Source organism: Rhinatrema bivittatum, chromosome 3 (genome assembly GCF_901001135.1).
Source record: "Rhinatrema bivittatum chromosome 3, aRhiBiv1.1, whole genome shotgun sequence".
NCBI classification, from domain to species: domain Eukaryota; kingdom Metazoa; phylum Chordata; class Amphibia; order Gymnophiona; family Rhinatrematidae; genus Rhinatrema; species Rhinatrema bivittatum.
In genome coordinates, this window is record NC_042617.1 from 462,475,691 (window position 1) to 462,547,779 (window position 72,089).

Sequence of the window (72,089 nt, forward strand, 5' to 3'; positions counted from 1 at the left end):
AGTGGTGCAAAACTAGGACTGGATCAACATGTCCTGAAAATCTGGAGCTGGTTGGCAACCCTAGTCAAACAGGGTATATCTGTTTAGATCTTTAAGTCTATCCCTGCATGCTTTATAACAAAGACCTCCAACATTTGTAGTAGTCACCCTCTGGATCAACTCCATCTGGTTTATAACCTTTTGCAGATGCTGTCTCCAGAATTGTACATAGTATTTTCAAATTAGCTAGCAGTTCACTGCTAGGAGCAGTGGACCCTCCCCCAAACAACATATATGTAGAATAAAATATCATGTCGCCCCCAACGTCTCTTCCACAACCCCAAATCCCCTCAAAAATGCTAATTCCCCCTCCCATTCCTCATTGCTAAAAAAGTCACCCCTTCCCGTCATGCATACATTTCAAAGTTAAAGGTGTTGCTAGATGGTGCAAAATCAACACTGAATGCCAGATCGATAGGAAGTGGCTGCCTGCCAGCTTCATATTAGCACTTTTGTAGGAGGCCTGCCTGAGGGGTGGGGGGTGATTTTATGGAGAAGGGAAGTGGGTAGGAGGTTGAGCTTTTGTTGCATTGGGAGGATGGGAATGGAGTGTATCATTGAATTGGGTGGTAGGAGAGCAGATTCGGGGGGGGGGGGGGGTGATAATTTGTTTTATCACAGCAGCAACAAAGTTCTTGTTACCTTTACTTTGTATTCTCTCCTTTAGTGCACTTTGCTGGGATCCTTTCCTTTAGACAAATCTCTCTATACTTCTGTTTCTTTCAGGTTGAAATCTCTCTAAGGTGTTTGGTTTACTATGTCCTGGGTACCAAGGGCCATCAGCTCCAAGTGGAACAAAAATATTATTTAAACCCAAAAAAGGGGGAAAAATACAAAGCAGGAAGTAGGAAGGATGGAATAAAACTTCCTTGCATCCAAACAGAAGAGATAGTTCAAAAAGACAATTAATTCAAAAACATACTTTCTCTGCATTGGGTCACTAGACAGTTTTATCCTCTGGAGGAGAGAGATAGACATCTGTAAGATTCTTCCCTAACACTTCCCTACATCTCTCCCCCTCCCCCCCACCCCCATTTTTTCAAATTTGGTGTACAAAAACAATATTGCACAGTAATATACACATATATAGAGAGCATAATAATCCATTTCTATCATATCTCTTTCCCTCCATATTCTGTCTCTCATGCTTGGCAAGCATTCACCCCCACAACATGTAGCGAAGTAGTCTCTATTCTGAGCAAGATGAAAGACAATTCCTGTGTTTTAATTCTTGTTCTTCAGCATTGATTAAGGTTATGCAGGCAGACGTTAGTTCTTTTTTTTTTTTTTTTTTACTAAGCTTGCCAATGCCTTGCTTAATGAAGGCTTACTGCCAGCTCCACTGAAAGTGGCAGCAGTATATCCTCTACTTAAAAGGCTAATCTAGCCCCTTCAGATTTGCTAAACTATGGCCCTCTTTCTACCTTACCACTCTTAACTGTGCTCATTTAGAAAATTATCATTGGCCAGCTACAAGAATACCTGGAGGACAACTCACAAAGCACAGAATCATTGCTTCTTTCAACCTTTGATAGCATTTGTCTGGGATTTGATGCAGGGGATAAATATGTCTTGGTTTTGTTAGACCTGTCATCGGATTTTGAGACATTCAACCAAAACATTTTAGGTATTTCCTCTACTGTACTGTGTTAGTTTTTCTTATTTACAAATGATCAACTTCAAAAAGCTTTTTTGTATCTACCATAGACTGTTGTTCACTTAATTTATTCATAAAAAAAATATTTTAAAACAAAAAACCCACTACACTGAAGAGGTGAATGATCGATAAGACCGAGTGGTCTGTATGGTACTTGGATACACTGACTGGTTTGCTGACACCTCTTTAATTTAATTTAATTTTTTATATCCTATACCACAAAAACCTGTATTTTTTATAGATTATTTTGGTTCTCAACTTTTGATGCGTTGTGATTTTTTTCTGAGACCTGGTTGATGCTTTTATGTTTTTAATTTTAGCTACAATGGAGACACAGAACTGATGTTCCTGGTGTTTTCTTGTGACAGACAGAGGTCAAAATATGAAAATAAAAACAGTGTAAGATGTGGGCTATGAGGAGATCTGTTGCTTTGCACACTTGTGGTACCTGGCAGGAAAGAACACTCGGGGGGGGGGGGGGGGGGGGGTCATATAGGAACATGGCAGTGGCTTAATCTTGAAAGGAATGATTCTTAAGTGCAGGAAAACAGCCAGGCATTATCACTACAATGTGAAAGGTAGGCAGCAGCTGCATAAGTGGAAGGATGAAGAAGAGGTGCCTACGCACCGGATTATTCAGAATTTAAGCACCAGGTGGAATTCCACCTTTCTCCACTATCTATATGGGCAGTCATCCAGGCCAATCATTTTCCCAAAGCAGCATGTGACTACCTTTGATGCTGCATGCCGCTGCTATGGGACAGTGAGGTCATGACACCCCCTCACATGCTACATGGTACCTTGCTGTTGACATAGGGGTGGGGCCTGCTTGCCTTCCCTCGCAATGGAGGAAGAGGTCATATGGAAACTGACTTCTGCTATTCCAGCAATTTCCTGCTGCTGCTACTCTTTCTTGGACTGGTAGACAGGGGCAGAAACCATGATAATATGTACTTTCTTCTCATGTGATGCACCATGCCACTGTTTATAAGATGCCCCATTAATTTTTCCCTTGCTCAGGGACTTAAAAGAGTGAATGAACTCTGCATAACTCAGGTCCTCCTTTGCTCTGAAGGCCCTTACACCTTGGCTTTCTTCTAGAACTTCCTCTCCCTCTCTGCAGACTTGAGGGTTGCTGTTGATAGGGCTGGGGTGGGGAGAGACTGAAAGGCAAAAGGCCAGTGGCATTCCTCAAGCCTTCCATAACCTTCTCTTCCTGGGGGATGTGCTTTACCTCGGCAGTATTGCTTTCTGCTTCCTCTATCTGCCAGTGCTGCTCAGCAGAGGTCAGCATGCCATCTCCTCAGATTCAGAGAATCCATAATATGAATCCTCTGAATCAGAAGATTCTTGCACAGTCCTCCGTAGACATGCATCAGTGAGCACTTGGGGGAGGAGGGATGCCTCCTGGCTTTGCCTGCTTTGATCCTAGTACTGCACTTGCCCTTCTACTGCCAGAGCTATTGCTACCCTCTACTGACTCTGCCTTCTCCTGTCCCTGCACTTTAGAAAGAGAGCTAACAGTGGCAGCAGGCAACAAATCTTCTATTGCCCTTCTGTACTTTAAAAATATTTAACAACAAGAGAGCTTGCACAGAGTTTTGCTTTGCAATGAATGTTTCAATACAGTGAGTTAAACTAACTGTTCTCAGTGCCACTGTATGTATCACAACACATTTATAAAGTACACAACCATTTTGGACATAGCAACACATTGTCCGTATATCTGTGTCTGACAAAAGGAAGGCACACCTACTCGAGTTCACCTTTTCTAATCCTAGTCACTCGGTCACTTTGGAATTTTTATTCAGCTTTCACCAGAGCTAACAATCCACAGTCCTCCCTCTCAGAGCTAGTGCAAGGGTATTAGGCACCTAGGCAAAGCTTCATTCTTGCACCTGCCCCCTTACACACCTGCCTATTGGCAGGTGCCTAGGACAGAATCCCTCTTTGTTACCCTGTTTAACCTCCATCTCTCACTCTCTCTCTGTTGCACTCAGGCGGAGTCATGGACCCTTGGGCAGGCCTGGAGGTAGTAAGGAAGGCCGGTAGGCAGAGCTGGTGAGGAACAGTGGAAGTCTTCACCCGCGTGGTGCGGTACCCCCCAGGAGGCGCCCGTAGGGACCGACAGCGGGGACTCAGGCGAGAGACGTTTGGAGGTAGCTGGTATAAACTGGAACAAGAGCAAAGGAGAACCAGCAACAGGAGTTCAGAGTCTATGATAACCCCGGGGAAGGGCAAGAGGCTGGATGGAGAGTCGGGCCCTGGCTGGCAACAGAGATAGGGGGCGTGCCAAGCCTAGTGGTCAAGGACCAAGCAGGGTCAGGGTAGGGGCCGAAGGCCAGCAGGAAAATCAGGAGCAATCCGAGGTCGAACCCCAGGGGTCAGCAGCAAGAGAAGAGTCCAAGGTCAGAGGACAGACCGGGGTCGGAGCAGGCAGAGACCAGGAGTGTCAGGAACAAGCTGGAGTCAAAAGGCCAAGAGTCAGAGACAGATCTGGAGTCCAAAGTCTATAGCTAAACCGAGGTCGGGGCAGGCAGCAAGCAGGAGCGTCTGGAACAAGCTGGAGTCGAGAACCAGGGATCAAGAGCGAGACTGGAGTACAAGCAGCAACTCAAGGCACAGAGGAACTGTGTGAACCTCGTTGCAAGGCAAAGTGAGGAAGTCTGGCGTCTGCTTATATACTCTAGCTGATGAGTGACCTCACTTCAGGGGTGGAGCAGCACTTCCGGGTACCGGGGCTGAAGTACCCAGCCCTCGCGCGGAGTCTGGAGAGGCTTCGGCGGCATTTTCGTGAGGCAAGGCCGGAGCCATGCGGCCGGACCCAGGCGGGCCATGGCGTCCCTCTCCTAGGACAGGAAGGGGGCAAGAGAGCCCAGGCTTGAGTGGAGCGAGGCCAGAGCTGCGCGGGGAGTCCCCACGGGGAAACACGGGAGCCATGCGGTCCGGCAGTCTGGAAGCAGGGTGTCCCCCTCCACGGGTGTCCCCCTCCACGGTCCTCGGGAAGGTAAGAGGCCCCGAGCCCGATGGGGGTGGAGGTGGTCGGGACCGCAACAGTACCGCCCCCCCTCTACGCCCCCTCTTTTGAGGTCTGGTTTTCCCGGGATGTTCCAGATGGAATTGTTGGAGGAGGGATTTGTCCAAAATGTTTCGGGCAGGTTCCCAGGTGTTCTCTTCATCTCCACAACCCTCCCAAGCTAGGAGGTACTCCCAACGTCGGTTGTGGAAGCGGACGTCTACGACCTCACGGACTTGTAATGTTGTATCATCAGTCACTGCGGGGGAGGTGACTTCTGGAGGCTTACGATGGTATCGAGAGAGCAATAGTGGTTTCAGCAGCGAAACATGGAAAACGTTATGGATACGCATAGTGGACGGAAGTCGTAGTCGATAGGATACTAGTCCCACTCTCTCGGCTACCCGAAAAGGTCCACAAAACTTAGGAGCAAGCCTTCTAGAAGGCAGTTTGAGGTGGATGTGTTTGGTGCTGAGCCAGACACGATCTCCAGGCTGAAAGGTTGGTGCTGGGCGTTGGTGCCGATCAGCAACCCATTTAGTAGTGCGAGAGGTGGCAATCAATTTATCTTGGATGGTTTTCCAAAGACCTTGTAGACGTTGAGCCGAAAGGTGTACTGCTGGAGAGCTTGTGGGAGTAAGCAAAGGTAAAGGCGGCTTTAATTGTTGTCCATAAACAACTTGAAACGGAGAATCTCCCGTGGCTGCGTGGGCCTGATTGTTGTACGAGAACTCAGCCCAAGGCAAGAGCTCGGCCCAATTGTTCTGCTTCTCGTTTGCGAAGGCTTGGAGGAAGGTTTTTAAAGACTGGTTCATCCGTTCGGCTTGGCTGTTGCTTTGGGGATGGAAGGCCGTGGAGAAGCTAAGCTGGACCTTAAAGCACTTACACAAGGCTCTCCAGTACCGGGCTGTAAATTGCGGCCCTCGGTCCGAGACAATATCCAAAGGCAGCCCATGCAGACAGAAGATATGGCGAGCGAACAACAGAGCTAGCTCGGGTGCTGACGGGAGTTTAGGCAAAGGCACAAAGTGGGCCATTTTAGAAAAGCGGTCGACTGTGACCCAAATCACGGTGTTCCCTAGAGAGGAGGGTAGGTCCACAATAAAGTCTGTTGCTATATGTGTCCAGGGTTCCGTGGGCACCAGGCGTGGCTGTAATAAACCCCAAGGAGCTCCGATTAAGGGTTTTTGCCTAGCACAGGTGGGGCACGAGCTGACGTATGTGCGCACGTCTCTGCGCACCTTGGGCCACCAATAGTAGCGATTCAGAAGTTCGAGAGTTCTCTCCCTACTGGCATGGCCTCCCGTTAGGGAGTCGTGGGCCCAAGTTAGCACTTTCTTGCTCAAGCGTTTGGGCACAATGGTTCGGTCTTGAGACTGGATGGTTGTAGCGGCTATGTGGACCTTGGCAGGGTCCAGGATAAACTGAGGAGGATCAATGTCTTCTTCTGGTTCTGAGAGCCTTGACAGGGCGTCCGCTCTGACGTTCTTGCTGGCGGGTCGATAGTGAAGGGAGAAATTGAATCGACTGAAGAAGAGCGACCACCTAGCCTGTCGAGGGTTCAGTCTTTGTGCTTGCGAGAGGAATTTGAGGTTTTTGTGATCGGTGTAGACAGTAATGGGATAGAGTGCCGCCTCCAGCCACTGTCTCCATTCCTCGAAGGCTAGTTTAATTGCTGGGAGCTCCTTGTCCCCTATGCTATAGTTACATTCAGCGGGCGTAAATTTCTTAGAGTAGAAGGAGCAAGGTAGTAGTTGTCCCGCAGGTGAGTGTTGACTGAGTACGGCTCCAACAGCGAGATTGGAGGCGTCCACCTCCACTATGAATGGGCGCTGGGGATCAGGGTGGCACAAGTAGGTGTCAGCAAGGAAGGTTTGTTTGAGGTTTTCAAAAGCTTGGATGGCTGTGTTGGACCAAGTCTTCACATCCGCTCCCTTACGAGTTAATGCTGTGAGGGGAGCCACCAGGCGTGAGTAATGCGGGATAAAATGTCTGTAGAAGTTGGCAAACCCCAAAAATTGTTGCAACGCTTTAAGTCCTGTGGGCCGGGGCCAGTTGAGAATGGCAGAAACCTTTTCGGGGTCCATCTGAAAGCCAGTAGAGGATACTATATATCCCAGGAACGGCAAGGACTCACAGTCAAACATGCACTTTTCCAACTTGGCGTACAAATGATTGTCCTTAAGGACTTGAAGTACCCGACGAACATGTCTATGGTGGGAGTCTAGGTCCTTGGAGTAGATGAGGACATCATCGAGATATACTATAACATAGGAGTTTAACATCTCTCTCAGTACCTCATTCATGAGGTTTTGGAAGACGGCCGGAGCATTGCATAGTCCAAAAGACGTTACCCTATATTCATAATGCCCGTCTCGGGTATTGAAGGCCATCTTCCATTCATCGCTGGGATGAATGCAGACCAAATTGTAGGCCCCCCTAAGGTCGAGTTTGGTAAACCACTTGGCTCCTTGTATCCTGTCTAATAGTTCCGGGATTAACGGAAGGGGATAGCAATCCTTCCTTGTGATAGCGTTCAACCCCTGGTAGTCTATGCAAGGTCGGAGGGACCCATCCTTTTTGGCAACAAAAAAGAAGCCCGCTCTGGCAGGCGAGCGAGAGGGGCTAATAAACCCCTTGGCTAGGTTCTCCGTAATGTACTGTGACATAGCTTGAGTTTCTGAAAGCGAGAGGGGGTACATGCGACCCCGAGGCAGAGTTTTCCCAGGCAGTAAATCGATAGCGCAGTCGAAGGGTCGATGTTGGGGAAGTAGCTCTGCTTTCTCTTTGGAAAATACCTCAGCTAAGTCTCTATAGGGTGCGGGTGGTAGTACCGCAGTATTAAGCAGCGAGACTTGACGAGATTGGAGTCCTTTGAGGCAATGAGTAAAGCAGAACAGACTCCACTGCGTAAGTTGAAGGGTGTCCCACTGGATAACTGAAGCAAGGGTAACCCGAGGACGATGGGGTGCACAGCTTTCTCCAGCACGAGGAGCGTAATCTCTTCTGAATGAAGAATTCCAGTCTGGAGCATCAGAGGAGTAGTAGCTTCAGAGATAATCCCAGGGAGCATGGTGCCGCGGATCGATGCGACACATAGCGGCGGGTTTTAGGGTGTAGTGGGCAAATTTAACTGCCGTACCAAGTCCTGCAGGATAAAATTCCCTTCTGCTCCTGAATCAATGAAAGCCAAGGTGTGGAAATACCCTCCGGGGTAAATCAAGGTTACTGGAACTGTGCATCGAGGAGCTGAGCCCGCACAGCCTTGGAGTAGCCCCTCATAACGTCCTAGACTCGGGTGTTTTCCGGACGTTCCTGGCATCGTGCGAGGAAATGTCCCTTGCCACCACAGTAGAGGCAAAGTCCTTGGGTGCGGCGTCTTGTTCTTTATTCTGGCGAAAGCGGGGAGCGACCTACTTGCATGGGTTCCTCTGAGGCGGGAGCGGCAGCGAGCGTCTTGGGCGGAGATCTGGGAAGGTGTGGTCTAGAAGACGTGGGGGCACTGGTGAGAGGCTTGCGGAATGAACGGCCTTCTCTTGCCCATTGCTGGAGTCTCCGGTCCACTCGACCTGCCAAATCAATGAGGTCGTTTAGGTCGTCAGGAATATCTCTTGCAGCTAGCTCGTCCTTGATCCGACTTGCTAGGCCTTCAAAGAAGATACCCTTTAGACTGTCCTCATGCCAGCCCAGTTCTATGGCTAGCGTGCGAAACTCACTGGCGTATTCCGCCAAAGAGCGGGAACCTTGCCGCAGCTGTAGCAGGTCAGAAGAGGCGGTCGCCAAGTGAGCAGGATCATCAAAGGCTTGTCGTAGGTTTAAAACAAACTGTTCCAAATTGTGCAAGAGGGGGTCGCCGCGTTCCCACATAGGCGAGGCCCAGTGGAGCGCCTTTCCGTCGAGAAGGGAGAAAATATAGGCAACTTTTACAGAGTCTGAGGGGAACTGAGCAGGCAAGAGCGAGAAGCGGATGTAGCACTGGTTGAGGAAACCCCGGCAGGCTGTGCTATTCCCAGAGAAGCGAGTTGGAGCAGGGAGCTGTGTGAACACTGCTAGACTTGCAGCTGGTGTTGGAGGTGGAGGAGGAGGCGGCTCTGCAGTGCCGGCATCCAGTCGAGTGGTTAGCTGTTCCACGGTGGCAGTCAGTGCCTCAAGGCACTGTTGCTGCTGCTGTAGTCGCTGTGCCATGCCTGGAATAGCCTCCAAGCTAGGCCTCTCCGCCGGGTCCATGGCCTTGCAAACTGTTGCGCTCAGGCGGAGTCATGGACCCTTGGGCTGGCCTGGAGGTAGTAAGGAAGGCCGGTAGGCGAAGCTGGTGAGAAACAGTGGAAGTCTTCACCCGCGCGGCGCGGTGCGGTACCCCCCAGGAGGCGCCCGTTGGCACCGACCACAGGGACTCAGGCGAGAGACGTTTGGAGGTAGCTGGTATAAACTGGAACAAGAGCAAAGGAGAACCAGCAACAGGAGTTCAGAGTCTTTGATAACCCTGGGGAAGGGCAAGAGGCCGGATGGAGAGTCGGGCCCTGGCTGGCAACAGAGATAGGGGGCATGCCAAGCCTAGTGGTCAAGGGCCAAGCAGGGCCAGGGTAGGGGCCGAAGGCCAGCAGGAAAATCAGGAGCAATCCGAGGTCGAACCCCAGGGGTCAGCAGCAAGAGAAGAGTCCAAGGTCAGAGGACAGACCAGGGTCGGAGCAGGCAGAGACCAGGAGCGTCAGGAACAAGCTGGAGTCAAAAGGCCAAGAGTCAGAGACAGAACTGGAGTCCAAAGTCGGTAGCCAAACTGAGGTCGGGGCAGGCAGCAAGCAGGAGCATCTAGAACAAGCCGGGGTCAAAAGCCAAGAGTCCGCAGCAGAACTGGAGTCCAAAGTCGATAGCCAAACCGAGGTCGGGGCAGGCAGCAAGCAGGAGCATCTGGAACAAGCTGGAGTCGAGAACCAGGGATCAAGAGCGAGACTGGAGTACAAGCAGCAACTCAAGGCACAGAGGAACTGTGTGAACCTTGTTGCAAGGCAAAGTGAGGAAGTCTGGCGTCTGCTTATATACTCTAGCTGATGAGTGACCTCACCTCGGGGGCGGAGCAGCACTTCCGGGTACCGGGGCTGAAGTACCCAGCCCTCGCGTGCGCGGAGTCTAGAGAGGCTTCGGCGGCATTTTCGTGAGGCAAGGCCGGAGCCATGCGGCCGGACCCGGGCGGGCCATGGCATCCCTCTCCGTGGACAGGAAGGGGGCAAGAGAGCCCAGGTTTGAGTGGAGCGAGGCCAGAGCCATGCGGGGAGTCCCCACGGGGAAACACGGGAGCCATGCGGTCTGGCAGTCTGGAAGCAGGGTGTCCCCCTCCACGGTCCTCGGGAAGGTAAGAGGCCCCGAGCCCGACGGGGGTGTAGGCGGTCGGGACCGCAACACTCTCTGCCAAGTCCTGAATCCACCTCTCTTTTTCCCCCTGATCACAGTGTCCAGCAATTCTTCTTTCTATTACCCTGTCCAGCATCTCTCCTCTCTTCTCCAAACATCATCCTCCTATTTCTCCCCTTCATACCCTGCTCAGCACACTAGCAGCACCCCCAAACTCTATGCCTCTTTTTTTGCAGTGCCCAAAATCCTCTCTCTCTCTACTTTCTACTTCTCAGAATCCTCTCTCTCTTCTTCAACCTCACCTGCCCAGCACCTTCTTTCCCCAGTGCCCCCACCCACCCAGCTTCTTCTCTGTCTCCATCCCTTACATATACCCGGCATCTATTCCCATCTCTGTTATAGTACTTGACTTTAAAATGAGTAAATGGTGCGCTGAATCAAGGAATATGCCACTTTATCTGAAATTTCTACATCCTGTTCACCTAACAAAGGCTTTCTCAGAAAGGGTTGAACCCTCTCAAAAACCCTCCTGACACCTAAAATCTCCATCTTTGATTTATTCAAGAGCAATCTACTATCATGTAACCACTAAGCAAGTTTTTGTATAAGCAGAAATTCAACCCACAAATTCTGCCATCCAGATCATTCGCCACTGGAACCAAGAATTGGATGCCATATTATCAGCATAAACATATTCTGTGACACTGAGCTCTCTAAAAAGCTTTGCCAAAGGTTGCATAAAGATAGTAAACAATAGTGATGTTAGGCAAGAACCCTAAGGTACCCCCTTGACTCAGCTTTTCCAAGTGGGAAAATTCTTCTCCAATTTGAATAATTTGAGACCTGTCCTTTAAAAATGAGGAAATCCAATCCACCACTGTTCCATACAACCTTACCTGCTGAAATTTAGTAAGAAGACAATCAGATTCCACCAAATCAAAGGCACTGGATAGATCCAGTAACACCGCCTTAACTCATTTCCCCCATCCAAATACCAAATATATCATCCAGCAAGGACATTAGCACCCCCTCTGTATTACAACCTGGTCTACATCTTGACTGAATGTCCACTAAACGCCCTGTACTTTCCACAAAATTAGAGATCTGAGTGGCTCCTACCTTCTCAAAAATCTGTGTCATAAATGGTAAATGTGCTACTGATTTATAATTCTCACAATTAGAGGGGTTAATTGAACTTTCTTTAATAAAGGTGATATTAATGAACACTTTCACCTCTCTCTCAAAGAGGTATTAACTATCCCCACTAACTGTACCAAACTATCTCCAGACATTGTATGGATATAGTAAAGGGGAAAAGGTCTAAACAACTACCTAATGGCCATATACTCTTTAACATCTGTTTGAAGCTATACATAGTGACAGCTGCTGTGCAAACTAAGCCAAACTACTCTGAGTAACTACCCCTCCTAAATCCTCCAAATCTTGTTTAGAATCCTCTACACCTAACTTTGCTTCAAAGTTAAGAACCTATCACTTAAAAATCCCCGCACATTCTTCACAAGAAGACATAATCTCTGGATTGTTTCTCTTTTTCTGACACAAAAATTGATCCAGCATCTGAAATAATTGTCCAGAAGCGTTATTAGCCGCCTTTATTCGGTTAGAATATACTTCTTTCTTCCACGGCACCACTAGCCCTCTAGCACATATCCTCCATTTTCTAGAAGCGCTATCTGATCTCAGTCCCTTTCATTTCCTCTCTGCTACCCTAACCTTAGCAAGTAACTTGTGCAAATCATCAGTATGCTACCAAAAAGCTGGTTATTCTCCACAATCCACTTCTTAGGAGCAATATCAACCAAAACAGCTGCTGCCAGAAATTTCAACCCTGCAGTTGATCTTCTAAATCCTCCTCTAGTCCCCCTACCATCCTTTCCCCAAAAAGGCACTCAATTCCTCTACATCTACCTTTCCCTGACCCCAGTACCCTTTCCTTATGCTCCTAACTCTATATCCCCTTCTTTTACTCGAAAACGTGAAGAAGACTATCCGATGACTTGAACAGGGTACCAGCTTTATCCCTCTCAGCTGCAACTTATTAGCCATGTCCCACTGTTCAGAACCAATAACCCAGATCTGAAACATGACCAGCTTCATGCCCAAGTCCACATTAGCTTAACAAACTTCTGAAATTTTACACCTGTGGACAACCCACATCTTCATAATATAAAAAAATGCAACTAAATAATTCCTTTGATTTTTTGGGCTGCTCCAAAATCCAAAATGAAAATGCCTGAATTAGTTTAGATTCTTTATTCATTTTAAATGAATACATATTCCTACCACAGAATAAGCACAACAGATTTTTGAGGGAGAGGAAGTGGCTTAAAGCTGAGCAGGACATGAAGATGGGCAGTATGATCTTTATCTGCTGTCATTTTCTCTGTTTCTGTGTAATATTATACTAAACTGTTTGCCAGTATCTTAGCATATAAAATATTCAGAATGGTTATTGAAAACTGGAAAAGCTATACTGCCATATACTGCCTATTCCCGGAATCATAAAATGATCTTCTCTCATGGGAAAATGACTCCATAATGATCCTGTTAGAACACTCATTCTAAGATTAGCCACACACATACATATTGCATGTACAGTAACATTCTCTAAAATGAATTCTGTTTCATTTTTTTCAATTTTTTGATGCATAAAACAAACATACTGTAGATAAATCAAAAACAGGGATAACATGAAAGGATGATGCAAACAGGTGAAAAAGAAAAGCAGTGACTCACCACATGTTCTTAGACCCTGAAAACAATTTAAATGACATTTGTAGGAAATGTAAACAGCTGTTCTGCTAATGCATACTGGAAAGGGGAATATTCACCAAAGAGTGAAAATACTCTTCCTGCTCTAATGCATCCAAAGTAGAACTGCAACATAAATGGCTGAGGTAATTTTAGGAGGGTTTATGTTGTTATTATTGAAGAACAAGAGAAGTTCTATCTGTGCTCCTAGAGGAATGTACAAAACTCTGAAAGCTGCACAATTTCTAAATATGAAAAATATAATTATAAGAAGTGAAAAGAGTAAGCCACAAGAGACAGAGGAAATTAGGTAAATCATTAGGGGCATATTTGAAACATGTAGAGCAAATGGTAATGTAATTTTAAATACCTACAGCACCTGAATGTAATCCGCTTTGAAGTACCTGAAAGGCAGAATATAAATTAAATAAATAAAGCATGGTTCACAGAACTTTGAGTTTCCTGTAGTGTCTGGTGTAGCAGTCAAAATATACTCTGCCTAAGAAATTACATTTATTTATTTTCATCATGTTTGTTGTTAACACTGAATGCATCTTTTTCTGTCCTTCAGTCAAATCAATTACAACGGTGCAGGAAATGATATGATAGTGATTAAAACAACTACTTAAGATCAACAAAAATTCAAAATATTTATTCTGATATTATAGAGACCTCAAATAATTACACCTCAACAGACTGGATGTCGCGTGGAAACACTGTCTTCATAAGTCTCTATTATTTAATTTTCAACTTTTGTTTTTCTTTTGCAAATAAATCAGTCATTCTTATTATCTTTAAAGTCCAAAATCATGACTTATCTTTTTCACAAAAAAAATGAGTAAAGTTGACTGGTCACCCGAGTTCATTGTGTCTGACTCTGCATCAGAAGAACTCTCCACCATTTTGAAATAGATCCTTCCTTCTGCAACAGAAATCACAGAAAAAAACACTTTCATTTTGATTGATATCACCAGTAACCAATGAAATGATTAAGCTTCTCTACTAGACTCAGACTACCCAATGCCAAACCATTCTATGGTTTCATTTAAACCTTTAGAGACTGCCAAATCCAACTTGAAAATCTAAAATTGTTCTTTCATGGCCCATCACTTTGATCTCCCCTCTCATTTATAGGAACATGATCAATGATAGACCATTCTGGGCCTCATTTACTAAGCATTTTTCCCATAGACACAGAATGGGAGAAAGGCCTTAGTAAATCAAGCCCTTTATTTGTTGGAATATATGTTGTGCTGTAATAAAATGAGGCACCATCAGGGCTGATATTTTACCCTTATTTAAACAACTATTATGTTCAGTTAGTTTAATTTTCACTTTGCTAGTGGTCCAGTCAATGTACAGTATATCATACTGCATGAAATATGATCAAATAAATAACAAACAAAGGCCTAGATTTATCAAAATACTATAAATATAGTGGAAATAGTGCCCACAATAAAAAAAAAAAGGGGCCTTTTTTTTTATCATGAGAGAGAGAGAGAGGTCATTACTAAAGAATTTCTGCTGTTTCAAACATTGAAAGGTACAGAGGAATTGATTTGTACAATTTACTCTCTACTTGGCATCCAACAAGGTAGGTAGAGAGTTCAAGAAGAAGAGAATATTTATTTATTTATTTATTTATTTAAATTCTTTTAATATACCGATGCTCAAGACGAAGTCTTATCATGCCGGTTTACAATGGAACTAGGGGAAACCAATTAACAACTAAATAGAAGATAAAGTTAAATTAAACAGGGAGCATAAACATGGGCTTTGGAAGAAAGGAAAAATTTCAAACTAATACAACTAGAGAGTACTGAAAATAGACAGCGAACAACAATTAGGTAGCGAGACATATAAAGGTTAACATAATGTTGCTGAATTTGGCTGGAGATTTATCATAGGCAGTTATTAGCATAAACATTTCCTGAGGAAGGAGGAACAGGGAAGGTTAAAACGGGGGGGGGGGGGGGGGGGGGGGGGGGGGGGGGTGGTAGGGGCAGGGACTGGGGGGGGGGGGGGGGGGGAGAGAGGAGATAGGGAATGGGTAGGAAGGTGAGAGAGTCAATATTGGTTGATAGAGGCTCCTTCAACGGTAAGCTTGGGCGAACAGCCATGTTTTCAGTTTCTTTCTGAAGGATAGATGGCATTGTTCCTGGCGTATATCTGGGGGAAGAGAATTCCAATGGAGCGGACCCACTGTCGAAAGTTCTCGTTTATGAATGGAGTTGTGGACCGAGGATTTGTTTGGGGGAGCATGGAGAGAACCTTTGTATGCGGATCTGATCGGCCTTGTGGAAGCATGAAGTTCGAGAGGGATGGAGAGTTGGAGTGAGGATTGCTGGTAGACTGATTTGTGAATGATAGTAAGAGTCTTGAAGAGTATTCTATAGTGGATGGGTAGCCAGTGTAGGATTTTTAGGACTGGTGTGATGTGGTCCTTACGACGTGAGTTTGTAAGAATCCTGGCCACTGCGTTTTGCAGCATCTGTAGAGGTTTAGTAGAAGAGGCGGGGAGACTGAGTAGTAGTGCGTTGCAGTAGTCAATCTTTGAAAACAGTATGGCTTGAAGAACTGAACGGAAATCATGGAAGTGTAGGAGTGGTATTAATGAACTTTTTGAAGTTCAATCTGGAGTCTAGGGTGGGCCCAAGGTCTCTCACCTGGCTTGCTAGTGGTATGGTTGCATTGTTGGCGACGGGGTTATTGTCGCTACGGGAGATGACCAGGAGTTCTGTTTTGGATGTGTTGAGAACCAGGTTGAGACTCGAGAGAAGGAGGTTGATGAAGTGCAGGCAATTGTTCCAAAAGTTTAGTGTAGTAGAGATGGGGTCCGAGATGGGGATTAGTATCTGCACGTCATCAGCATAAATATAGTGGGTGAGGTTGAGGCTATTGAGTAATTGCCATAACGGAAGTAGATAAATATTAAACAGGGTAGGAGAGAGTGATGAACCTTGTGGTACTCCTTGTTTAGAAGGGACTGGGTGGGATTCTTTGTCATTTATTTTGACTTTGTAGTACCTGTTGTAAAGAAAGGATTTGAACCAGAGAAGTACAGAGCCAGAAATGCCTATTTCCTTTAAACGGTTGATGAGGTTTGAATGATTTACAGTGTCAAATGTGGGTGAAATGTTGAGGAGAGCTAGAAGGTAGGATTGGCCTTTGTCAAGGCCCATCAGGATGTTATTTATTTATTTATTATTTATTATTTATTTATTTATTTATTTATTTAGAATTCTTGTATACCGACATTCTTGAAAAAAATATCAAATCAAATCGGTTTCCATTATAACAGAACAATCGCGGCTAAGGCGTTACATTGAAACAAGGCGTCTGATAAAATAAAATAAAATAAAATAAATAGAACAGCAAAACAGTAATAACAGGCATTACATTAAAACAGGGCATCTAATAGGGTATCGGTAAGAACCTGAGAACCATCCAAATAGGGCGAAAGCGGGGGCCCTAAAGGATGTAAGGGCAAAACCAGGATATAAAAACATTTGCATTAGCTATTGGGTTTAATGATTGAGTATATGTTGTCTGTTAATGAAAGAAGGAGAGATTCTGTGTTTAGGCGTTTCCTGAATCCAAATTGAGAAGGGTAGAGAATATTGTGAGAGTCAAGGTAGTCTGTGAGTCGGATGTTAACTAGCTTTTCCATTAGCTTGGCTATGAAAGGTAAGTTTGCAATGGGGCGGAAATTTCCGGGGTTGGCTGGGTCCAGGTTGGGTTTTTTCAGTAGAGGTTTCAGAGAAGCAATTTTTAATGAGTCAGGGACAGTACCTTGAATGAAGGAGCAATTAATGATGTTGGCCAGAGGTTTAGCAATGGTATTGGGTATGGTGAGAAGGAGTTTGGAAGGTAATTTGGTCCAATGGGTGTGATGAAGGCTTCATATTCTTGATTATCGATTCGATTTCCAAGGATGATGTGAGTTCGAAGGATTCTAGTTTTTGTCTGTGGATAGTTGGGGAGTAATTTTGGCTAGGTGGAGGCAGGGTATTTGAAGAAGAGTTGTATGATGCCAGAGGAGCAAATAAATTCTTAATTTTGTTGTCGAAGAAGATTGCCAACTCTGTAGATTTGTTTTGGGCTTCTTCTTCCGGGATGGTGGGGGGAACAGGGGTGGTAAGAGCTGCAACATATGAGAAAAGAGTTTCTGGGTCGTATAGGAAGCCGTGTATTTTTTTGGCGTAGAAATCCTGTTTAGTGCGAAGAATGGCGGTCCTATAATAGTTCATTGTGGTTTTGTAAGAAGCATGTGAGGTAGGGGAGGGATCCTTCCGCCAGCGTTGTTCTTTGTGTTGCAAGTCTTGTTTGAGTTTTCTTAATTCTGTTGAAAACCATGGTTTTTTGTTAGCGCAGGCTGGATTGATAACTTTGGAAGACGTGGGGCAGATTTTGTTTGCTATTGAATGCGTGATATTTAGCCAAGAATTAATAGCAGTGTCGGCATCAGAGAGGTCCAGGTTAGTTAGGTCTTTGGTAAGGCTATTGCTGAGAGTATCCATGGAACATGGTTTCCTGAATTGGATAGAGGATTTGGAGACAATGGGAGTCTGTTTTTGTTTTATTGATAATTCAGTAACTATCAGAGAGTGATCTGACCAGGGGATGGGGGTACAAGTAGGCGGGGAGGTGGGCGACATGGTTTCATTTGTGAATATAAGGTCTAGCGTATGGCCTGCCTTGTGCATGGGATTGTTTATAATTTGTTTGAAACCCATAGCCTGGAATGAGGAGAGAAGGGCCTCGCAATTGGATGAGGGAGAAGGGGAGTCAACATGGATGTTGAAGTCTCCTAAAATGATAGCTGGGGAGTTAGTGTTGATGTGTTTGGCTATAATTTCGTTGAGTGGAGAGGGGTCTGATTCTAAGAGCCCCGGGGGGGGGGGGGGGGTGTATAAGGCAGATTTGAAGCTGGGTGGATTTGAATAGACCGATTTCCAGTTTGGTTGTCGATTTGAAGGCTTGTTGGGATAGTCTCAGTTCTTTTTTTGCTGCTAACATTATTCCTCCCCCTCTTTTTTTAGGTCTTGGGATAGAGAAGAAATCATATAATTGTATTGGTAGTTGATTAATTAAGGCAGTATCAGTGTTTTTCAGCCATGTTTCAGTAATGGCACAGATGTCCAGTTGGGTGTCTAGGAGGTGGCCGTTGAGCAAGTGAGATTTTTTTGAGAGGGATTGAGAGTTGAGAAGGGTTAAGGTGATTAATGACAAACCTAGGAATTGGGTTAAAGGGGAGATCATAATTGGAATCAGTGATCTCTTTGAGCGAAGATTGAGCATGGGTGGAATGGCAGTTGAGGGGTGAGCGTGGGATAATAGGGATGGGGTAGGTTTGTAGCATGTTGTCTTTTTGTAGTAATATGGATGATGGTTAGGATTGTGGAGCGAAGTATAGTTGCTAGAGGAGATGAGTGATGGAAGGTTGCTGGGAGTGATGATAGCAGGGTGATTGATGAGTGCAGGAGACGAAGAGCGCTGGATGATTGCTTGCGGGGAAGGGTGCTGGATGTTTGCTGGATGAGATTGTTTGCGGGGAAATGGTGTTGGATGTTTGCTGGAAGAGAAAGGTGCTGGAAGAATTTATGGAATAGTTGAGTGTTGAATGATTGCTGGTATAGAAGAGTGGTGTTCCTGTTTGCTGGCTGTTTGCTGGATGGGAGAGTGCTGGATGATCATAGGAGGAGAAGATGAGCAGGATGATCACTGGGAGAGGCGAGTGCTGGGTGATTGCTGGGAAAAGACAGGTGCTGGATGATCGCTGGGAAGAGACCGGTGCAAGATGAGTGTTGAATGATTGCTGGTATTGATGAGTGTTGAATGATTGCTGGTATAGAAGAGTTCTGGATGCATGCTTATAACAGCATGCATCCAGATGCATGCTGTTATAAGCATCCAGATGAGTGCTGGATGTTTGCTGAAGGGGAGAGTGGATGTTTGCTGTAGGGTAGGGTGCTGGACATTGCTGGCTGTTTGCTGGAGGGGAGAGTGCTGGATGATCGCAGGAAGAGATGAGAGCAGGATGATCACTGGAAGAGGCAAGTGCTGGCTGATCGCTGGGAAGAAACCGGTGCAAGATGAGTGCTGGAGGAACACAAGTTATGAATGTTTGTTGGAAGAGAAGGTGTGTTTGGAGGTTGCTGGTGGGGGGATTGTACATTGGTTGCTGGTATAGGTGAATGCTGAATGGTTGGAGTGGCTCAGAAGGGGTACGCTGAATGGCAGACCTCTCAAAAATGCGGTCCGTGCGGTGTCTTCCCCTTTCTAGGGTAGATTCTCTCTATCTCATTCTCCAGCTGCTGTGACGACTGGAGGTGCGTGAGGAGCGAGTAGCAAGAGAGGGTGAGAGGGTAAACCCCGGTCGGGTGGAAGCTGGGGAGGAGAAAACTGATATAGGAAATTATTTTAAGCAATAATCTCGATTTCGGTGAAGCACCTAGGGGCTGCTCGAAGGGGCGCACAAAGGGGCGGCCCCCTTTGATGCGCTCCTTTGGCGTGCGGTGCGATGCCAGCGCGCGGCGCCTGGGAGCCTGCTAGCATTTGAAATCTGGTGAGGTCACGCCGGAGTGAGGTCACCAGCGTGACTTTGTTGAGCTAGGGCTCAACAAATATATGGTGTGGTGGAAGTTGGTAGTTTGTTGCAGGTATTTAGTACTACCTTTCCCTTGCTCTATTATCTTGATCTGTATATGTGAACATTTTTGTTAGTTTGTTCTGTTTGTCTGCCTTTGTGTTTGAGTGAGGTGGAGGAGGAGTGGTGAGATGTGGAGATAAGGAAGATGAGTGGTGAGGCATGGTGGTGGTGAGGAGGGGAAGTGGTGAGGCATGGTGGTGAGGCAAGGAGTGGTGAGAAGTGTGTTGAAGTGGTGCAGGAGGAGGAATGGTGAGGTGTGGTGATGTTGAGGTGAACCGGTAGATATAGTATACTTGGATTTTCAGAAGGCGTTTGACAAAGTTCCTCATGAGAGGCTTCTAGGAAAAGTAAAAAGTCATGGGATAGGTGGCGATGTCCTTTCGTGGATTGCAAACTGGCTAAAAGACAGGAAACAGAGAGTAGGATTAAATGGGCATTTTCTCAGTGGAAGGGAGTGGACAGTGGAGTGCCTCAGGGATCTGTATTGGGACCCTTACTGTTCAATATATTTATAAATGATCTGGAAAGAAATACGACGAGTGAGATAATCAAATTTGCAGATGACACAAAATTGTTCAGAGTAGTTAAATCACAAGCAGATTGTGATAAATTGCAGGAAGACCTTGTGAGACTGGAAAATTGGGCATCCAAATGGCAGATGAAATTTAATGTGGATAAGTGCAAGGTGATGCATATAGGGAAAAATAACCCATGCTATAATTACACGATGTTGGGTTCCATATTAGGTGCTACAACCCAAGAAAGAGATCTAGGTGTCATAGCGGATAACACATTGAAATCGTCGGTTCAGTGTGCTGCGGCAGTCAAAAAAGCAAACAGAATATTGGGAATTATTAGAAAAGGAATCATGAATAAAACGGAAAATGTCATAATGCCTCTGTATCGCTCCATGGTGAGACCGCACCTTGAATACTGTGTACAATTCTGGTCGCCGCATCTCAAAAAAGATATAATTGCGATGGAGAAGGTACAGAGAAGGGCTACCAAAATGATAAGGGGAATGGAACAACTCCCCTATGAGGAAAGACTAAAGAGGTTAGGACTTTTCAGCTTCGAGAAGAGACGACTGAGGTGGGATATGATAGAAGTGTTTAAAATCATGAGAGGTCTAGAACGGGTAGATGTGAATCGGTTATTTACTCTTTCGGATAGTAGAAAGACTAGGGGACACTGCATGAAGTTAGCATGGGGCACATTTAAAACTAATCGGAGAAAGTTCTTTTTTACTCAACGCACAATTAAACTCTGGAATTTGTTGCCAGAGAATGTGGTTCATGCAGTTAGTATAGCTGTGTTTAAAAAAGGATTGGATAAGTTCTTGGAGGAGAAGTCCATTACCTGCTATTAAGTTCACTTAGAGAATAGCCACTGTCATTAGCAATGGTTACATGGAATAGACTTAGTTTTTGGGTACTTGCCAGGTTCTTATGGCCTGGATTGGCCACTGTTGGAAACAGGATGCTGGGCTTGATGGACCCTTGGTCTGACCCAGTATGGCATTTTCTTATGTTCTTATGTTCTTATGATGGATTGTGAGAGGCAGGAGGAGAGAGGAAAGTAGAGGCATGAGGAAGGGAGGAGAAGAAGGGAGGAGGGAGGACAAGGGCAGGAGTGCTAGGGAAAGGAGTAGGAGTAGGAGTAGGTACAGGGATAGGAATAGAGATAAGGAGGGGCAAGGGATAGGAGGAAGTGGGAGGGGGAAAATGATAGACAGGTGAATCTGGTGGGAGCAAAACGACAGGCTAGGGATAGACAGAGAGGGAATAGGGGAGGGGAATTGGTAGGGCAGATGCAGGAGGGACAGGAGGAGGGGCGGGAAGAGAAGAGTGGGAGCAAGAGTGAGGAAAGGGAGGACACTCTCCAGAAGTAGAAATGGTACCCCTTCAGTCAGCCAGGCAGCAGGGCATGTTCATCTCAGGGTTTTGAAGTTCAGCCCGGAGGACAACAAAATAATCATCACTGGGGGTCCTAGAAAATTATGCCATGCTGTTTGGCAACCATGCAGCCAAGACCTCGAGGGCAGCCAAGATCTGACATACCTGGAATACCATCACCCAGGCAATCTCAAGGCACAGTAGTGTGAGATGCAATGAGGAGCAGGTGAGCCACGGATACCAGGACATAAAGGCTCAGTTAAGGACCAAGGTGGCAAACTGCAACAGGTACATCCGGCAGACTGGCAGCGGAGCTCATTGTCCGATTCTGCTGCTGCACACGAAGGAGTGCTTCATGCAACAGCTGGGACCGATGTGTTGAGGGCATGACAGAGTGGCTGGACACCACGCGAGCCACAGCTGGTAAGTTCACCTCACCTGTAAATACCAAGGCTGCTAAAGTTGTGCACTTCATTTGGCATAAGATGCTCACATTGATCGACATTAAAAATGCGCATGACATTAAAAATGTGCATCTCATGCCAAACGGTCCATGTGTGTACCTCTTGGCTTTGGTACTTATGTCTTCTTTTTTGTTTCAATAGCTCTTGCTCAGGACTCTGCAGTTCTCAGCCTTGCAGCCCCAGGACCAGCAGTGAAGAGCCAGGGACAAGCCATGCAGCACCACTTTTCCTTGGCCCCATGCTTATGGACACTGAGAAACAGTTCAACAAGGAGGAGGAGGAGCAGTAACTGCAGCCTCCTGAACACAGCCAGATCCTGCAAGCCCATGGCTCAGCAAGCCCACTCAATCTGAGCCTAAATCTTTACAGCTTCATGGATAAACCAAGCCTGCAGTGGCACACAATATAAGCAGTGCAACCTCGCTCCAATACACCACATGGCCAACATGAGATGGCAAACACAGAGATGGAGCAACCCACCAACCCCCTCATGCCACTTCTAGAGCCTCAAAGTTCCACTCCACCCACAACCAGCACAGTACTAGCACAAGCTCCGATACCACCACCACCGGTATCAAGCGAGGCCTCAATGCATGAGCAGCTAGACTGGCTGTAAAGGAGCCATGGTGTCCACTTTCATCACATAACATCAGAACCTCAGGAGGGCTGTCAATGCCCAGACCCAGGGCATGCATGACCAGATGGCAGCCCACACACAAACACTCATCCCTGTGTCAATGTCTGTAAATAACCTCATCAGTGTCCTCACACAGATTCTACAAAGAATGCCAGAGTCTCCACCAGTGCCTCCTCTAGCATCCCAAGACTTTGCGCCATGTTGCTGGCCTGACAGACAAAACAGGGGTAGGCCCCTCAAAGACATGCCACCACCAAGTGGCAAGGCATGGCAATGGGCCATGAGTGTTCACAAGTGATGCCTTGTAATGACTAGAAACAAGACTTGTTCAACAAGCTTGGTCGGGCCTCTTGACAGATTTCTTGTGCCAGCTAGATGAAAGAAGACAGCTGGGCCCATCCTCACTACAGAATTCCTGTGCCAGTTAGATGGAAGAATTCTGTTGGGACCATCCTCACTACAGAGTTCCTGTGCTAGCTAGATGGAAGAAGACTGCTGGGACTGTCCTCGTTACAAAGTCCCTGTGCTGGCTAGATGGAAAAAGACTGTTGGGCCCATCCTCACTACAGAGTTCCTGTGCCAGCTTGCTGAAGGGGATGGTCTACTGTCTGCCACTGTTGCCCTGCTGCCTAGTTCTAAAGCACTCCTCTATGCTCTGCCCATACTCCATCCTCCTTGATACAGACACCAGTCACGGTCCAGCTGCTGCCTCTTCACATCATGTCTCATCACCTGCTCTTGATGCTTGTGTCTATCTCATCTCATCTCAAGTAATCTCATCTCATCCTGCTTCTGCCTGTATGCTGGTATCTCATCTCATTTGAGGCTGGAACTTCCATGCTTCTGTGTCTCATCTCATCTCATTCTGCTGCTATCTCCATGCTGCTGTGTCTTCTCCTGGAGCTCCTGCCTCCATTATGCAGTGTTTTTGCATGGTCATCAGCCTCCATGCTGCACTTTCCAGTTCTGGCCCTGATACCTGCTAGTTAACCTTTGCTGCTTTGGCCCTTAGGCTTTGCCTCCTTTGAGTGTGCTCTTTCAACATGGACTGTCTGGGGCCTTCACTTGAACTCTGCTACCTTGGTCTTTAGCTATCCCCCCTTTGATGAGGCCTGGTACAGCATGTGACCTTTCTGTGACCGGATCCAGATCCCCTCTGATTTCTTCATATAATTCCAGGATAGCCCAAGAGTTGATGCGATACCTGCTAACCACATAATCCTCTGGCATGCCCAGCAATAAGGCTCATGAAGAAAAGATGAGCTCCCTGTAACTCCTCCGCCCTGCTCTCCTGCATGCCAGGAGCTACCGTGGGCCTCAACCCTATTCCTGTGGGGCTAGTGTTGTGGGCTCTAATGCATGGATTCCCTAGGAGGGGTTGGAACTTCCCTTGCCTGTTTTTGTGATTGTTGTTGTTCCTCTTGTTGCTGTCTGTAGCAAGCCTCCAGAAGAATCAAGTATCCATCAACCAGTAAACTTGCCACAAACATAATGGATTTAGGAAGATAGGCCAGGTAAGAACATGTGTTTTTATTGGCTCAAAAGGGCCAAGAAAGTGTGTCTGATAAAATACCTCTTTTTAACTTCTGCGATAATCATGATGATCTTATCCGTTATCCGCAATAATGGCTCTGGGCACAGGATAAAAAGTTTTTTCTCTTTGGCACCACAAAAAAAATAAAAAGGTGTAGTTATTTCTAATGTTAAATCCCTTGATAGTATACATTATTCTAGTGTTCTATCTATCCAAATTACAAAGTCCTCTCCAGAACCACATTTAGCAGAAAGGTCATCCCCAGCCTGTACAACCAGTGTCGCAGTAGCATCCAGGCACTGCTAGCTATGTCAGAGGGGAGTGTGCATTTCACCTGCGATATCTGGACCACCATGAACACTTCACACTATTACCTCTCCCTGACAGCCCACTGGTGGGACCTGGCCGAGGAGGGGCAGGCAGCAACTCTATTAGTGACCAAGTATCAGGGTGCAGGTGGGCTTTACTGCACACCCACCTGACAGATGAAACGAGTACCTGACAGATGAAACGAGTACCAATACCTCGGCCAATATTCTATCATGCATCAGAGACATGCTGGAGGGCTGGTAGCTACACCAAAGAGCAAAGAATCTTCAGGCAGGGTTCTTTGTCACAGATAATGGTGCAAACATGGTAAAGGCAATATCCAATGGGGGCTTTCAGAACATAAAAGTACATAATGAGCAAGAACTGCACTGAAAGCGATATCGCAGAATACACGAGTGCAGATAAAAGTTCAATCCTGACAGGACACTCACAACGGGTGTATAAATACTGTTTTTTTAATTCTTCAATATGGCAACTCCACTGATTTATACAAGCAATGGCTTAATGGCGTCCCCCGACACGGTCCCGTGTTTCGCCGCGGGCTGCATCGGGAGGGCTCGCCACCAGGAATTCACAGAAAAGCTGTAAAACATAAGTATACATCAGGACAACAAAACAGGGCTTATAACCGACCATAACATAAAAGTGTACAAAAAGTCATAACATACCTGACAGCAAGTATACTTAAAGGTGACAGGGAGCGCACTGCCCTTAATCACTGACAGGTATTTAAAGCTGAATAAGGCGCCAAAAACAGGAGAGCAAACCACGTGGGACAAAAAACCCCGTTCATTGGTTGCCGTTCCTGTAGTGCACCTCAGCAGGAATGCAGACCAACCTATCCTGGTGAATGACAGGCTCTAAATGAAAGGAACTCTAAGTGAATAGAAACCATTCAATGTCCCGGTTCAAACCCTTAGGAGACACTGAATCTAGAGTGAAAATCCAGCGTTGTTCAATCCAGCCGAGCTGTTCAGCATAGTTACCACCACGGGGCGGCCGCGGAAACACCTCAATCACACTGTACACAAGATCTGATAGGATGTGCGATTTTTTTATCCAGTGATCAACGAGGGGTTCATTCTCTCGCGAATGGCAAATGTTAGAGCAATGCTCTATAATTCGGGTTTTCACCATGCGAGAGGTTTTCCCAACGTAAATCAGAGGACCGGGACAGGTGATCACATAAATCACTCCAGACGTGGTGCAGTCAGAGTAAGAATGTAACTGAAAATTTTTTTTAGAGACTGGATGGGTGAAACTGGTAGAGGATGACGTATAGGAGCACACTGTGCATCGACCACACGGGTAGTGACCAATCACGCTGTCGGAATTCGTTGACACGGGAAAATCAGTATGGGATGAAGGTAAAAATAACAAATCACGGTTCGTGTGCAGGGCTCATTTCATCGCTCTTTTAACGACGTGCCTCGGGTACCCCCGGGATATAAAACGAGATGACATTACATGGGCTTGTTTAAGGAACTCGCTCTTGGTGGTACAAAGTCTGCAAAGCCTGAAAAATTGACCGGTGGGAATATTTCTCCGTAATGTACTAGGGTGACAACTCTGAAAGGCAAGTAAGGTGTTACGATCCGTCTCCTTGCGGTGGATGGTGGTCGAGAAACGGCCATCATCCACTGAAACGAGTACATCTAAAAAAGCTATCTGGGATCGGTGTGAACAAAAATTAAACTGGAGATTAGGATTGCATGCATTAAGCCAATTAATGAACATAAATAGTTGTATCTCCGTACCCTGCCAGAGTAGGAAGATGTCATCAATATAGCGAAGCCATAACGCTATGTGTTGGAAACCTTCACCTGGATACACAAAGGAATCCTCAAATTCTGCCACAAAAAGACAGGCCAGACTAGGGGCCATCGTGGCACCCATAGCAGTGCCCTTCACCTGAAGATAAAAAGTGTCATTGAACCGAAAAAAGTTCTTTGTAAGTGCCAATGTGGCTAACGTTACTAACAGGGAGGTGGGGACACGCTTTGGGCCAGTCCGAGAGTTCAAAGTTTTTTCAATGACCTGTAAAGCAGCGGATTGGGGAATGCAAGTATACAGGGAAACAATGTCTAGCGTTACAAACAGAAATGGCTCACTAGGGACGGGTGTCATGTCTAAGATGGTAATGAAGTGTGCAGAGTCCCTAATGTATGACCGAATGAGGGGTACAAAGGGTTTTAAGAAAAAGTCCACGAATTGGGACAGGGGTTCTAAAAGTGAACCAATACCTGCCACAATTGGTCGACCTGGCGGATCCTGTAAACTTTCATGGACTTTTGGCAGGGTGTAAAAAACCGGAGTGATAGAATGCTCTGGTGTAAGAAATTTAGCCTCACGGGGGGTCAAAATGCGGCGATCTACTGCCTCTTCAACCACTTGTTTGATCTGCTGATGTAACTGAGGAGTGGGATCCTCTGTTAAGGGCAGGTAAAAAGAGGTGTCGCTTAACTGTCTCAGGGCTTCAGACATATATTGATTTTTATCCTGGATAACAATGCCACCCCCCTTGTCAGCAGGTTTAATAATGATAGAAAGATCTTTGCAGAGTGACAGTGTGTAATGGTTACTTGAAATAAGCTCAGTCATATCCTGATCTACCAACCGCTCAAAAGCTAAAATAAGCGGATCTCTGGGTCCTGGGGGGACCCATCTTGATTTTGGACAAACTACAGACAGATCTGGGCTGGGGGTAACATCTGAAAAAAACATTTTAATCTTTAGCAGACGGCAAAACCGATGTAAATGTATTTTAAGGTCAAACAAATTGCATTTCACGGTGGGCACAAAAGAAAGTCCCTTAGACAAGACTTCTAATTCAGAAACAGATAAAGAACGTGAAGACAAATTAAACACTGAAGGTGAGTCTATAGCCACGGGTCTGGAATTGCATGGGTCGCTCTGGTGGTACGTGGAGGAGGCTGGGATTGTTGAGTGCGACCTCGTGAACAAGTACTGCGAGTAGTTTTGGTGGATACCCCGGGATCGGGCGGATGTTGGCCTGAGTCTAAAAAAGACGCTGCTATAGACGCATAGCGTGATGATGGTGCATGCATAGAGGAGCTGGATGGAGCTGCTACCGCAGGACGAGTATCTTCCCGAGGTTTTCTCAGGTGAGTTGTCTGACCATCTTCGCCGGAAGAGTCGCCGGATGAATCGTGCGCAAATGTGACTTTCCTTGCAGGTTGTGGGCGGGACTTGGCCATCCATTTATAAACAAACCCAGACTTGTAGTCAGTCTCGTCCCGAATAAACTTTTGATACTTCACAGTTTTTAGATCAGTCCGGAACTTGTGAAGTTGAGCTTAAAATTCAGAGTGCTCCTGGTCAAACGCTTCAGTGGATAGGGAGTGCTTGATAATATCCAAATGATTTGTCAGATCTTCCTGAAGTGAAATCTGTAAATGTTTCGTGGTCTCGATGATAAGCACCATTAAATCCAAGGAGCACTTATTGAGGATCTGATTCCAACGAGTGATAAAAGTGCTGTTATCAGTGTGTAGACGGGGCTCCTTTTGGATACGGAGACCCTAACTTTCAGAACATCCAATGTTTTGCATACACTCTGCACCTGGTAGTGAAGTCAGCTCTAGGTCATTGTCTTGGTGATTGGAGTCCAATCAGCAAGGCAAAGAATACCTGCATACGTTGATACAGACATGCAGGAACATGGCAGGGTACTTCCACAGAAGTATGAAGGCGGGGCAGGTTCTCCATAAAAAGCAGACTTATTTGGGGATGACTCACATGCGTCTCATTCAAAACATTGGCACCCAGTGGAATTCCACCTTTATAATGCTGCAGAGGTTAGTGGAGCAGCAGACACCCCTTCTTGATCTTTCTCTGGAAATGGAGATAGTTGTGCTTAGTCCCCTAGAGCAGTGGTTCTCAACCTTTCTAATGCCGTGACCCCGAAATACAGTTCCTCATGTTGCGGTGACCCCTTGCCCCGCCCTCGCAGGGCGAGGGCGGGGTGAGGGTGGGGCTTTGGTCATATGGGGGCGGGGTTATGGATGGGGTTGGATTTTAGTGCATACTTATTTATTATGACATTTATAAACAGAACCACCATTCCTCATAAAACAATAAAATTAAGAAACATAAAGCATCAGTTATAATAGTAAAACCATACTAATAAAAGAATATTTTAAAATTACTGATAAATAGAATTTCTATTAATTAAAATCATATACATTTTTATAATTTCCCACACACCAATAATATTTCAAAACAGCACATATATCAAATAACACACAATAATTAAAACTAATAAGGATTTTAAAAAGCCCCTGCTGTCCATACATGGGAGCTCTTGATTTCCAGTCACCCTGATATTGTCGAGGATTAGGAGGTTATCCTCTCTCTCTCACACATACACTCACATGTCCATTCTCTCTCACACATACACTGTCACATACTTACACATTCATGCTCTTATACCCACCATAACCTCTCACTCTCACAGACACTGATACACTCTCAGGGTGTAAGACACTCTCACCCCCCCCCCCCCCCCCCCCCCCCCCCCCCCCCCACTCACACACACTCTTACTCCCCTGGATTTTCTCATACACACTCATGCTCTCACTCTTACTGGCTCCCTCACAACCTCAGAGCCTCTCAGATAAAAGTCTATGCAGCAGAAATAATGCTGAATGTTGAGAATTGTGTTATGCAGACTAATCTGGAAAATGCACTAATTTCTACATGAGTCATAATGAATCAGTCCTCAGCTGCAGCCTTCAATTGATTATCCTGGCTCCCTTTAATAATGTTTGCCAAATACAGTTCATGTGCAACAGCAATCCTAATTCTCCACCAGATCAAGCTGATTTCACATCCCACTTCATACTTTGTCACCTCCAGCTGAGTCAAACAATTAATCTAATTACTGCCACTGCTGCCACGTGGCTATTGGGGAGGCGCTGATTGCTGCTATTGGCACCAGTGTTGCCAACCTCGCTTATTTACCGCGAGATTGGGCTTCTTTTTGTAGTCATTCGCGTTTTTTTTTTTCCGATTCGCGGGTTGCTTTTAATTGGGCTATTTTTTCTGCCAGTCGTGTTTTTTTGGGCTTGTTGGGCGGGACTTGTGCTCTGAATCATGTTACAGTGATTGGCTGCTGCGATGAAGCCTGTCCATAGCAGGCGCACCCTATCCCTATATTGCAGCAGTAAGCCAATCAGAGCAGGAGCTGCAAGCCTTGATGATGCACACGTCAGGAGCACATTTTGTGGGCAGACCTAGCCAGCACTGCACAGCATCTCACGTGGGCGGAACGGGAAGAGCAGCACGGCATTGGAGCGCAACAGCAAAGGAATCCAGAGTGTGCAGCTACAGCCAGGTAGCAGGAGGGGAGGAATTAGGATGTAGGGAGGGGGAATGAGTGTGTGGTGACCAGAGATGTGCTGGGAGGAGGGAATCAGCGTGTGGGGGGCCAGAGATGTGCTCGGAGGGGTTACGGAGGGGGGGAATGAGAGTGTGGTGACCAGAGATGTGCTGGGAGGAGGGAATCAGCGTGTGGGGGGCCAGAGATGTGCTCGGAGGGGTTAGAGAGGTGGGAATGTGTGTGAGGGGCCAGAGATGTGCTTGGAGGGGGCTGAGGAGAGAGGAATGAGTATGTGGGGGCCAGAGATGTGCTAGGAGGGGTTAGGGAGGGGGGAATCAGTGTGTGTGGAGCCATAGATGTGCTCGGAGGGGTTACAGAGGGGGGGGAATGAGAGTGTGGGGACCAGAGATGTGCTAGGAGGGGTTAGGGAGGGGGGAAAGAGTGTGGGGGCCAGAGATTTGCTTGTAGGGGGGTGGGGAGGGGGGTATGAGTATGTGAGGGCATTAACTGCTATAAAAAAATAAATTTTTTTTTTTTTTACATCTGCTTCCCTTTCTAATTTTTTGCCATTTCCTTTAATATTGCCTTTTTTTTCTATTTCTTTTCTCTCCACCTGTCTTCTTCCCTCAAACACACAGTCAGGTTCTCATTCTCACATGCATTTCTTTCTCACACACACATACACAGGCTCTCACTGGCACAGGCTGTCTGAGTCTCACACACAGGCTCTCTCACACCCCCACATGCTGCCTTGCTCAAGCACAGGCTCTCACTCTTACATGCTGTCTCTTTCACACACACAGAGGCTCTCACATGCTGTCTCTGCAAACACACACAGTCTCTCAACTCATCTCATACTCGCACACACCTCTCTCTTACCTCTGGGCCTCTTCTTTACGGGTTGCCACAGGATGGGCTCTGCAGCGGCCCTAGTCTTCCCAGCCCGCTGCTCCTCTTCTGCACGCAGCTGAAGCGCCTCCTCCTTCCTGCCCGTGCGGCTCCGGCAGTGTTGCCAGGTTTTCATGAACGAACAAGCACTTTTTTCCAAAAAAACAAGCCCAAAACACATGAGATTGAAACATTTTATTTTTTTATAGCAGTTAATGCCCTCACATACTCATACCCCTCTCCCCAGCCCCCTCCAAGCAAATCTCTGGCCCCCCACACTCTCATTCCCCCCCTCCCAGCACATCTCTGGCCCCCCACACTCTCATTCCCCCCCCTCCAAGCAAATCTCTGGCCCCCCACACTCTCATTCCCCCCCCTCCCAGCACATCTCTGGCCCCACACACTCTCATTCCCCCCCCCTCCCAGCACATCTCTGGCCCCACACACTCTTATTTTCCCCCCCCCCCAGCACATCTCTGGCCCCACACACTCTCATTCCCCCCCCCCCCAGCACATCTCTGGCCCCACACACTCTCATTCCCCCCCCCCCCCCCAGCACATCTCTGGCCCCACACACTCTCATTCCCCCCCCCCCCCCCCAGCACATCTCTGGCCCCCCACACTCTCATTCCCCCCCCCCCAGCACATCTCTGGCCCCCCACACTCTCATTCCCCCCCCCCCCTCCCAGCACATCTCTGGCCCCACACACTCATTCCCACCTCCCTAACCCTCTCCGAGCACATTTCTGGCCCCCCACACTCTCATTCCCCCCCCCCAGCACATCTCTGGCCCCACACACTCTCATCCCCCCCCCCCCTCTCCCAGCACATCTCTGGCCCCACACACTCTCATCCCCCCCCCTCCCAGCACATCTCTGGCCCCACACACTCTCATCCCCCCCCCCTCCCAGCACATCTCTGGCCCCACACACTCTCATTCCCCCCCCTCCCAGCACATCTCTGGCCCCACACACTCATTCCCACCTCCCTAACCCTCTCCGAGCACATTTCTGGCCCCCCACACACTCATTCCCCCCAGTACATCCCCAGCCCCCACACACTCATTCCCCCCAGTACATCCCCGGCCCCCACACACTCATTACCCTCTCCCAACATACTAACTCCTTCCCTCCTGATACCTGGCTGTAGCTGCACACTCTGGATTCCTTTGCTGTTTTTCTCCAACGCTGTGCTGCTGGTCTTCCCGTTCCGCCCACGTGCGATGCTGTGCTGGCTGGGTCTGCCCACAAAATGTGCTCCTGACGTATGCATCAACAAGGCTTGCAGCTCCTGCTCTGATTGGCTTACTGCTGCAATATAGGGATAGGGTGCGCCTGCTATGGACAGGCTTCATCGCAGCAGCAGCAGCCAATCACTGTAACAGAGCACAAGTCCCGCCCAACTTGTGCTCTGTTACAGTCCGCCCTGATTCAGAGCACAAGTCCCGCCCAACAAGCCCGAAAAAACGCGACTGGCAGAAAAAATAGCCGCGGACCGGCAAAAAACCCCAACGGCCCGGTACCGGTGGTTGGGGACCCTGCTTTAGGCGACCCCTGTGTTGTGGTCGTTCGACCCCTGCCGGGGTCGCAACCCCCAGGTTGAGAACCGCTGCCCTAGAGCATCATGATTGGGTAGTCATGAGTCAGCTGGTAAAAATCCTGAAGCCCTTCAAGAATACCATGGAGGAGCTGAGTTCCAAAAGTGCCACCTTGAGTGAAATTATCCCTATAGTAACTATTCTGGAGGAAAATTTGAAGGGCTTTAAACAGGAAGAGGGAATGACAGCAGAGGTGCTGCGTTGTCTGCACTTCTTGCAGAAGCAGGTGCAAGAGAGATTAGGACCTTTAACAAAAGACGACACATACATGCTCGCCACAGTCTGTGATCCCCATGTGAAAGGAAAACTCGCCATATAGTCCGGTTGTCTCTGCCTGCCTCATGTGCTCCAGATATATCAGCACATGGACCTGACCTCATTGCAGTGCCTGTCTCGTGCCTTATGTCACTACAAGGGCCTGACCTCATGTGATGTGCCTGTATGTCTTGCGCCTTATGTCACTACAACCTCATGCGCTATGCCTGTCTGTCTCATCCCTTATGTCACTACAAGGGCCTAAGCTCATGTGCTGTGCCTGTCTGTCTCGCCCCTTATGTCACTACAAGGGCCTGAGCTCATGTGCTGTGCCTGTCTGTCTCGCCCCTTATGTCACTACAAGGGCCTGAGCTCATGTGCTGTGCCTGTCTGTCTCGCCCCTTATGTCACTATAAGAGCCTGACCTCATTGCTATGCCTGTCTGGCCTCCCCTATCAACACCAGAGGGGCCTGTCTACCTCCACTGTGCCTGCCTGTCTTGCCCCTATCAAAACCAGAGGGGCCTGTCTACCTCCACTGTGCCTACCTGTCATGTCCCTATCAATACCACAGGGACATGACTACCTCCACTATGCCTGCTTGTCATTCCCCTATCAACACCACAGGGACTGGACTACCTCCACTGTGCCTACCTGTCTTACCCCTATCAACACCTCAGGGACTGGACTACCTCCACTGTGCCTGCCTGTCATGCTCCCATGAATACCACAGGGACCTGACTACCTCCACTGTGCCTGCCTGTCTTACCCCTATCAACACCAGAGGGGCCTGCCTACTTGCACTGTGCCTGCCTGACATGCCCCTATCAACATCACAGAGACCTGACTACCTCCACTGTGCCTGCTTGTCATGCCCCTATCAACACCACAGGGACTTGACTACACTATTTATTTATTTATTGATTTACTTGTGAGTTTTTCTATACCGAGGTTTGGTACAAGCCTTCACTCCGGTTTACATTTGTAACAACTTTTACAGTATAACAGTAATAGCAGAGATACCAGAATAACAGTCATAATAGAATAAGCAAGTAAACAGTATAACGTTAATAACATAGGCACTAAAATAACAGACGAAGCAATTGAAAACAGAAGATATTGAGTTGAGGTTGAACATCAAAATAACATTAATAATAGTGGGTGTAATGTGTGTTAGTTTGCATGTAGTACATTGAGATCTTGATATGAACAGAAGTGGCCAGTACATTGAAATTCAAGTCTTAATGTGATAGAAGTGCTTGGTGTTGTGATAGTGATTGTGTTGCTGAGTCTCGTGTGTTTGTGTGGTTTAACCAATGCCATCTTTGTAGGCTTGTTGAAATAGCCATGTTTTTAGTGATTTTTTTAATATTTTCGAATTGTTTTGCATCCTTAGTTATTCTGGTAGTGAGTTCCATAGCTGGGATCCCACTATTGATAAAGCTCTCTGTCTTGTAGTTGTTAGTTTGGCAGATGAGAGAGGGGGTATAGCGAATAGAGTTTTGTTTGTGGATCTGGTGTTTCGTCGGGGTTTATGTTGTTGAAGGATGTTCTTTAGTGTGGTGAATTCACTGTTGTGCATTGATTTATGTAGGATTGATAGTGTTTTGTATTCTATCCGTTTTTTGATGGGTAGCCAGTGAAGTTATATTAGTGTTGGTGTGATGTGGTTGAATTTTTTTTGATCAGTTAGAATTCTTGCGGTGGCATTTTGAAGCATTTGGAGTGGGCGTGTGGTGGTTTTGGGGAGTCCAATGAGTAGGGCATTGTAGTAGTCAAAGCTTGCCTGTCTTGCCCTTATCCATTTTCTGCCACTCTGCCTTGCTGCCATATACTAGACGACTCTACTCCTTGTGGTACTCTTGCCACTATCATGGTTCCTCAGTGTGTTGATGCTAGTCTTTCTGCTGCTTTGTCCCTTTATCGGTGCCTTGGGATTTTTTCTGACATCCTTTCTGCTTGCTATGTTCCCCCTTCATTGTGCTGTAGGATGTTGATGCTACTTGTCGGGCCATTTTGTCTCTCGTGCTGCCTTCGAGGGTTCATGCAACTGTTATCGGTCCCCTCTTTTGAAGCTGTGGGGTGTTTTTGACACATACATGCTCGCCACAGTCTGTGAGCCACATGTGAAAGGGAAACTCGCCATATAGTCCTACTGCCTCTGCCTGCCTTATATGCTCCAGATATATCAGCACATGGACCTGACCTCATTGCTGTGCCTATCTGTCCTGCCCCTATCAACACCAAAGGGGCCTGTCTACCACCACTGTGTCTGTCTGTCTTGTCCCTATCTACATCAGAGGGGCCTGTCTACCTCCACTGATTTTCAAAGTTAGTGACATACAAGTTTGCAATATCCGGGGCTACCATTGCACCCATCGCCACCCCATGGGTCTGTAAATAAAAGACATCATCAAATTTGAAAATATTCTTATATAGTACCAACTTCAGAAGGTCTAAAAGGAAACCCTTAGGCACCTTGTGTGGATGAGGACGAATCTGTAAAATCCTTTGCACCAATTCAAATGCTTCATCCTGGGGGATGTTTGTGTACAATGAAGAAATGTCTAGCATGGCAAACCAACAGCATTCTGGTAAAGCCGGAAGATCCTGAAATAGTCATAGCATATGGGAGGTATCTTGCAAAAATGATGGAGCTTCCTTAACAAATGTTTTGAGGAAAAAATCAAGATAATTAGACAAAGGTTCTAACAAAGAACCCTTTCCCACCACTATAGGGTGCCCTGGTGGTGTCGAGCTGCTCTTATGAATTTTGGGCAATGTATACAATACAGGGTGCATAGGATGTACAACTTTCAAAGCCCAAGCCTCCCGAGACATAATAAAGCCTTTCAAAAGACCTTCTTCAACTAACTCTGAAATGACAACTTGTAACTCTTTAGTAGGATCATCCATCATAACTCGATAGTATTCAGAATCCTCTAATTGGCGATGAATTTCTGTCACATAGTCTGTGGTAACCTGTATAACCAATAGCACCGCCCTTATCGGTGGGTTTCACAATCACATCCTGGTTTTCAGCCAACTCTTTCAGCGCAAGATACCTCCCATATGCTATGACTACTTCAGGATCTTCCGGCTTTACCAGAATGCTGTTGGTTTGTCACGCTAGACATTTCTTCATTGTACACAAACATCCCCCAGGATGAAGCATTTGAATTGGTGCAAAGGATTTTACAGATTCGTCCTCGCTTGTAAATCTCCTCCTCTAGTACCCTTCTGCAATTGCTCCAAAATTGACCATCGTAAATCGGTGAAACTATGTTTAGCCTGTATTAGGGATGTACAGCAGGGACGGATTCATCCCATTCAGTATTCATATTCGTGGGGAGCCAAATCCATTGCTTCTGTTCTCAGGGGACCCCGATCCATTCATTAGTTACGTATGTATTTGTTTCCCAAAAAACCCCAATCCCAATCCTTTAAATTTAATTAACTATAACCCCCCACCCTTCAGACCCCCCCCAAGACTTACCAAAAGTCCCTGGTGGTCCAGCGGGGGTCCTGGCACGATCTCCTGCACTCGGGCTGTTGAAGATCGGTATTCAAAATGGCGCCGATAGCCTCTGCCCTTGCTATGTCACAGGGGCTACCGGTGCCATTGGTCGACCCCTGTCACATGGTAGGAGCACAAGATGGCACCAGCCGTCCATTGCTCCTACCATGTGACAGGGGCCGACCAATGGCACCGGTTGCACCTGTGACATAGTGAGGGCAAAGGCTATCAGCGCCATTTTGAATACTGGCAGCCGACAGCCCGAGTGCAGGAGATCATGCCAAGACCCCCGTTGGACCACCAGGGACTTTTGGTAAGTCTTGGGGGGGGGTCAAGAGGGTGAGGGGGTTGTAGTTAATTAAATTTAAAGGGTTGGGATGGGGTTTTTTTGGGAAACGAATACATACGTAACTAATGAACGGATCGGGGTCCCCCGAGAACGGATGCAATGGATGCAACTGAATGCTGAGTAGGTGTAGGGGTTGAAGACAGAGAGAAAGTTGGCAGATGGGGGAGTTTTGGAAAAAGAATGTGCTGGGTGGATGGATAGAGAGAGATAGAGAGACTGAGAGTACTGGTAGTGGGGAGAAAGAGAAGATTCTGGGCACTATAAAAAGGGGCAAAGAGATTGGGGTGATGGTGGTGTGCTAAGTAGAGAATGAAGGGAAAGGAAAAGAGAATGCTAGGGGAGAAGAAGAGTGGAGATATGTTGGACAGCAGGATAGAGAAAAAGGATGCTGGGCACTGTGGTCAGAGGGTAAAAGGAGAGGAATGCAGGTCTTGGCAGAGTGAGAGGTGGAGGCTGAGCAGGTCGAGAGAGAGGCAGATGTTGTGACAGAGCTGCCATCAAAAGGTAGGTGTGTAGGGGATATGGAGCAAGATTGAAGTTTCACCTAGGACAACTTGTACCCTTGCACTAACACTGCATAGGAGTTCACCCAGAAACTCATCAGGTGCAAGATGCTGGTAACTGAAAAAAGAGAATAATCTGCCTTACAGAACATAAGAAATTAAGAAATTCCCATGCTGGTTCAGACCAAGGGATCCATCAAACCCAGCATCCTTTTTCCAACAGAGGCCAAACCAGGCCTCAAGAACCTGGCAATTACCCAAACACCAAGAAGATCCTATGCTACTGATGCAATTAATAGCAGTAGATATTCCCTAAGTAAACTTGATTAATAGCAGTTAATGGACTTCTCCTCCAAGAACTTATCCAAACCTTTTTTGAACCCAGCTACACTAACTGCACTAACATCCTCATCCTCTGGCAATAAATTCCAGAGCTTAATTGTGTGTTGAGTGAAAAAGAATTTTCTCCGATTAGTCTTAAATGTGCTACTTGCTAACTTCATGGAATGCCCCCTATTCCTTCTGTTATACAAAAGTGTAAATAACTGATTCACATCTACTCGTTCAAGACCTCTCATGATCTTAAAGACCTCTATCATATCCTCCCTCAGCCGTCTCTTCTCCAAGCTGAACAGCCCTAACCTCTTCAGCCTTTCCTCATAGGGGAGCTGTCCCATCCCCTTTATCATTTTGGTTGCCCTTCTCTATACCTTCTCCATCGCAACTATATCTTTTTTTAGATGCGGTGACCAGAATTGTACACAGTATTCAAGGTGCAGTCTCAACATGGAGCGATACAGAGGAATTATGACATTTTCCGTTTTATTAATTATTCTCTTCCTAATAATTCCTAACATTCTGTTTGCTTTTTTGACTGCTGCAGCACACTGAGCCAACGATTTTAAAGTGTTATCCACTATGATGCCTAGATCTTTTTCCTGGGTGATAGTTCCTAATTTGGAACCTAACCGTGTAACTACAGCAAGGGTTTTTTTTCCCTATGTGCAACATCTTGCACTTGTCCACATTAAATTTCATCTGCCATTTGGATGCTCAATCTTCCAGTCTTGCAAGATCCTCCTGTAATGTATCACAATCCGCTTGTGAATTAACTATTCTGAATAATTTTGTATCGTTTGCAAATTTGATAACCTCACTCGTCGTATTCCTTTCCAGATCATTTATATATATATATTGAAAAGCACAGTACAGATCCCTGAGGCACTCCACTGTTTACCCTTTTCCACTGAGTAAATTGACCATTTAATCCTACTCTCTGTTTCCTGTCTTTTAAACAGTTTGTAATCCATGAAAGGACATTGCCTCCTATCCCATGACTTTTTAGTTTTCTTAGAAGCCTCTCATGAGGGACTTTGTCAAACGCTTTCTGAAAATCCAAATATACTACATTTCCCAGGATATTGCCGGGGCTCTGGAGATAAATTGAGTCCTTTTCTTCCTTCATGGGGTGAGGGGCATCCTCCTTCCTGGTTTGGTTACCCTCAGGGGTGGTTCCCGCCTACGCCAATGTCTTCTTGGGGTGTGGCCTCCGGCTCTTGGCGAGGGGGTTCCTTTGGCATGGGCCCTTGCTGTTGGCCATTCTTCTCTGAGGATCTCCCTGGGGGTCCAGCAATTTTGGGGTCTTCTGGGTCTTGAGAATCTGATGCCTGATGGGAGGAGCAATCAGATAGGAGTTAGCAATCTGATGTGCGTAACCCTTTTAAAAACCCCCTGTGTGCGCTGAGCCTATTTTGCATAGGCTCAGTGGCGCGCACAAGCCCCGGGACGCTCGTAAGTCCCGGGTTTGCCTTGGGAGGGGCGTGTCGGTAGTGATGCGGCGTTTTTGGGGCGTGTCTGGGGGCATGTTTACGGCTCAGGGGCATTTCGGGGGCGTGGCCGAGTGCCCTGACACAGCAGCCTGTGTCGGGGCCTGCCGCGCTGGCGCGCGTAAGTTACTACTGCCCGGAGGCAGTAGTAACTTTACAGATAAAAGTAAGGGGGGGGGGGGTCTAGATAGGGCCGGGGAGGTGGGTTAGGTAGGGGAAGGGAGGGGAAGGTGCGGTCGGCTTGTGATTTAACTACTCTGAATAATTTTGTATTGTCTGCAAATTTGATAACCTCACTCATCGTATTCCTTTCCAGATCATTTATATATATATATTGAAAAGCATAGTACAGATCCCTGAGGCACTCCACTGTTTACCCTTTTCCACTGAGTAAATTGACCATTTAATCCTACTCTCTGTTTCCTGTCTTTTAAACAGTTTGTAATCCACGAAAGGACATTGCCTCCTATCCCATGACTTTTTAGTTTTCTTAGAAGCCTCTCATGAGGGACTTTGTCAAACGCCTTCTGAAAATCCAAATATACTACATCTACTGGTTCACCTTTATCCACATGTTTACTAACCCCTTCAAAAAAATGAAGCAGATTTCTTAGGCAAGACTTCCCTTGGGTAAATCCATGTTGAGTGTGTTCCGTTAAACCATGTCTTTCTATATGCTCTACGATTTTGATCTTGAGAATAGTTTTCACTATTTTTCCCGGCACTGAAGTCAGGCTCACCGGTCTAGAGTTACCCGGAATGCCTCTGGAGCCCTTTTTAAATATTCGGGTTACATTGGTCACCCTCCAGTCTTCAGGTACAATGGATGATTTTAATGATAGGTTACAAATTTTAACTAATAGATCAGAAATTTCATTTTTTAGTTCCTTCAGTACCCTAGGATGTATACCATCCGGTCCAGGTGATTTGCTACTCTTTAGTTTGTCAATCTGGCCTACTACATCTTCCAGGTTCACAATGATTTTGTTCAGTTCGTCTGACTCATCACACCTGAAAACCATCTCTGGAATTGGTATCTCCCCAACATCTTCATTAGTAAACACGGAAGCAAAGAATTCATTTAGTCTTTCTACAATGGTCTTATCTTCCCTAAGATCCCCTTTAACCCCTTGGTCATCTAATTGTTCAACTGACTCCCTCACAGGTTTCTTGATTAGGATATATTTAAACAAGTTTTTATTATGAGTTTTTGCCTCTATGGCAAATTTAATTTCAAATTCTCTCTTTGCCTATCTTATCAATGTTTTAAACTTAACTTGACAATGCTTATGTTTTATCCTATTTTCTTCAGATGGATCCTTCTTCCAATTTTTGAAGGATGTTTATTTGGTTAAAATAGCCTCTTTCACCTCACCTTTTAACCATGACGGTAATCATTTTGCCTTCCTTCCACCTTTCTTAATGTGTGGAATATATATGGACTGTGCCTCTAGGGTTGTATTTTTAAACAATGTCCTTGCCTCTTGAACACTTTTAACCTTTGCAGCTGCACCTTTCAGTTTTTTTCTATTTTCCTCATTTTATCAAAGTTTCCCTTTTGAAAGTTTAGTGTTAGAGCTGCAGATTTACTTATTGTCCCCCTTCCAGTTATTAGTTAAAATTTGATCATGTTATGATCACTGTTGCCAAGTGGCCCCACCACCATTACCTATCTCACCAAATCCTGTGTTCCACTAAGAATTAAATCTAAAATAGCTCCCTCTCTTGTTGGTTCCTTGTTGCGACTGTCGGTCTGCGACAGCTTTTCCCTGCCTACCTTACTCTTGCAGCTCCTCCCGCTCACCTCGGACTACTGGCTGCTGCGGCATCTATCTGCTGACCTCTCCAGTATCCCCGGACTGGCTTTGGTGCTGCTTCCCGCCATGCTCTTCCAAGGTACCATAGGGTGCGTGCGTGCATGCCGCCCTCATCTTTATTTCCTCATTGGCGCGAACCTCAGTGGCGTCCCCCTGAGATGACATCATGCTGCCCGGATATTTAAGCCTATCTCTTTTGCTAGCTATTTGAGTTAGCAACTACTTGGATTACTACAAATGGGATTCGCTCTCTGTACTGAAGCTACTCTGCCACTCTAGCATTCTCTGGAACTCTTACTGCTAACGGGGTACCCGCTCCTCGGGGACCTCTTCTGCTTCTTTCAGGTGCTATCAGGAACCACTAGTGCTCGCTCCTCGAGGACCCATATTCCCTGAGTCACTGCCTGCATCTACAATCTTCTCTACTTGGAAGACTTCACTAACAGTATCCATCTGTGAGTACAACTACCACCTATTCTATAGTACTGCTTCCCTGGAACCAGGTACTCACTCCTTGAGGGCCTGCCCTCTGTTCCAGTGCCAGACCTCTCGTCTAGTGGAATCGCTGTGTGAGTACAATACCACTGAGTCTCCCTGCTCTAAGGGATCAGGTACTCGCTCCTCGAGGGCCTGCTCTTCCTGTCTCAGAGCTTCACCTATTCTACCTGGGACTCTGTATATTTCTCACTATGTACTCATAACTCTCAGTCTCTTTCTACTACAACACAGCCAAGCAGAGGAACCACTGTTCCAGCGTCCAGTGGGATACTTGCCCAGCCGGGCTCAATATCTACTATTCACTACTGCCACCTCTCGTGGTTTCCAAAACTGTTTAAATAAAGATTCAATTTGTGTTTGTGTGTCCAGAGTCTAGCCTGACACCGTGGTCCCTCACAGGACTCCCCCCCCCCTGTGGGTGTGGTCAGCTGCCACAGTGTCCAAGGATCCACCCAAACACCAAACACCAATAACCATAACATTCCTGAACCAATTGCTCCACGAAGCAGTCATTTTTTATATCCAGTAACTTTATGTCTCTTGATGTTACATTTATCCAGTCAATATCTCTGGAAGATTGCTTGTGGCAGCTACATAGCTCCCATTTAAAGAAGCTATTCACCAAAGTGCACTATCATTAATGTGAACAAACCAGCTGTGTGTTGTATTTTCTATTGATTGAGTACAGGAAGATTCATAAGCTAAAGTGATATATTACAGTCGTGTTAAAAATTATCATAGCAACATATTTCAATTATGTAAATAAGGAGATCTGAGCTATTTTAATTTATTTCTATAGTGTCTTTTGCCAAAACAGATTGCTGACATGCTGAGCTGATATCAGTAATTATCTTTATTTGGTGAACTTTTTGAAGCTCACAATAAAAAAAATACATGGGAAAAATGAGATGACATGAAAAATAAAAGAGAATATTTAGATACTTTGGATGCAGATTTTTTGTTTACGTTATTAATACTCATGGTGAACGTTGACACTGTGATGGGGTTTTGCAAAGGAAAGCTAAGTTCTTAAGAGAGATATTAGTTCCATATTTGTAGGAACTTCATTTTCCATTTTTATTGTATTTTTCCTGGTAATTTCAATGTTATAACAACAAAAATATCAGTGCAAAAATGACTTTTCAACTGATTTTTTCCTTTATATTATAACAAATTCATTTTTTTACTGACATTTTTATAGTATAAACATTGAATTTCCCAGGAAAAATAAAATAAAAACTGAAAACAAAGGTTCTTACATATTTGATAAGGTCTAATGTTGGTGAGATAGGTCTTGTATTTAAAAGTATTTCTCTTTCAAGAGACTATTAACCTGAATTTATCCTAATGTCTGTGCTGCATAATTCTTAACTAATAATTATACTTCAGTTATGAAGTGAATAGGTACACTGCCTCTCCAGCCTATTAAAGGAGATATTGTAATAACAACTTCTCTGACAGAGATGCCCAAATCTAGCTATTTAATAACAATTTGAAAAAAAAAAGACTCCAAGAAGGAACTTGTATGCAGTTTTTCAACTGCACCACTGCATCTTTCCCTACCTTAACCTCTGCTTAAAACATAGAAAGACGTTTTTAACTTACGCCCCTGATTAAGCAACAATCTACTTAAATTGCTGGGTATAACCTGGGACTTTAGGTGTCAGAATGATTAACCACCAGCAATGAGATTGGAGCGAGAGGTTCTGCTGTTAAAGGCCCACACATCTCCTGTGCATTGAAGGAAATGAGAAACTGAGATGACCTGATCTGCCTCAGCCCATTAGGGACTTTTTGATAGTCATTGTCTTCAAGAAAAATAATTGCTTCCCAAGAATGCTTAACTAAATCATTTTATTAATGTGAACAGGATTAAGGTTATAGGAAGGTCCCACTTGCTTTTCACCCAATAATATCTGACCATGCATATCAAAGAGTGTAGGAGGCAAATTATTCATTATTTCCCTGGCATAATGAGAGCATAAGGAGGGTTTAAAAGGACGCTATCTGCAGCAGGAAACTGTCAAAGAACGTGGGAATGCAGCACTCCTGCATTTTTGTTTCAGCTCCGTTGATCAGAAGATTGAAAGGCTTTCTCTACCTACAGGGGTCCTCTGTTCAGGTCCCACAGTGCAATTATAATCCATCCTCACCTCCTTTAGAATGACAAGCCAGAAAGAAAGCCCTCAGCTTTGGTACAGCTTAGCATTCCTCCTAAACACAAATCTTCATTCCTCTGAGTGGTTTTTTTTTTTTATTTTGTTTTTGTTTGTTTTTTAGTCAGTCTCTTCAGAAATAATTACAGTTCTTCTTATATAATATCAAATTAGAAAACAGATTTAAAGTAGCTAAATAACCTTTAAAGGACTTTATTTTAAGAGTCTGAGTGGAATTTTTAAATTGAAAGTTTCCATGGATCAGTTGTTATACTGCTGCCCACAAGGTATGGTGGATGCTGGCTTTGCTACCATGCAACAGGCAGGAGCACAGTTAGGAGAATTTTGGTGTGAGAAGGATGTCAGCTCTGCTCTTTTGATCTTTGTGATTTAGGAATTTGCTGTGTTTGCAGATTTTTGATGGTGAAAACTAACAAGGACTTTGACAATTAATGACAGGTGATGCAGAAATTGAATGTCAAATTTTCAGAAGGAGATTTCTGTCTTAATGGACAAAACTTGCCAATAGATCACTATGTACTGATGGTTCTATGCATGAACCTTAATCTTCATAATATTGGGTCAATTTTCAGAGACAGCACTAGATTCCCTTGGGGATCAATTTTCAAAGGGTTTTGGTGCTTGACATTAGGAATTAACCTAAAGCTATCCCTCTGAGAACTGAATAGGGCTAAATGGCTAAATTTAGGAGACTATTTTCACTAAGCATTTAAACTTAGGTTCTTAAAATGTGAGCAGGTATGGGAATGGAAATTAAGGCAGGGGAAAAAATGTTAGGTGCTTAGTAACTATTTTCAACACTAGGCACCTAACTTAGGGCCTGATTACTAAGCTTTTCTCCCATAGACGCCAAATGGGAAAAATTAGGTTTTTAGGTTCCTGTACTTTAGATGTCTAAATTTAGGGATCAAATGTTTTAATTCCCTAAATGTAAGGAATTTTTTCAGCTGAAAATGAGCTTCCTAAAGTTGGCTAAAAATCCACCTACATTTCGGGACAGAGCATTTTTGGAAAACTGACCCAATACGTCCTTATTTCATACACAGGAAGGGTAGTTTTCAATATTATGCATAAGTCAGCACATGCGCATGTAAGCCTGTATGTTTAAAGTTACTGCTTATATTTGTGCATGTTTCATTACGCATGCATATTTGTAATAGAGAAACCAACTTTCTTTACCTGTTTTATCAAATTATGTGCATATATTTTACTTGCTTAATGATTCTCAATTCTGCACATACACCCAAATTTTCAATGCTCGGTGTACATAAAATCTGGGGGATACACGTGTGGCTGAGCCATGCGCGCGCCGAGTGCATTTTAGAAAATGCCCAGCCACATCCATATCCCCTGGTCCATGCAGAGTGCCAGGCCAGTGAAAAGGCCGGGCCGGGGGAGCGGGGTATGGGCAGGGAGGGGCAGGGTAGAGACAGACTGGGACATCGGCCTTTAGGTCCTGTCCCGGGGAAGCGCATGCCAGCAGCTAGCCGGCGCGCTGAAGTTACTTCTGCTCAGATGGAGCAGTAAGTAACAAAACAAAAACATTTTACCTAGCTAGGTAGCAGTTAGGGGTCAGGGAGGAGAGGGGAAAAGGTAAGAAGGTTAGGTAGGGGATCAACACATATAAAATTGCCATACCAATAAAGATATCTGAATCTGAATCTACTGATAGGACAATTCTAAGGAACAGCCATTAGATAGCATTATGTATGGTAAAATTACACTATGCAGGTTCAATTACGTTTTTATGGGAAGAGTGGTAGCTTCACTCTAATTTGTATATCTCCTTAAAGAGTTTTAGAAATGAGATCCTCTAAGGCAGGGGTGGTCAAGTCTGGTCCTCAAAAGCCATAAACAGGCCTGGTTTTCAGGATTTCCACAATGAATATGCATGAGATAGATTTACATGCACTGCCTCCATTTAATGCAAATCTATCTCATGCATATTTATTGTACATTTTCTGAAATACAGGCCTGTTTATCGCTCTTGAGTACCAAAGTTGGGGAGTTTAGTTTGTGTCTGCATCTTTCTATTTCTAGTCTGTGATTGCTTATTCTGAAATCTAGAACCTCATGGGGAAGCATTCTCTGAAATGCTCCCTGACTGTTCCACACGCAGGTCCCCACAGGCAGGCAGAGCTCCAGAGTCTCAATGCGTGGATGAGATGATGGTGCAATGAAGAGGGATTCCATTTTGTAAGGAACTGGGGAACCTTTTGGGGAAGGGAGAGTCTTTTCCAAAGGGATGGGCTCCACCTTAACCAGGGTGGAACCAGGCTGCTGGCACTAATCTTTAAAAAGGAGATAGAGCAGCTTTTAAACTAAAACAAAGGGGAAAGCCAACAGTCGCTCAGCAGTGCCTGGTTTGGAGAGAGGTATCTTCAAAGGATACTAAAGACATATTAGAATTAGGGCATCCCAACAGTGAGGTTCCAATAATAAGAAACATAGTTCAAGTGCCTGTAATTAGAACCTCAGCTAAAAGATTCCAATGTATCCCTATCAATTAAAAAGCAGAATGAAAATACAAACAAAAAACACACTTTGAAATGTTTGTATGCTAATGCCAGAAGTCTAAGAAGTAAGATGGGAGAATTAGAATGTATAGCAGTGAATGATGACATAGATTTAATTGGCATCTCAGGAGGATAACCAGTGGGACAGTGCTATACTGGGGTACAAATTATATCGCAAAGACAGAGAGGAGCATCTGGGAGGTGGGATGGCGTTTTATGTCTGGGATAGCATAGAGTCCAACAAGATAAAGATGCTGCATGAGACAATGTGCACAATCGAATCTTTATCAGTAGAAATCCCTTGTGTGTTGGGTAAGCATATAGTGATAGGAGTATTCTACTGTCCATCTAGCCAAGATGGTGAGACGGACAGTGAAAAGCTAAGAGAAATTAGGGAAGCTAATCAAATTGGTAGTGCAGTAATAATGGGAGATTTCAATTACCACACAATTTATTTATGAATTTGGGACTTTCATAACACCACAACGGTGTGAAACACAAGTGTACACTTATAGCACCGTGGGTGTTATGAAGGTCCCAAATTCATAAATAAATTGTGTGGAAATATTAATTTGAAAAAACTATAGCACCAATACTATAAAAAACAAAAAATTGTGATACAATGTACTTTTCTTTGAAGTTATTCAGATCGTTGTTCTGTAGATAAGTAGACAAATGTATTTATTAGATTTCAATTACCCCAATATTGACTGGATAACTGAGAGATAAAGTTCCTGGATGGAATAAATAATAGTTTTGTCGAACAATTGGATCAGGAACCGACGAGAGAGGGAACAATTTTAGATTTAATTCTCAGTGGAACAGGATTTGGTGAGAAAGGTAATGGTGGTGGGGCTGCTTGGCAATAGTTATCATAATATGATCAAATTTGAATTAATGAATGGAAAGGGACAGTAAGCAAATCCACAGCTCTAGTGCTAAACTTTCAAAAGAGAAGCTTTGAAAAAATGAGAAAAATAGAAAAATTTATTTATTTATTTATTTAAATAATTTATATACCGGAGGTTCCTGTATAATATACATATCACCCCGGTTTACATAAAACAGTAACAATCGCTACATTTAGCGGTTTACATAGAACAGGATTAAACAACGAAGTTTTACATTGAGCAAAAGACGTAAACAAGTTTTTACATTGAAACAAATGAAGTAAACAAGTTTTTACTTTGAAACAAATTAATAGAAGTAAGCAAATAGTAAATACTATTAAACCGTTAATAAACATGCGGTTAATAAATTAATAAATAACATGGAGATATGTAAGTCCAAATGAGTATATGTATGTAGACTGTATGTAGTCAGCATGAATATGTGAATCTCTAATTGAATAAGGAAGAATAAAATAGATCTGAAAAATATCATTGTGGGAGTGAAAAGACTTTTTTCCTGTTCTTGGTTCTAGGGGAAAGCTAGTTTGAACAACCAAGTCTTAAGTTTCTTTTTAAATGTAGTGTGGCATGGTTCCAGACGCAGGTCTGGAGGGAGCGAGTTCCAAAGTGAAGGGCCCGCTGTCAACAGTGCACGTTTCCTTAGAGCGGATTTTGCTGGTTGTGTGATTAGTCTGTTCTGATAAGCGCTTCTGGTAGGTTTTACGGATGTGTGTAGTTGAATTTGAAATGTTAAGTTGAGAGGCGCGATGTTGTATAAGGCCTTATGTATCATCGTTAGAGACTTGAATTGGATCCTGTATTTAATTGGAAGCCAGTGGAGGTAGTGGAGGATTGGGGTGATATGATCTCTTTTCTTGGCATTTGAGAGAATTCTTGCTGAGGCGTTCAGGACCATCTGAAGTGGTTTGGTGGTGCATGCTGGTAGGCCTAGGAGGAGAGAGTTACAGTAGTCTAATTTTGGGAGTATGATGGCTTGTAAAACCATGCGGAAGTCCCTGTATAGGAGGAGTGGTTTAAGTTTCTTTAATGTTTGAAGTTTAAAGAAACATTCTTTTGTTGTGTTGTTGACGAATTTGTTGAGATTGAGTCTGCTGTCTATGATGACTCCCAGGTCTTTAACTTGTTGCGTGATGAAGTGCCCGGTGGTGTCCGGATGTTGATTAGTGTTAGAATGTGAAGGGGGGGGTATAGTTTTCCGGTGCTATAATGAGGATTTCGGTTTTGTTTTTGTTTAGGACCAAGTTGAGGCTGGTGAGTAGATTGTTGATAGCAGACAGACATTTATTCCAGTATGATATGGCTTTGTGTAGGGAGTCTTCTATAGGGATGAGGATTTGAATATCATCCGCGTATAGGTAATGTCTTAGCTTAAGGTTAGTGAGTAGTTGACATAGCGGGAGCAGATAAATATTGAAAAGAGTCGGAGAGAGGGATGATCCTTGCGGTACCCACCTCTTGGATTCGATGGTGTGGGACTCTTTGTTATTTATCTTGACCTTGTATGATCTGTTCTCCAAAAACGATTTGAACCAGTTAAAAGCTGCTCCTGAAATGCCGATGTCTATTAATCGTTGCAGGAGGTACGTGTGGTTTACAGTATCAAACGCTGATGAGAGATCCAGGAGAGCGAGGAGGCAAGGTTGGCCCTTTTCCAGGTTGAAGATGATAGTGTCTGATAAAGATGTTAGTAACGATTCGGTATTCATAGTCTTACGAAAGCCAAATTGGTTTGAGGTGAGGATATTATTTTCGTCAAGAAATTCTGTAAGTTGTTTGTTGACAACTTTCTCCATAACTTTGGCTATCATAGGGAGGTTTGCTATGGGTCTGAAGTTAGCTGGGTCTGATGTAGGTAAGTTGGGTTTTTTGAGGAGCGGTTTGAGCATGGCTAACTTGAGTTGGTTCGGGTCATGTCCTTGGGTGAGAGAGAGCAGTTAATGATGTCTGCTAAAGGTTTGGCTATAGTGTTTGTGATCAGACTCAGTTTGTTGGATGGAATATGGTCTGATGGATGGGAGGATGGTTTTATTTTCTTGAGAATATTCTCTATTTCTAATGTGGAAGTGGGCTCAAAAGTGTTGAGAACTATTGGTGAGGTGTTAGGTTGTTGTACGGTTGGGTGTGATGGTTGTTGTTCTGTTGAGAGTGTTGGTTGTTGAGCGATTGAGTGTGAAGATTGTTGGGCGGTTGATCGCGATGATAGGGGGCTGAGGTTGATTACGTGGTTTGGATGTGAAGAAGGTCCCTTGAGGGGGGCTAGGAGTGAAGTGATTTTGTTGTCAAAGAAGTCTGCCAGCTCGTTCGCTTTATTGAGTGCTTGATCGTCAGGAATGGTAGGCGCCGGGGGTTTTGTGAGGGTAGATACATATGAGAAAAGAGCTCTTGAATCAAAAATGAGGTGGTGTATTTTTTTGGAGAAGAATATTCTCTTTGTTGTGTTGATGTTGTTTCTGTATGAGTTAAGGCATGATTTGTAGATGAGGAGGGTGGTTGAAGATGGGTTTTTTCGCCAATTTTGTTCCTTGCATCTCAACTCGTGTTTATGTTTTTTTAGCTCCGGTGTGAACCAGGGTCTCTTATTGTCTTTGTTTGGATTGATAACTTTAGTTGTCATGGGGCATATTTGATCTGCCACCTTTTTGGTGATGTTGGTCCATGATGAAGTTGCTGAGTTTGCGTCAGAGAGGTCTAGGTGCTCTAGTTCCTTGGCCAGGTGTTCACTGAGTTGGTCTCCTGAGCACTGTTTCCTGATCGATATAGTTATTGGTTGTGTGGATTGTGGTGGAAGTTCTTTTATTTTTAACACCGATGATATGAGTCGGTGGTCTGACCACGGTATCGGAGTGCAAGTTGGAGTGGTGTGGGTTGAGATTCCTTCATTTATGAAGATAAGGTCCAGCGTATGGCCTGCTTTGTGGGTTGGTTCAGTCACTATTTGTCTGAAACCCATATTGTTGAGAGAGGTGAGAAGAGTTTTACAGTTGGTAGAATGAGTAAATGAATAAAATGAATAAAATACTGAAAGGAGCAGCTACAAAGCTAAAGTGTGCAAGAGGTGTGGACATTGTTAAAAAATACCACACTAGAAGTGCAATCCAGATGTATTTCACACATTAAGAAAGGTAGAAGGAAGGCAAAATGATTACTGGCATGGTTAAAAGTTGAGGTGAAAGAGGCTATTTTAGCCAAAAGATCTCCATTCAGAAATTGGAAGAAGGATCCAACAAAAGAAAATAGGATAAAGCATAAGCATTGGCAAGTTAAATGTAAGACATTGATAAGACAGGCTAAGAGAGAATTTGAAAATAAGTTGGTCATAGAGGCAAAAACTCACAGTTAAAACCTTTTTAAATATATCCGAAGCAGAAAGCCTGAGAGGGAGTCAGTTGGACCATTAGGTGAACAAGGAATTAAAGGGGCACTTAGAGAAGATAAGGCCATCGCGGAAAGATTTAATGATTGCTTCGGTATTTACTGAAGAGGATGTTGGGGAGGTACCCGTAATGGAGAAGGTTTTCATGGGTAATGATTCAGATGGACTGAACTAAATCACGGTAAACCTAGAAGATATGGTAAGCCTGTTTGACAAACTGAAGAGTAGTAAATTTCCTGGACCAGATGGTCTAAAGGAACTGAAAAATGAAATTTCAGATCTATTTTGTATCCTATCATTAAAATCATTCATTGTACCTGAAGACTGGAGGGTGGCTAAGGTAACCCCAATATTTAAAATGGGCTCCAGGGGTAATCTGGGAAACTACACACCAGTTAGCCTGACTTCAGTGCCAAGAAAAATATTGGAAAGTGTTCTAAAGATCAAAATCACGGAACATATAGAAAGACATGCTTTAATGGAACAATGTCAGCATAGCTTTATCCAAGGCAAGTCTTGCTTCTCAAATCTGCTTCACTTTTTTGAAGGGGTTAATAAACATGTAGATAAAAGGTGATCCAGTAGATGCAGTGTATTTGGATTTTCAGAAGGCATTTGACAAAGTTCCTCATGAGAGGCTTCTAGGAAAAGTAAAAAGTCATGGGATAGGTGATGATGTCCTTTCGTGGATTACAAACTGGTTAAAAGACAGGAAACAGAGAATAGGATTAAATGGACAATTTTCTCACTGGACAGGAATGGGCAGTGGAGTGCCTCAAGGATCTGTACTGGGACCCTTGCATTTCAATATATATATAAATGATCTGGAAAGAAATACTATGAGTATGGTAATCAAATTTGCAAATGTTTCAAAATTATTCAGAGTAGTTAAATCATAAACAGATTGTGATAAATTGCTGGAGGACCTTGAGCGACTGGAAAACTGGGCATCCAAATTGCAGATGAAATTTAAAGTGAATAAGTGCAAGGTGATGCATATACAGAAAGATAACCCATGCTATAGTTACACAATGTTAGGTTCCATAGTGGATAATGCATTGAAATTGTCAGCTCCGTGTGCTGCGGCAGTCAAAAAAGCAAACAGAATGTTAGGAATTATTAGGAAGGGAATGGTGAATAAAACAGAAAATATCATTATACCTCTGTATCACTCCATGGTGAGACCACTCCTTGAATACTGTGTACAGTTCTGGTCACCGCATTTCAAAAAGGATATAGCTGTGATAGAGATGGTACAGAGAAGGGCGACGAAAATGATAAAGATGGAACAGCTCCCCTATGAGGAAAGGCTGAAGAGGTTAGGACTGTTCAGCTTGGAGAAGAGACAGCTGAGGGGGGATATGATAGATGTCTTTAAAATAATAAGAGGTCTTGAAAGAGTAGATGTGAATCAGTTATTTACACTTTCGGATAATAGAAGGACTAGGAGGCACTCCATGAAGTTAGCAAGTAGCACATTTAAGACTAATTGGAGAAATTTATTTTCACTCAATGCACAGTTAAGCTCTGGAATTTGTTGCCAGAGGATGTGGTTAGTGCAGTTAATGTAGCTGGATTTAAAAAAGGTTTGGATACGTTCTTGGAGAACTTGTCCGTGCAGGTTACCCCCATGGTTCTGTAAAAAGTAGTAACTTCCACTCCGTAAAGGTTACCCTCAAGTCTTATACAGTAGTAAGATTCAGAATCCATTTAGAAAACATAACAACATTACTGCTAGCAACATTTTTACAAGGTGAGTAGCCTTCTTGATAATTCAGACAATGCTGCTTGAATGTGTTTCACTTTTGGACTTGGTCTGCATTTCAGTTCCCTGGACTAAAAAAGTCGGGGCCTATATTGGCTGTTGTCTGAATCCAATTCCCATTTTTGCCTTTTCTTCCCTGCTGTCAAAGTGGAGATTGTTGCGCTGGTGGAGGACCCTTGGCCTGAGGTGGGGTTGATGCTACCCGCAGGGCATGTCCTATGGGTCCCCATCGTCAGGAGGCGGAGCTGACTAGGAGACAGAGACCAACTAGAGCTTTGCCAATACAAGTCCTCTTTCTCCACAGGTTGAGCCCTTGGGTGCTGGGGCCAGCTGGTCATAGGTGTGCTTCCGTGTGATGACTCCCAGTAGATAAGAAGCAAGTGTTCACCAGGGACCAGCAGAGGTATTAGAGGACTGAGGTCGGTCAGGAAAAGGCAAGGATCCAGAGATCCTGAGCCTTGCCCAGGTAGCGAATAGCCGAAGCCTGAAAAGCCATGTCTGAGGGATACCATAGAAAGATCAAGGCAAGCTGGAGTCAGGGCAGGTGGCTGAGCAAGCAAAGTACCAGGATGGAGAGCAAAGGTCAAAACCAGAAGATCAGTCCAAGCATAATCCAATGAAGCAGGGGTCAAAGCCAGAAGAACAGTTCAAGCATAGTCCAATGAAGCAGGGATCAAAGCCAGAAGATCAGTCCAAGCATAGTCCAATGAAGCAGGGGTCAAAGCCAGAAAATCAGTCCAAGCGTAGTCCAATGAAGCAGGGATCAAAGCCAGAAGATCAGTGCAATGGAACAAGGAAGGAACAGGAGCAGGAACCAGGAATTGTGGGCAACGAGCACATGAGCAATCGTGGTGACCTGTTGCCAAGGCAGGGAACTAGTAGCTGGGCCCTGCCTTTTATACTGAGGCCCAGTGATGTCATCATCTGGGTCCACAGGCTATTTTCCTGCTGTGGCCCCTTTAAAAGGATGGGAGTCACTCGTGTGCGCACCTAAGCCGAAACCTGGAGGAGGCAGGACGGCGGTGTCTCCCCATGGCCCACACGGGGAGATCCGCCAGGTGCAGGGAGGAACTGCAGAGGAGTCGGAAGCAGTAGAGGAGGCTGTAGGCACTCGAGGATGGAGGCAGCTGCCAACTGCCGCAAGTGAAGGTGATCCAAGACTGACAGCTGGGTTCCTGGGGTGAGTAGGCCTGGACGCAGAACAATATTCTGTATATTTTCAAGTATTCAAAGAATAATTGAATTTAATTAATTAAAAAACATTATAGAATAAATATTGAAGATACATCTCTGCTCCAGTTTTTTTTCTTTGGAGGAACATAGATAGGTAATTCAAAAGTTCTAGATACTTAGACCTATTTAAAAGAAAATGTTTCCCCGCTAAGTGCTTAAATTTAGGAACCTAAAAATGGGAGGTACAGTTAGGTCAGAGGAGAGAATTTAGACAACTAGTACTGATTTTTAGCAATTAATACTGATTTTCAGAGTTAGGTACATAATTTAGATGATCAAAACTAAGTGCAGGCTTTCTTCTGCCTTAGCCTTTGACTACAACACTGGTTGTACAGAGTAGGGATTACCTTCCTACTAAATGTAGTCATGGAGGGCACTTTCTAATTAGGGGCTAACACAAGCAGCAGATGCTTAATGTCCACATTCTCCACTACCTGCAGTGGCTGATAATCAAGAGAGATCAATCCCCTGATGCTTCTTGTTACTATTTTAGATGTTGCATACCTCTTGCCAAAGGACAGTGCAATGGAATACCACACCATTTCCTCTATGGTGGGTTGCCACTTTGGACGCATGTCTGGGGACTGCTGGTGTATCACTTGACTGGTGGAAGCAACAGTGGGATCAGCTTGGGTAAAGGGCTTCCCCTTTTCAACCCCTATTCTCTGGTTTTTACATGGAGGGCACAGATGTTCCCAAGCTAATATTACTATCCTCCCTTGATCCCAATGCTAATGGGGGATGCTTCTACAGGTGATGCTGCATACCAGCATTTGTGAGATGCCCAACTTGCTACCCTTGACTGATATCCTTTCTGCAGTGAATACACTGAGCAAAATGTGGGTTGTCTCTCACTATAAAGTACCCCCAGATCAGGAATTTCTTCTGAAATCCCTTTTTTAAATCCTTGGAGACTGATACTGGCACTGGAATTGAGGTAAAGGTGAACCCTGAGGAAATATGCTAGGACATTGCCCCCATTCTCTACCTGTGTTGCATGCCCTTGCTGGGGGTTGTTCACATCAGTGTATCACTACTGATCTCAACTTTGCTGAACTAGAGACTAAGATGCTCAAACTTTCTCCACCTAGTAGCTCTTCAAGTTCAGTTTCAGAGAATCCCAGTCAAGATTCTTCCTTACAATCAGTTGTTGAAAATACTGCCTCCATCTCTCAGAAGCAGTAATCAATGTAGAGGATCATGCAGCTGGTTTTGTCTGTTTCATTTTCTCTGCCTCTGTCCATGCCCCTACCCTGCTACACTACTCTCCTACATTTTCCCTCTGCTTAAAAAAAAAAAAGAGGGAGAGGAACAGGTGGTGGTAGAAAATGCTCTCCAAATTTCAATTTCCTCTGTCTTGAGCTGCCTTCCTCTGCTGCCATGCTGGACCTTTAAAAATCCCTCTCCAATTTGGGGGCAGGACTGCTTTTTACATTTTTGCCCCTGCCGTAGCTGACAACCTTGCTAACATTCCCTCCTCTCTCTGCTCCTGTCATGATGGAATTTGCTAAAGGGCATTTCTTATTGAGTGTATATTAGAAATGATACAGTAACTATACCCTCACTTACAATAGCATGCACTGTATAAAGAACTGTTTGTCTCATAAATATACACATTTATTTTTATTTATTTATTGATTGATTCTTTTAACCCACTAAAACAGTCAAGGCCTGGACAAAGCAGTGCACAAAACAATTTAAAACAGTTTCTAAGAGTGCAGTGTGTTGCCTATCTATCTGTTGATGAGACAGATAGAAACAAAAATATCACTGTCTCTGGTAATCTCCTCACTGTTCAGTGTTGCCCACCCTAATCCTACCCCCAGTGAAGAGAAAAATCAAAATCATCAGTGCATTGCCTTTCTTTCTGGAACAGCGAGTTTGTGAAACCACTGCAGCACAGAGAAGAGTAGAAGCATCCATCCCCTATACCAGTGCCAAATCTGAAAGATTGTAAGCTTTTTTAAAACTCTATGACAGCTTCTAATAATATGTCCTTCACAAAACGTTACGGGCCGATACAGTAAAATTGCGCACAGGCCACTCTCCTGTGCGCGCGATACAGTATTTAAGTTTATTTAAATTAGGGCTGGCGGTAAAAAGAGGCACTAGGGACACTAGCGTGTCCCTAGCGCCTCTTTTTTGACAGGAGCAGCAACTGTCAGCGGGTTTGACAGCAGACGCTCAATTTTGCCCGGTTTTTGACCCACGAGCCGCGGGCCTATTTCAAATTTTTTTTTCTACTTTTTTTTAACTTTCGGGACCTCCGACTTAATATCACCATGCTTTTCTGTGCACTTTCCCGGTGCCCATATTCATTTCATTTGTTGCTCATGAAAACAAATGGAAGGTCATGAATGAAACAACTATTCTTCATCCTCTGTTTTTATGTTTTCCATTAACATCTATGACTGTGTATTGATGAGAAAAAAATGGTAACTCTTGTCTGTGTGACCTCACCACCTTGTTACTGCCTTGTAAGAGCCAAGGTAGGACAAGTTGGCAAGGAGATTAACCATAAGAAAAATCACAGTACAGCATCTTTTTAAATAGTTTATAGTTGCTATCTAGATCAAGTGAAGCTGTCCAAAAAACTCTGTATTTCCTCTCTAATAGGCCGATACAGTGCAGAGCGCACTGTTAACCCGCGATTGGACGCGTGTTTTGGACGCGCTAGCTTTACCCCTTATTCAGTAAAGGGTAATAGCGTGCCCAAAATGCACGTCCAACCCCCCCGAACTTAATAGCGCTGCAACATGCAAATGCATGTTGATGGCCCTATTAGGTATTCCCTAATAGGGCCTTTCAGAAATTAGCGCCTACCCAAAGATAGGCGCTAATTTCTGAAAGTAAAATGTGCAGCTTGGCTGCACATTTTACTTTCTGTATCATGCGGGAATACCTAATAGGGCCATCAACATGCATTTGCATGTTGCAGCGCTATTAAGTTCGGGGGGGTTGGACGTGCATTTTGGGCACGCTATTACCCTTTACTGAATAAGGGGTAAAGCTAGCGCGTCCAAAACACGCGTCCAATCGCGGGTTAACAGTGCGCTCTGCACTGTATCGGCCTATTAGAGAGGAAATACAGAGTTTTTTGGACAGCTTCACTTGATCTAGATAGCAACTATAAACTATTTAAAAAGATGCTGTACTGTGATTTTTCTTATGGTTAATCTCCTTGCCAACTTGTCCTACCTTGGCTCTTACAAGGCAGTAACAAGGTGGTGAGGTCACACAGACAAGAGTTACCATTTTTTTCTCATCAATACACAGTCATAGATGTTAATGGAAAACATAAAAACATAGGATGAAGAATAGTTGTTTCATTCATGACCTTCCATTTGTTTTCATGAGCAACAAATGAAATGAATATGGGCTCATTTGTTATTGTTTACCCATTGTTTCAAATGAATGCATGCACCTAGTGGCAAGTGTCATTCACTACATTGTGAAAAGGCTACAGTTCAATCTCTAAGTTGGATCTTCTACTCATCTTGGTCAGTTGGGACTAGAGATCCTTTGTAGGCCCCTGAGGGAGAAGGAATCATAGTTATTGCTTTCAGGGGACTAACCAGATTCAGGATTGATGATTGCAGGGTTCCACAAAGAGCCCTGATGCATGACCCTCCACTCCACTGCAGAACTGTCACTGCAATGACCATGCTAGGTCTGTGTGGGGAAGGAAAGAGATAAAGTAGGGGAAACAGCCCCCAGTAGTTGTAAATGAAGGCTCAGGACTCCATATTCCGGCCCTGTTTTTGATTGAGCTGAAAATATACAGGAAAAGGAAGAAATTGCCAGGTAAAATAAAAGAAACAAAGAAAATAAAGTGGGTAGATTTTAGGGATATGCTGGCAAAATATATTTCAGTTTGTTTTGTGGCTGAATTTTGTTTTGTTATTTTTTTTGGAAGGGTGTATTTGATATGTCATTTCATTAAATAGTGCACACTATTTGCAAATATTGCATATTATTTATCAAAATGAGAAATTCCCAAATTTCAGATGTATCATTGATTTGTTTTAGATTAAACAAAATGAAATGAAAATGGTCTTAGACAATTAAGATTGTACAATCATTTAAAATGAATTTATATCCTTAATAGATTTGACAGTGTAAACAAATGTGTATGATTTCCCTTCCCCAAGCTAAATATACCCTCACAGAAACTTGAGAAATGCCATGCTAGGTCAGACCAAGGTCCATCAAGCCCAACATCCTGTCTCTAACAGTGTCCAGTCCAGGTCACAAGTACCTGGCAGATGCCATAAAATAACCAATTATACCAATGTGTCTTGAATTTGACCTATGTCTTCTGTGGGGTTCTCGCTGGTTGCTAGGATGGTAGTAAGACAATATTCTATTTTAATTCTTGAATGATTTAGTTGTTTTACAGGATTTTTTTGTCTGTCTACTTTTATCTGTATGTTATATGAATTAAATAACTGTTATTATGTTGCTTATTTGTTAATTATATATATTTTAGTGAACATCGAAATGTATGGGAAAGAAAATTTTTAAATAAATAAAAAAGATCTATTTCTTGTTAGTTGTTCCCAAGGATATTAATTGTTTTCCCTACTCTACCTGGCTATTAATGCTTTATGGACTTTTAGCGCGTTTAAAAGTACGCGTGCTATTGATCCCCCATGCATATTTTTAGGTAAGGGCTGAGCAATTTCCAAACAGCCAATGTACCCATTAAACTGGTATTTACCCAGGTAAATGGCTTCTGAAAATTGTTCTCTCCTAAAGTACCACTGGGCCAAAATGACCAAAATTAGTAACTGGAGATCAATAAAAAAGAAAGCTAATGGAAAAGACATTTTGGCTATTTGTAGCCCAAAAGCAGCTTTGGCAGTGAATTGTGCTTTCTAGAAAGTATTGAGATGACTTGCACAGAATGGCAGTTACAATCCTAAACAGCAGTGCTATAATGGCATTGTGTTTCTAAGAAATCTGGTAGTCATAAACAGGGCCGGTGCAAGGGGATTAGGCACCCTAGGTGAACCTTCTGCCTTGCGCCTCCACACCCCCTCCCGGTCACGCCGCAACCCCACGGTCTCGGCCCCGACTCCTACCTCATTCTCGATTGTGCCCGCTGAGTGTGTGATTTTCTGGGCCGCAAGCAGGTTGGGCGCTGCTCGTAGCCCGCCAAATCACTCCTATTTGCTGCCCCGTATGGCTCGCGCCCAATGGCGTACCAAGGATCTCTGGCACCTGGTGAATAATGCATTTGTGTGCCTCTCCAGCACCCCCCAATCCTTCTTATACTATTGCTTAAGGCCACAGAAAATCAGTGGTGTCTCCAGACAGAAGAATTTGGGGGGGGGGGGGGGGGAGCCAAAATGACATTTCCTCATCACACCCACCTCCATAGTATGGCCCCCTGCTTTAAAATTGGGGCTATAAAAAAGTCTTAATAAGAAAGACCAAAGGGTCTTCAGCGTAATTTTAAAAAGCTGGCCAGTTTCACACCTCTAGTAAAACTACTATTAAAATTATTAGATAGCTTTATTCAACTAATTCTATATGGCTATGAGAGTGAAGTCTGGAAAGTATACAGGAAGGAAAAGAATGTCAATATAAATCCTGTACCTCCATTTCTGTAACATACTGTGCATCCATGGAAATTCACCCAACAATGGAGCTTGGGTGTTTCCCATACAACTCAAACAAAAAAATATTTTCAAATTCTAGTATCACCTCACAGTAACAGCAACACAAACACCTTCCACTGCCAGGCACATTGTGAACTCACACAAAACCCCACAAAAAAGACATTCAAAATCTATACAGCTAGCCTATCGTAACATAACAGTAATATCACCAAGGACTCAAACAACAATAAACCTACCTGTGAAAAAGCATGGGTAAATATTACACTGGGTCCCAGAATACCAATACACCACCTACCGAGGAAACAAAACAACCCCGATTGCTATAGATCCCTACACAGACACGCTACCAGAATCTCTCATCATGGTCACATGCACAGAGCAGAGACAGACCCTCACCAAATACAGAATAAAGGATCACAAATTAGACAAACTGAAATGGACACCCCAAGAAGCTAGATTCTGAGTGTAACAATGGAACAACAGAACCACCATTCCTCATACAACAAATAAAATCAAGAAACATAAAGCATCAGTTATAATAGTAAAACCATTCTAATAAAAGAATTTTTAAAACTACTGATAAATAGAATAATTTCTATTAATTAAAATCAAAAACATTTTTTAAAAATTTCCCAAGCACCAATAATATATTTCAAAACAGCATACATAACAAATAACACCCAGAAATTAAAACTAATGAGGATTTTAAATAGCCCCTGCTGTCTGTACCTGGGAACTCTTGGTTTCCAGTCACTCTGAAATTGTCGAGGATTAGGTTAGGGGAGCGCACAAACTTTATCCTCTCTCTCACACATACACACACATATGTGCTCTCATACCCACCATAACCTCCCTCTCTCTCACAGACATTGACACACTTCCAGGCTCTAAGACCCTCTCCCCCCCCCACACACACACAAGCTCTCACGCCCCTGGATTCTCTCATAAACACACATGCTCTCACATTCACTGGCTCCCTCACATACACACAAACACACACACCCAGGCAAGCTCCCAGTCATTCTCACACACACCCACCCACCCATAAACACCCACACTGACCCCCAGGCAGCTCCTATTCATTCTCACACTGCTCCCTCCCCACCCCCCAGGCTTGCACACATTCATTCTCACACACACATACACAAACACACAGACCCCAAAGCAGGCACCAATTCATTCTCATACACACACACACACACATACACCACACACACAGGCAGGCACCTATTCTCACACAGACAGACCCCAGGAAGACACCCATTCATTCTCATACACAGATACAGCCTCAGGCAGGCACCAATGCATTCACACACATACACCCCCAGACAGACTCCCATTCATACACATGCACACACTGAAGGCAGACCCCCCCTCTCTTTCTTTTGCCAGCAACCTCAGAGCCTCTCTCATTCCTCTGCTACTGCTGTCACTGCTGCCTTGTGGATATTTGGGGAGGTGCTGATTGCTGCTACTGGTACTGAAGCCTGTTCTGCTGCCTCCTCTGTGCAGGACCCGTGGTATTAAATATTTGTGGGCTTCCACTTCCTCCATGCCGATCTCGTACATTGCGAGATCGGCATGGAGAAAATGCTACTCATGCACATTCCCAAAGATAACATATGCCAATCACTAAAAATTATTATTTTTTTTTTACCTTTGCTGTCTGATCTTAGTTTTCTAATCGGTTGGTTGCAGGCTTTATTTTCCACTTCCCTTTGTTTTTTTGCCAATTTCTTTTTCAGGGTCTTTTTTTTTTCTATTTCTTTTTTCTCCATCTCTCTTCTTCCCTCAAACACACAATCAGGTTCTCATTCTCACACCCTGTCTATATCACACACATACACACACACATATACAGACACACAGGCTCTAACACTCACATACAGTCTCACGCATCCACAGCTCTCACTCACATGCTCTCTCTCATGCATACATACACACTGTCTCTCTCGTGCACATGCTGTCTCACTCTCACATGCACAGGCTCTCACTCCCACATGCTGTCTTGCTCAAGTACAAGCTCTCACTGTCACATGCTGTCCATCTCACACAGAGGCTCTCATATGCTGTCTCTCCAAACATTCAGGTCCTCACTCCCACACACAATCTCTCAACTCATCTCATACACACACACACACACACACACCCTCTACAGGCCATCAGCCTCTCTCTCTCACCTCTGGGCCTCCTCTGCGCGGGTTGCTGCAAGATGGGCTCTGCAGCAGCCCTGACCTTTTCTGGCTGCCCATGACTTGGGATCCGCAGCGGCTCTGCTACTGGGTTTCCTCCTCTTCTCGAGCAGCTGTGATGTGGAATCTGCGGCGGCCCATTAACACTGCTCTTCTTCCTTACGCAGCCAATGCTCCTCCTCCTTCCTGCCCAAGTGGCTCTGGAAGCGTTTTTCTTCCCGGCCACTCAGGCAGGAAGGAGGAGAAGCACCTGCAGGTTTGAACATGACCTTTTTCTTCGAGCCATGGTGAGATAAGCTCCACCACGGCCCCGCCGATCTTCCTGCTGTAGTTCCCTGCTCACCCGCCTGTGAGATGAGGTCCACCAGCGGTGGCATGGTCCTCCCATGTCGGCCATCAGCGCCCCCCTATGGCCCTGCACCTGGGGGCATTGGCTCCCCCTGACCTCCCCTCGGTATACCACTGCTCGCACCCGCTAATGCTTGGCGCCCTAGGCCCAGGCCTAGTGCTTCCGCTGGCCCTGGTCATAAATGGAAAGATGATAGTTAAATCTAGGGGTGTAGCCATGAGTGGTTTTCAGGGGCCTGTGTTCCCTCGCATTTGAATCAGACCCCATTCTTAGCAGCAGGATCATGTCCCATCCGAGGGCGCCCTTAAAGGTTCAGCAGTTAGATAACCTAGAGGCACTGTAATCACTGCTCCTTTAAGGGGAAGAACCACTGCCTATGGGATAGATATGTAAAGGTTTGAGGACATCAAAGTCTCTGTTTACTTTTGTCAAGTAATTATCCCCTCTTCTTTCAGCCAGTTGAAAGTATAGGAATGCTTGGGCTAGGTAGAAGGCTGGAAGCCTATTTAATTCCCTACTTTCATGTTTAGTGCTGAATTGGTGCAGTGGGTCAGTCCAGGGCTAAGTCCCAGTTTTCAGACACCTCTCATTTCACCCCGGGGCATGGATACTTCAAATGGGGGAGAGGATAAAACTCCAGGATCCAAGGCATTGCAGTGAATGTCTCATTCCCTTGCTCACATGAATGTATTCACATTTTGATAACCCTGCTGCAAGAATCTTCTCCAGTACCAAAAAGATACAGGGCAGTCAAGTGTGGTGTTCCAAAATCAAACCTTACTGTAACAAAACAAAACTCTTCAATCTCAATCAGTTGGTATTCTTCAACTCATCTCCAACACAACTTTAGATGCTTTTGGCCTCAGTCTTGCTCCTCTGAGTGAGTCAATGTGGCAGGCATTAGGAACAAGAAAGTCTACCCTCTGGGCAGTGGAAGAAGGATTCCCAGTAGGTACAGGGGTCTCCGGTTCTCTTCTGGTGTTAACTGGATCTTTCAATTAGAAAGACCACATGGCCATAAAATTGAAATCCTTACCCCTTCTCTTGAGCAGAAATGACAAAATTCCTCCCAACCAAAGAAGTACAAAAGTCTTGTCCAACATACAGACTGCTTCTCTTTCATGTGGCAAGGAAACAACTGTTCCTCCACATGCTGTTGGATGAGAGTCACAGGTCTCCATGCCGGGGGCGGGGGTGGGGGGGCGGAATTTCCAAAGGCAGGAACAAGAATTCACATAACACTTCAAAAATTAAATTCTCAAAACAGCTCCAACACCTGAGACAAACCATGCCAGACTGCTTGGGTACTAAACACGAATCTGCTTCCTCCTCCTCTCTCCCATGTATCAGGCTGTGCGGCCTGAAGTTTGGAAGTCATTCCAATGATTCTCCTATTTCTCCAAAAGCTAAACCAAAATGCTACACACTATTATGCACCCTCTTAGAGTTAAGCAAGTGGAAGAAAGAACTCTCAGCAATCCTTAGAGGAGGCACTGATCTAGGAATATCTAATGGAGACCTAGGAAGTCTCTACTTACAAAATTGCTTTTCAGCAGCCTGAGTGATTTACCATTCTTTAAAGTAGCTGCCTTAACCAGAGACGAAGAGTGAGAAACAGCAGAGACAGGGCAGAGAGCGTGAAAAAATAAGAGATAGTGTTACAAGAAATTAAAAGGTTTTGTAGCCACTGCCATGAAGACCCATATAGAATGGGTTAAGGGATGGGGGCAGGACAGGGGACTGGCCATAGTGCTCACCCATATTAAACATGGGCCCTCACTAAAATTCAGTTCTGACTACTCTCCTGGTTAAACCCAAAACTTTAAGGAGCATGGAGAGACCATATTTTAACATGGAAGGGGGCCTGGGTGTTACTGTAAGTATTTATTTTGTAAGAAGCAAAGTTGGAAGCATCACTGTGAAATAAATACTTTGGAGATGCTGAGGTGGGGAGTGGTAGGAAAAGAGTTGAGAGGTCAGTTAAAATATGTGGGGAAAGAGTTGGTGTTGGGTTGCTTTAGGGAAGTCATAGGTGCATCTACCCAAAGTGCATGAATTTTAACTGGGCAGACTGTAGGAGTCCTTTTGATCGTTATCTGCCATCATTCACTTCGAGGTAGATTTTAAAAGCCTTGCGTGTGCAAAAACAGCCACATACACGTGTACATGGGCCGCACTGGAGCTATATGAATTTTAAATAGCGGAAGGGTGCGTCCAGAAAAAGTAGGTATTCTAGCATTAACATGTAATCCTTCATTTTCCTCAGCCAGTGCATATAACATTGCTACATCTCCTTAGTAGGCATAGTAGCCCAGTGAACATTGGAGAGAGAGAGAGAGAGATTGAGACTTTTTATAAGGCTCAGCCTGACACTCAATATATGGATCATTGTAAGGGGGCACTTTGAATCAGGGTGGGTTTTAGGGAGGTGACATGGGGTTGAGAGGTGGTGTTACAGACACATTCAGAGGTATCATTGTAATATTGGCATCATTAAATAATTTTAGACCTTATAAGTGATGAAAAGGAGTTGATGTGTACAATGCAGCTGGCAGAGGCTGTAGAGTACAAATCAACTCCTCTTGTTAGAATTTTCTTTAATGATGTCTATTTTACAATGAATACCTCTGAATGTGTCTGTAACAACCCCCCAACCCCAACCCACCTCCCAAAAACCTATCCCAAATCAAAGTGCACCATATAATGGTCCATATATTGAGTGTCAGGCTGAACCTTATAGAAAGTCTCAATCTCTCTCTCTCTCATGTAAAACTGCAGATGTGTATGAAGAGTACTTTATGGAATAGTGTGCATTTTTGTGGGTGCATGCATAGCCCTTTTAAAGTCTACCCTTAAGAGCATGTAAGGGAGCCAGCACACCTGCTAAAAGCAGAATATCCCTGGGCTACCTTAAGAATAGAAAAGCAAAACCTGCTCATTCACTGTTCCTTCCCAGGATTAAAACCCATCCAGGAAATAAGAAGGGGCATGGAGAACCGGCATTGCCAGAGAAGAGGACCCAGACCCAGCAAGAAGGAGGCTGAATGTACCCAAACTGCAAATTGTCACCGCTGCAAATTGTCATGAGGGAAATACCTGCTCAGGACTAGACTGTTTGAACTACCAAAGTAGAAAATTACTGTGGGCCCTATGCAGGGGACATAAGGCTAAGCACTCCACCATGAAGACATAAGAGACAAAAAACAAACCCTATTAGAAGTTTTTGATTGCTGTACAATACAATGAAAATCCCTCTGAGAAGAAGCTGAAATTAAAGAGCCAACATTCTCAGAGTCCATTTTTTGTTTGTCCCAGGATGCTGCCCAGAGAACATGAAAACTCCCCAGCAGACTGTGAGGAACCAGAAAGGGGTTATTTACAGAGCAAAAAGATCTTTTCTGAGTATATCTGCTAAAATTCTTCTAGACACAGCAGCTCCTACTAGTAGTATGGCAGCTGAATTTTGTATAGTGGACCCCTTTCTTAAAACCTTCACCTTTGTCATAAATGTTAATATAATCATAATAATGGTAATTTCAGTTCAGCACAGGTTCTGTCCCTCCTGTCGAGGCAATAAGGGGAAAAGATTGAAGAGCTATAGTTGGACTGGTGAAGAGATAGATGAGTAAGGTAAGAGGCCAGAGAGAGAGGGTTTGCTGCAGCACTGTGGACAATTGCTAATAATGGGCAGCTTGGGTGGAGCACACAGTCCTCACCTGCTGAGTCTTTTATGGTTCTGGGTTTCTGTGATAATAAGAACAATAATAATAATAATGATGGCGGTGGTGACTCCAATAACTGTGATACTGGTTCAGGTGCTGGGGAAAGTTAAGCTAAAATGCCTACCCATAGCATTACCAGGAAGAAAAAATATAAAACATTTCCTTTGAATGCTGGAGATTTTTCAGCACGGTCCCCAGGAACCACTTCAAAGCAATATACTATTCGCATGCAGAGGTGCCATATTTGTGAAATACTTGAATAAAAACAAATCTGGAGTGATGGATATTGTATTCAGCTTCATAGAAAAATCTGCCTAGTGTGGATGCCAATAGTGGTCTCTTATAAACAAGAATAAGTAGCAGCAGCAGCAGCATACAAACAACTTTACCATACTTTTCTTTACCATCATTACCTTGGAAACAGTAAGCCTCTTCCTCCAGATTACTATTGCCATGCATACCATAGATACTTTTTTCAGTTTTTGTTGTGCATCCTCCTCCCTACTGTGATACAGAAAAGATCGCATTCAGATTAGCACAGCAGTAGCCATCCCACTTCAGTCCCTTGCTTCAAAAGCAACACAAACCCTTCACTGGTCATTTGAAAGGGGCATTGTCTATCACCAGAGCCATCCTGTTGCAGTGCAGCTAAGTCAAGCAATAGAGGTTATGATACTGCTAGATCTGCAGTTGGTTTGCACAGAGTTCTTTTGCATGTGACAATTCTTATATATCATATGAAAATTATCTCAGAAAGTAGAAAAGCAAGGATGACCCCATGTGACTGTGCTATGCCAACTATTCTTTAACCATTGATACTAGACAAATAAAACGTAGCAAACTTAAAACTAGGAGGTCTATTTCCTAAACTGTGTTACCTTTGACAAGTTAATGAACATTTTTCAGTTCATTTTAATATGTGTTAAAGCACCAAAAATAATATTGTATTTACTAACTAATGATATTCATGGGTGTGTGTACGTGCTAAGGAAAGCACATGCATTATACAGGTAATACATGTACATTCACACTTGACTTTACATATACTGTGTTAATATTGCAATTCATGCATTAACAGGAGTACACATTAGCCTGTTAACAAGTGTGCATTAATTTACCGCAGATTTCTAGAACTGATCAAGCTCAGTGTGGATCCTCCCCTCCCCAATGCTGAAAATTAGCCAGCTTGTCCTCCCAATCTTTGTCAGTGCCGTGAGGCAGGAGGCAAGTACTGAACTTAGAAATGAAGGACTCCTTAAGAGAAAAGGAAAAGGGAGGGTTGTAGGCGAAATTTCTAACTATTGTTTATGCTATGTTATGGATTGCAAGTGTGCCTTTCTGTGTTTCTCTTCCTATTATCTGCTGCTTATCTGTGTGATAGAAAGTGTGAGCAAAATTAATTGTTGGTTTGTCTTGTCTGTCTAGCATCGGTCTTGTTGTTACAGAAAGAAGGAACAGAATACCTGGGCATGCAAAGTGTGAGTATAGCAAGTGGCAAGGGAGTGAGTAGGCATGGTAGGCTTATTACTGAAGCGACAGAAGGTAGGGCGGATAGAGTTGAAGGGAAACAGGTAGGGAGGATAAGAGAGGTACTGGGATTAGAGGTGAGCTCAAACAATGGGTGGTGGGGCGACAGAAGCAGCAGCAGCAGTGAGTGGCAGGAGAGAAGCAGGGAGCAGAGGAATGCCAGCCAAAGTGGATGGCAAGGGGAAGTAGGTAGAACATGATGGGATTGGAATGGAGCTGAGGGCCAGGCAGAAAATAAAATGAGGGAAGCTTAATTGGCCAGGTGAGTAAGAGTAGGAATTGGAAAAGACAGGCATGGAGTTAGAAACAGGAGGCAGTGCCAGATAGGGAGGGACCATAAGATCTGAGATGGCACCAAAAGCAGAAGGCAGCATGACAGAACAGCGAGCATTTACAGGTAGGGATGTGCTGTTGTTTGAAATGACATTGTCTATGTTGTTTCAAGTCATTTTCTAAACTAAACGATAGGAAAAAATATATTTTGTTATATTTTCTATTTTTTCTGTGTGCACTGTTTGCAAACAAATATAGTAACCCAGGGGTCTCCAGAGACTCCCTGTTCTACCCCGCTCCTCCCCTGCCACCCAGGAGGTGGCCAAAGTTCCCCAAAAAGATAGTATTAGCAAAAAGCTCCCCATTTCCATGTCTTGCTCCTAACCCTAAGAACATGCCATACTGGGTCAGACCAAGGGTCCATCAAGCCCAGCATCCTGTTTCCAACAGTGGCCAAGCCAGGCCATAAGAACCTGGCAAGTACCCAAAAACTAAGTCTGTTCCATGCTACCGTTGCTAGTAATAGCAGTGGCTATTTTCTAAGTCAACTTAATTAATAGCAGGTAATGGACTTCTCCAAGAAATTATCCAATCTTTTTTTAAATACATCTACACTAACTGCACTAACCACATCCTCTGGCAACAAATTCCAGAGTTTAATTGTGTGTTGAGTGAAAAAGAACTTTCTCCAATTAGTTTTAAATGTGCCACATGCTAACTTCATGGAGTGCCCCCTAGTCTATTATCCGAAAGAGTAAATAACTGATTCACATTAACCCATTCTAGACCTCTCATGATTTTAAACACCTCTATCATATCCCTCCTCAGCCGTCAACCCATTGCTTTTGTTTACAAAATAGCCCTCCCCAGCTGCCAGACCTCATATCACTGACCCTATATCACCATTCTGACCCTTCTCTGCCCAACCTCTTGAATCCCCCCAGACTTACCAAAATCATCCTGGTGATCTAGTGGTGGTCCAGAGTGACTCATCCACTTCTAGACCAAGCAGCCATCATTTAAAAAAAATGATACTCACCAAATCATGTGACAGGAGATAGGTGTTACTGCTTCTATTGGCTATCACGATAGGCCACCAAGATGAGTTTGGTAAGTCTGAAAGGGAGTCAGGAGGCTGGGTTATGGTGGGTGATAAAGGGACTATTTTTTAAATAAGAGGGAGGGGATGGGGTTCAGGTTTATTATTCGCTATTATTACCTTTTTCAAGGAACTTTGGCTGCCTCCAGGGATGGTGGGGGAAGGGTGAGACAGGTGTCTCCAGAGACCCCTAGGATCTGACACTCAGGATTTTTTCTTGTTTTTCATTTTGGAGAATAGTACATACTATTATCTGAAATGAAAAAAAGAAACTTAAACAAAATTAAAATGCATTCTTATGAAATGATATGAGAAACTAAATGACAATTTTTGCTATGCACACCCATTTACAGGTAATGCATTTCATCATGACATAGTAGAATGAACTGCTAATTGAGTAAGTGACTGTACTTTCATTTCCTGGTGTGCTTTTGTTTTCCTGTTGAAATTCAATATGGGCTTTTACTGGAAAAGACATGTCCAAATAAATATTGTATCATGTGGATAAGGGTAAGCCAGTTGATATAATACATCTGGATTTTCAGAAAGCATTAGACAAAGTACCCCATGAAAGACTCTTTAGGAAATGTAAAAGTCATGGGATAGAAGGCAATGTTCTGTTGTGGATTGAAAACTGTTTAAAAGATAGAAAACAGAGAGTAGGGCTAAATGGTCAGTTTTCTCAATGGAGTAAGATGAATAATGGAATGCCCCAGGAATCTGTACTAGGACTGATTCATTTTAACATATTCATTTTAACATATTCATAAATGTTCTAGATATGGGAACAATGAGTGAGGTGATCAAATAATTTGCCTATGATATAAAATTGTTAAATTACAAGAGGATTGTGAGAAATTGCAAGAAATTGCAAGAGGATCATGCAAGACTTGGAGACTGGGCATTCAAATTACATTTAATGAGAATAAGTGAAAAGTGATGCATGTAGAGAAGAGCAACCCAAATTATAGCTACACAATGCAAGATTCCACTTTGGGAGTCACCACCCAGGAAAAGAATTTAGGCATTATCGTGGATAATCTGATGAAAACATCTGCTCAGTATGAGGTGGCAGTCTAGAAAGCAAATAGAATGCTAGGAATTATTTGAAAAGGAATGGAGAATAGAACAGAGAATATCATAATGTGTCTGTAATGCTCCATGGTGTGAATACAGCTTGAGTATTATGTGCAGTTCTGGTCAACGCACATAAAAAAAGAAATAGCAGAATTATAAAAGGTACAGAGAAGGGTGACCAAAATGATAAAGGGAATGGAACTATTCCTCTATGAGGAATGGCTAAAGAGGTTAGGACTCTTCAGCTTGGAGAAGAGATGACTGAGGGGAGATATGATAGAGGTCTATAAAATAATGCGTGGAGTAAAAAGGGTAAATGCAAAAATACAAAGACTAGGGAATATTCCATGAAGTTACTATATGATACATTTAAGACAAAAAGGAGAACATACTTTTTTACTCAACACCTAATTAAGCTTTGGAATTCATTGCCAGGGGATGTGGTGAAAGCTGTTAGAATAGCTGGGTTTAAAAAAGGTTAGACAAGTTCCTGGAAGAAAAGTCCTTAAACCATTATTAAGGTAGACTTGGAGAAATTCACTGCTTATCTCTGGAATAAGCAGTATGGAATCTATCAACCTTTTGTGATCCTGCCATGTACTTGTGACCTGGATTGGCCACTGTTGAAAACAAGTTACTGGGTTTCATGGATCTTTGGTCTGACCAAGTAAGGCAAATCTTATGTTTTTTTTGTTAAGTAATGGACAACTATGATACTTGCTTTGGGAGAGAATTGCAGAACACGTGAAAGGTAATGAACAGAATTTGGTCTGGGCTTCTTGAAGAGGACAATGGAGCAGTGACTCATTGCTAACAAAACATCAAGGTAAATTTGAAAAAGACGACCAGTACCATTAAGGCTCATCTGCAATGCACCATAGAATATTGTCCATACCCCATCACAATCACTCTCAAGGAACAATGGTTGCCAGATATTCTGAGCTCTAGGCACATGTTAATGCTAACATTTTCTACAATATTGTATTTTCCAGCTTGGAACAGTACGATCTGTGGGTATAAATGATGAATTAGAATGGTATTCTTTGCTATAGTATTTTCTAAGCATGTTAGTGCAAACAATAAAGGTACTCAGAATAGTTACTTTGTGTCATGTGACAATGACCTTTTTCTTTATTGGCTGCTTAATGCATTTTAATGTATGTTGTGTTTGTTCTTTTAGAAACACCATGTAAGAAGAGGTGAGCTATATGCTCTACTAGCTGTTTTTATGAAAGATTCCTTGATGCAGTTTCCTGCAAAACACTGCTCCATGTCAGATACGATGTCACATTTTCTTCCATTAGTTAAGCACTGGACTTGGACTTTCAATGAACTTTCACTTTCTGAAAGTACAATTTTCAGATATGCTTCATAAATAATTTGAAAAGCAGTTTAAAAATACCTTAAAAATGTAATTTTTTAATTCAGTGTGCAGACAGGACCAAACTTTTAGAGACTCAGGTGGTGAGCTACTTGCTTACAAACCTGTGATTCTATATATGATGACTTGTTCCATATTTTCTATAAAGGCTGTTTATGAAAACTATTTTGGGGGATAATATAACTTTTGCTGAATGTTTCATCTGCCACGGAAACATATTACACTGGCGATGTATCAATTTTAAAGGAAAAAGCTTTCCCCACCAGAGTAGCCAAGCAGTAAGAAAGTATACAAAAATGTCCTGATGTGTGAACATTTTTTTTCAAAATAGAAGCCTTTAAAACAGTGAGTGGTCCAATTTGCCACTACTTTACAGCGGCAGTAAAGAGTACTAAAGAAGAACCTTTGAACTGCTAAGAATTTCATACATTGTATTAGGAAAATGTTTAGCGCTTGTTACACTCCAGTTATTTTTACTTTGCATGAATTAACTGCTTTAGCAGACTGTGTACATATATTATAATCTTCCTGGTTTTGGCATGAACAGTTCCAGAACCATTAAATACACAGGGCAGATTTTCAAAGGCTTGGGTGACTTTTGGAAAGGTAAAAAACGAATTAGCTTCCTAAAGTCACTCACATAGTGTAACCGAGTGGGGGGCGCTGCAGAGCGATCCCCACCAGGGTTTTAGTGTGGCCTTGGGGCCCCTGGCACAACCCAGCACCAAGGGTAGGTGAGCGTGGACCCAGGCCCCAGCCGGACCTGCATGCCTCAGGAACCAACATATGGGATGTTGGAGATGAACGGTCCTCCGACCGTTCCCGGCCCTTTTGGACCTGCCGCTGGGATGGCACGAGGCAGCAGGCCGGACACGGGACGTGGGCAGACGAAGGTCCAAAGCAGGAGACAAAAACTGTGAAAGCAGGATGCCATGGACATGGACGCTGACACAAACAGGAGGGATGACAATGGCACTGTCCCTCAGGGCGCCCTACACAGCCAGCACGGCTGGACTGGTCGTGGACCGCCCCATCCCACAACCGCAGGAGCGGAAGCAGCACAGGGAAGGCAATGCTGCAATACGCAGTCCGGGGAATGTACTGCACTCCTGGCAGTCAAAGGTAGGTTGCTGCACTCCTGGCAGCCGAAAGCAGGATCAAGGCATCAAAAGACAAGGCAGGTGCTGCACTCCTGGCAGCCGAAAGCAGAGTTAAAAACATCAAGGGCAGGAACAAACACTATGAAACGTCGAGGAACATCAGGGCATGCAAGACACAAGCTGAAGGTGATCCAGGGACCAGACAGAGCACTGGAAGTCCATGCAAGGCAAAGTATGAATGCAGAAGCAAGGCTTTTATAGTCCAGAAACAGGCAACTCCCTGGGAGGAGTCTAGAAGGTCCGCCCCTCGCTGGCCCGCCCCTCGCTGGCCCAATAACTATGGAGAGGAGCCACGGGCTCGTCCCTAGGAGAAGGGCGTGGCCGGAATCAGGAAGTCCAAACACACACTGGCAGCCTCAGGCAGGTCCCTGGAACAACGGAGCCTCCCAAGCCCTGGAACCAATCCTGGACACTTGCTCAAGCAAGGCCCTGGCTTCAGAGCGGCCTCCAAAGGAAAAGGTAAGATGCCTCCTGAGGGGCAGCCACAGGAGGGATCGTAACACATAGCCCCTCTTCTGAATTCATTGCATTGGCTCCCTACTCTCTCCTGCACACAGTCCAAGCTCCTCTTACTTACCTACAAGTGCTTTCACTCTGCTGCACCTCATTACCTCTCCTCTTTTCTCCCCTTCTGCACCCCTTCTCATGCACTCCGTTGTTAGATAAGTCACTCCCATCTGTGCCCTTTTTCTCTATTGCCAATTCCCAACTCTATGCTTTCCACCTGGCTGTGCCCAGTACCGGGTCCGGTAGTGGTGGTGGGAAAGAGCAGGAG